The sequence below is a fragment of the Gossypium raimondii genome, chromosome 7 (assembly GCF_025698545.1).
Source record: "Gossypium raimondii isolate GPD5lz chromosome 7, ASM2569854v1, whole genome shotgun sequence".
In the NCBI taxonomy this organism is placed as follows: Eukaryota; Viridiplantae; Streptophyta; class Magnoliopsida; order Malvales; family Malvaceae; genus Gossypium; species Gossypium raimondii.
The window spans coordinates 26167390-26226198 of record NC_068571.1 but is presented as its reverse complement, the minus strand read 5'-3'; the positions used below and the strand labels follow the sequence as shown (position 1 = coordinate 26226198).

Below are 58809 nucleotides of genomic sequence, written 5' to 3'. Positions count from 1 at the left end.
AGAAGTTTAACGTGGACTTTTTTATTGACCTAATAACAAATTTAGCCCTTCAATATTCAACAAGTTCTAACAAGAAACAATTGAACTCTCTCTCACTCTTGACAATACATAGCCCCAACCCTCTCGTGAATCACCATATATAATGCATCACCATCTTTAACTCACTCTTACCAACCACTAGCACCAACGACAATCTTGAGTATTTTGGGGTGTTGTGGATGTTAAGATTTCAAAGTATTCTAGGGTTAATTTTGGATCAAGGGTTACAAGTTAGATGGTGAGAGATGGGTCAGGCTTGGTGCACAATGGGTCTTAGGTAAATGGTTGATGGGAGTGGTGAGTAGGAGTTAATGGGGAAATGGTGATGACATCCGACAAAAGAGGAGATGTTGAGTTCGTGAGGTTTGTGGTTGTCTCAACCAGATTTGGCTATTGCTTTTAAGTCGAATGAAGGGTGACTAGATGAAGCTTCAATGTTTCTTGAGTGTTGCGAGAATAGGAAATGATGATGGTGAGGGTGAGTTGAAGATGTTAATACATTGTGTATGATGGTTAATGAGAGGGTAGGATGAGTGTATTGCCAAGAGTGAGAAAGGTTTCAATTGTTTCTTGATAAATTCTGTGAGTTTTTTTTTAGTTTAGGACAAATTGATTGAATGTGTAAACATTGGAGGGCTAAAATTGTTATTAGGCCAATAGAAAAAGCCCACGTTAGTCTTTTGTTACTGAGTCAACAAAAACTAAAGAGAGAGTGACTAAAATATTTAATTTCGAAAAGTTAAGTGACTAAATAAAAGAAGTTAACAATTTAGTGACTAAAATAGAACCAAATGCATAGTTGGGTGACTATTCTTGTAGTTTACTTTTTTTAGCGATGCAATTTAGAACTGACTTAGGGGCACAAAAAAGGTTGTAGAAAAAAATAACCATGTGGCAATTGGAACTTGGAAGGCAAAAACATAAGGTGCAAAGTCTCGAGATGAGACATGGTGATCTTGTATCAACACATAAAACATCGAAGCTAAATTAGAGGGAAAATCCAATCCAGAATCTTAAGACATGACTCTATTATCTCGGGACTTCAAACTTCGAAGCTAAAATTTTTGGAATAGGGTAGGCATGTCTCAAGACACGGCTTCAAATCTTGAGACATTGCCATGCATTTTGCTAGTTTAACCCTAAATTTGTAACTTGGCTTCATTTTTACCGCCCTTGACCTCGGTTTAATGAATACGGGCCCATTTAAACTTGTTTAGCATGCATAAAATGTTTTTTATTGCCACCCTTGTATTACTTTTATCACTTTCATAATTGTGTAATGATTTGAGTTTTGATTTGCTTCGACAACGAATATGACATCTTAAATCCATTCGTCATCCGAGTCGGATGTAGGGTGTTACACGGTATACTATAGGTCCAAATAGAAGTTTTGTAGCTCGAGATATGCCCAAAATACTGAAGTAGTGTATGTTGGAAGTCCAATCTGCAAAATATTGCCAACATTAATCTTTAAGCTCACTTTTCTCCAATATTTTCACCTAATACATGAAAAATAAAATAATCAAGGACTTAAAAAACCCAATTTAAAAGAAAATTTATCACAAATAAATAGGAGTTTATGCACTTATTATATAACTACTTACTTCTAGGGGTGAGTGTTCAATTGAACTGAGTGAAAAAAGTTCGAGTTAATCGAGTTGACGAGTCCTATTTTATCATCCTAACTCGATTTGAAATTTGTTCGAATCAAGTTGAGTGAAATAAAATTTGATTCGATTTGAATCGAATCGGATCGAGTGAAATTATTCGAGTTAGATTAAAAAATTAAACATGTCAAACTAAAATCTTGTTCTAGTATAACTAATTCTATGTTAGAGCACATAAATTTGAAACTATATATATTTGAAATCTTTTCCAAAGAAAAAAAAAACCTTAGTATGATAAACTTGAATCATTAATTAAATTATTTAGTTCCCAAAATTATTTATTTTAAAATATTCTTAAAAATTTTAAATCTTTATATATTTTTTTAGAATTTTTTAAATATAAATTTTGGAATTTTTATAAATATTTTGAATTTTTGAAAATTATTTTGATTTTTTAAAAGTTTTTAGAGAGACCAGTTTGCTCATTTTCAAAATTGACAGGGACAAAAGGGGTATTTACATCAATCTATTATTCAAATTATTTGAATTGTAAAATTCAACTCGACTCGAAACTCGAATTACTTGTTCGAGTTGACTCGAATAACTTGATTCATTTAACTCGAAATTTGAATTTTTTTCGATTTTTCTAATGTAATCGAGTTTCCCTAATTACTTCATTCTCAGATCCTTTGTAACACCCTGAAAGTTGCTACAGTAAGAAAGTGAGATATTATCTTTGATACAGTAAAATAAAAAAATAAAGTGACAAAAAAGGAAAATTTGAGTTATGTCAACAAAATTTATTTAGGAAGTATATTATGATGTATTAATTCAAGAAAGGACTAAATTGAAAAAGTGAGAAAAGTTTTGTGGCCAAAGAGTAAATACTCAAAATTTGTGAGGTTGAAGTGTAAATATGGAAAAGTTAAAGGACCAATAGTGAAAATATTTTAATGGTGGAATGATCTAGAAACTAAGAAAATGGATGAATTAGGACCAAATTGAATAAGTGAAAAGTATGAGGGTTAAATCATAATTTTACTAAAATGAGTGATAATTAAATGGAGGAATTTTGAAGGATCATAAGGGAAAAATGGTCATTTATCAAGGAAGAAAAATTTGAAGAGTAATGATGTTGTTGGTGATATTTTAGATTAAATAAATAAATAAATATTAGTTTATTAATATTTTGATTTGACATTTATTTATATTTTATTAATTTTTATTTAGTATATAAGGAAAGAAAGATGAAGACTTTTCTTCATCTTTCCATACTACTAACGTGAGAAGAAGAAAAGAAAGAAAGAAATTTTCTTTTCTTTACAATTTAGTCCTTTTACCAAAAATCTACCATTTTCACTTAGAAGTTAAAAGAATTTCCATAGCCACCAAGAGAGAAAAATAATAAGGAGACTATGGAGAGCTAGAATATCAAGTTAGATTCAAGAAAATAGAAGTTGAAGGGGAGAGAAAGTCAAGTTAAAGTTTGGTTTCAAGAGAATAAGGTATGGATGTTAAGGTTTTATGTTATTTTTAAGTTTAGTAGTGATAGAAAAGCATAAAAATGGTGTTAAAGTAAAGATTTCTCATGAGTAAATATTGTGTTTTTGACATGTTGATGAAGAGAGATGTTGAGTAGGTGAATCAAGTGGTAGGAGAAGAGAAAGACAAGAGATTTTGATAGAAAAGAGGTAAGTACCCATGAACTTTCTTGTTATCTAAGGAATAAAATGTGATTTTTGTAAAGTAAGTGGTAATTAAGTAATATATATAGTGTGAAATAATTTCTTAAGTGAAGGAGGAAATTATAATAAAAGTATAATAGTTGGATTATGTGTTAGCAAAAATATACAAAGTATTAGATAAGTGAAATTATGGCAAAATGTGAAATTTTATGGAAACAATGACTAAATTGAAAGACTTGAGAAATATATGTGGTAAAAAAATACAAGTGAAATACATAGAAATTTGATATGAAAAATGAGATAGTGGAATTAATTATGTGAATTAAGTGAGATGTGAAAGAAATTTTATTTAATAATGAATAGAGAACTTTTATGATAAAAGGTGATTAAATTGGAAAGTTATAAAGGTTTACAAGAAAATATTGATAATAAATCACATAGTGAAATAATAATAATAATAATAATAAATAATATATGAATTTTGTAATCCAACCTACAATTATTTCCTAAGTTGTGGAAATTAAGGGTTAAATCGTAAATTTGAGAAATTCTATATTAGAAATAGAGAAGTGAAGTGCATAACACTTAGAATGAGAAACATTGATGTTGTAGGGAATTTTGGAATATTAATAAGTATTGAATTATGTGATATGTGTTATTAAAAGCAAAATATATTGCTACATGAAATTTTGTGCTAAGGACTAAATTACAAAATATATAAAAGTGATATGTGAAATACATGATAAGGATTATTAGTGAATTATGGATGAATAATGAATTTAGAAATATATTACATGTATTAAAGATAGTGAAGACATAAGTATACAGATTATTGGTACAAGGATTAAATTGTAAAGTATGTAAAAGCATTATGCGAAAAGTATAAAAGTTATATGTGTGCATTATATAATTTGCCCAAGTAGACGAGATTAGAACTACTAGGATATTAGTGGCATGCCATTAAGGAACCTTAGCGCTCTCTCTGATTATTAGCACGATAGTGCTCTCCAATTATTAGCACATTAGTGCTCTCTGTTTAATAGTGCATAATAATGCACCTCTATATCAGTTCCATATATCCTAAGTGTTCTATTTAGTCTACTGGGCCTCTGCTAAAAAGCTAAATAATTTTCGTTACAAGGTAAAGGTTTATCTCTGATTCATGTTTGAAATATTGAATTAAAAATAAATTGTGAAAGAAATAGTGAGAAAATCATGAAAATTTACACTAAATGGTGAAATATGATACATGTATAAAAAGATTAGTAATTTTATAAGTTGATTTGAGGACTTAAGGACTAAATTGCGAAATAAGTAAAAGTTACAAATGAATATGATAAATAAACAAAAAGAAACAAGATATTGGAAATTAAGAAATTTAATAGAATTTAAATAGCATGGGTACTCACTAAGTCTTCACCGACTTAACGCGTTTATTTTCAACGTGTAGGTATAGTGATTTTGAATAGTTGGAATTGAGGTTGTGAGCATCCATCTCATCACATCTCCAAGTGCCAATAGCGTATCTTTCAAAATTTTTAATAGAATGACATGTACTTAGGAAGATCAAGTGCGTTCCAAGTAGTAGGGACTAAAATATAAGTTATGAAAACTTTATTTTTTAATGTTCAAATATAGTAATTAGCCAAAAATCACTTTGGCACCAAATATAATATTCCTATATCAGGTTCCTTGGGTCGAACCAGGTATAAGGGTGTTACATCCTTTATCATTTTAAAGCACTTTAGCCTAATGTGGTTTGGGGCACCACAACAGTGGAGCAAACCCTACTATTATATTTGTTCTTCTTCTTTGTATGAATCATCTCGACCTTTTTGAAGCATTTAGTTTGATTAACAACATTTTTGGCCTTTGCAAACACAGTTGGCACCATTGCTTTGTAATTTTTTTCAACATAGTGAAACCTCATTTTCTATGATCTTCAATCCCAAATGTTAAGATTTCATTTAGCTTCTCAATGCTCCAAAAAGATGTTTATTCCCTTTAATTTAAAGATAAATATATTTGCTTTATAATTTTTTTCTTTCATCCACATTGTGAATGCCACATAATTTATTATTAGTTTATCTAATTTTCTTCACATTTAACTCAATGAGATTTTTACATTTTATGAAATGATCATTATCTATACCTTATATTAAAAAAAATCCTCAATCAAAGATAGCCTTATGGAGTGTAGACTTTGATTTGAATAAAAGTACTCTTTGAATTCTTCTAATTTGCGATAACTTTTTTCTTATTTCTTTTAGAAGAGTTTTGTAACAACTCATTTTCAATGGTACCGGAAACAGTGATTTCAAAACCTCGTTCTTCAAAGCTCAAGTAAGTAAATGTTATTTATTAATATTTACGAGTCTATATAGCATTATATTAGATTTTGGTCCGATAAATTGATTGATTAAGTGATTAACTAGGGTATAAGGATTAAATCGTAAAAATCATAAAACTTAATTGCTATAGATGTTTATTAGTTAAAATATTTAAATAGTGAAAGTAAAAGCGTTTAAGTGTCAATTCATCATTATTTAAGTATAGTGGATGGTTTATGATTGATTTATAAATGAATTATATGTTATTTAATATTAAGACTTAAGTAAAATGTAATAAAAAATAAATAAAGTGAATGGCCACTTTCATTTTCATTATTTTCTTCTTCCCACCTCCATTGTTAAACGTTGAGAAGTTTAGCCAAGCTGTATCCTTGCATGTAAGTCAAATTTGATCTCGTTTTTCATAAATTTTATATTTTTCTTATCGTTGTAGCTTAATCTAGCTAACTTGGGTACTAAATTGTAAAACTATTAAAGATTTTAAAAGTTACCATTGCTTTTTGAAATTCTTTGGATGTTAAATGTTAGAGTTTGAAGCTTTGTTTTGGAATAGGACTATTTTGTAAACTAGTTTTTGTTAGTTTTAATTTTAAGGACTAAAATGTAATGATGCCAACTTTAACATATAAATTATATAATTTTTATTCTATAGATTTATTGAAGGATGAAATTGAAAATGGAATGAAAAACAAAGCTTAAATGTAAAATAAATGCTAGTTTTGGTTTTAGGGACTAAATGGAATAAAAGGTAAAAGTATAAGACAATGTTGTAAAAGGTCATATGCATATGTTTGACATTATAAAGTATTTGGAGTTGATAATTGAATTAAATTATTATATAGATCAAGTAAAGGATCAACCGATCAATAAATGCGAAAAGAAAAAATTGTTGAATAGTCATTGGTGTCGTGTTTGTTCTTTGTTTTGGTTAGTTAAGTTTATATGATACTTATTTTGTTTAATATTTGATATGATTGTATAGTGTTTATATGCATGTGTTATTTGTGAAAGAATTACTAAAACTAATGAATTTGGTATTGAAGGATCAATTTGTAAGTTAAGGTTTTATTGATAAATGCAAGTATTATGTATATGAAAACGGTGGTAATTACATGTTTATGATGATCTAAAGGATTGAATGGATCGAATATGGAATTAAGAGCCAAGTGAACTTAGTGAATGATTAGGATATAAATGTCATGTCATTAGGGTTTAAAGTATCAGGTACTATGTACCGGTGATTATGTTATAACAAGTACTTTGTACCAGTGTTTATATTGTATCAAGTACTATATACCGGTGTTGGATACCTTATTGATGGTTGAGATCCAACATTTGTTGTGGATTCTCCACAGCTTGTGTGAGCAGCATCGAGTAAAAGGTTAATGTCCCTATTTATAGCTCGTGTGAGCAAAGATAATTACAGCTCATGTGAGGAAATCTATCCCGAGTATCCGAGGTTAATTTACTATAGTTCTCCAGATGAAACTAAGTTATGAAATCGAATTGAGATGAAAGATTATTTGTATAGAGATATTAACCATGAATTGAGTATGACTACTATAATTATTGTGTTACTTATATGTATGTGATGAACATTATGTGATAATGTACTAACCAAGTTGGTTATGGCATGAATTGTGTAAGGTGACAAAGAATACCATGTTTGTATGTTATTTTCAATTATTGAGATATTAAAAAAAATGTTAGGTATGTTGTGTTTAATTTCATATGAACTTACTAAGCTTTGAGTAAGCTTACCTTTGTTTCGTTTTTCTTCCTTGTAGATTGTTGAAAATCGAGATTCAGTTGGATCAAGTTGGAGCTCACACTATCCACAAATTCCTTCGGTAGACTTTTGAACATTTTGGCCGATTATAAGTGGCATGTAATTAGGTGTAAATGGTTATATATATAGTGTGAAGTTGAAAATTATGTTTTTTTTTTTTATTTTGTCGAGGATATAAGTGTAATGTTTGAAAGTGATGATATTATTTTGGTTGGTTTCAAACATGAGTTGCATGTGTGTTTTGGTTAATGTTGTGCATATTATATAATGAGTTTTGGCACATTGAATAGATATTTATGTGAGGAATGCATAAGTATTGATGTTGGGACATGTTTGAAAGTGAATGTTTTAATTTAGCTTTGTTGAAATGTGGTGTCAGTAGTGGCATATTGGTTAGGTAATTAGGAAGATGTTATAAGTGGTAAATTGGCATAAAATGTGTATGTTTTGAACATGGTTAGGTTGGTGGAAAAATATACATATTGAGTTCCCTTGTAATGGTTGAAATGTGCTATGCATTTAGAGACTTGTTGCATTACACGGTTTGACACATGACCATATGTCACACACGGGTCAGTGACACGACCGTGTGCTCTTTAGATATTAGGAAGCATGTGTACACATGGTTCTTGAATGTCATGTGCTGGCCACACGCCCGTGTGAGCATTGTTGATTTAGTCATCTAATTTTCACACGGTTCCAGTAGGATACATGGTCCAGCTAGGGGGGAGTGTTCAATCAAATCGAATGAAAAATTTTTGAGTTAATCGAGTTGACGAATCCTATTTTATCATCCTAACTCGATTTGAAATTTTCTTGAATCGAGTTGAGTGAGATGGAATTCGAATCAAATATATTCATTCGAGTTAAATTTAAAAAAAATTATTTTTGGTCATTGTAATCACTGTCATCGTAATCAAAATTGCCAATCGTAATCAAATTTGTTATTAACTTTCATCCCCTCATAATTTATTTATTAATCTTTTATATATGGGTTAACTTCTTTGCTTGCTTAGTTGCTTCAATTATTTTCGATTCTTGTCATTATGTGTTTTGAAATTAAAAATATATTAAATGTAAAAAAAGATTCTTTTAATAAAAGTTATCTTAAAGATAAAATGTGAAATTGATACCAACATAAAATTTTAACATGAATATTTTATGGCATTATCAATAATTCAAATTTAACAATAAATTATAAAGATTTAATATGATTAAACGATTCGGTAATATAAATAATACAAAATGTGAAATTTAATTTAATAATATAAATAGTAGATATAGATAAAATTATTACTATTTAGGTTTAAGAATTTCTTTTGGATGATTTTAATTTTTGATTCGGGAGTAAAAGGTAGGAAGTAAAAATTTAGGGGGAAAATAAAAAGTTTTGAAGGTTGATAAAGTAAAATTTTGGGGGGAATGTAAATGGGGGGTAAAATTTTGGGGGGATATTCAAAAAGAATTTGGGGGGGGATGGGTTTGGGGTAAAAAGGGGTGGGATGAGAGGGGGAGTAAAAGTTTTGAGAGAGAATAAAGAGGTTCGGGAGTTTGGGGTAAAAATGTAAAATATTATAGTTTGACATTCAGTTTATTTGAATTCAAAAACCAAACTTGATTCGAACTCGAAATTTGAAAAAAAATTGAGTTGACTTGAATAATTCGATTAACTCAATTCGTTTAACTTGAAATTCAAAAATTTTTTTAAATTTTTTCGAGTCGAATCGAATTTTACTCACCCCTAGGTCCAGTTACACAGACATGTAATTCTACGATGATTTTATGTTTTTTGGTCCACACCACTTTTCAATGAGTTTCACAGCCTGACTATACGACTGTGCTATTTCCTTCTACACGGTTGCAGTTTATCACACAGCTTGAGCGCACGTCAACTTGATACTAACTTACAATTGTTGACAAAAACATAATAAATAACTGAAGTGCATTTAGTATTGTTTATCTTATGTATTTATGAGTTTAAAATTCGTTTTACTCACAATTTAATATATTATTTATTTTAATTTCGTACATATTTAATGTGTTATTATGATTAATTAATTTTAAACCATCCGTTTCATTATTTATTATTTGTTATTTTAAACAATTATTTATATTCTAAATCTCGATTTTTACATGGATCTGCGTGTGATAAAATTTTTAATATTAGGACTATAATTTTCTTAAAAAGCTACTCACGACAAAATATTTTCAATTGAAAACGTTTCACCTCTTAAAATAAAATATATGTTAAACAATAAAACTTGAATAAATTTCAAAAGATTTATACAAATATAAGGTTGATTTAAATAAACATGCTGAATTTTTAAAATTTAAGGATTTGTGTTGATTTTTTATACTTATTGATATATACTATTTTTAAAAATAGAAAGTGACATTTGGTAAGATGGTTAAATGTTAATATTTTTGTCATTGATTCCTCTTATAAACATTTCTGTATTTTTAATTTCACTTGTTTAAAGCTTTTTATTTTATTTTTAATTAAAGTTTATAATTAATAAATATATTACTTTCAAGTTTTTTAATTAATAACTCTTTTATTTATAAAATCAAATAATAAATATGTAATTATTTTTGAAAACATCAACTAATTCTTTTGATATATATATTTTATATATAATATTTATATGTCAAATATTTATTTTTTCACCTATATTGTGAATATGGTGATTTCTAATATGGATTGAAAAATAAATATTACACATATAAAAATTATATTTACTAAAAAATAATATTTGCAATAATTATTTTATTTTATAAATGAAAGAGTTATTAATTAAAAGATGAATTAAAAATAAAAAAACTTGAAAGCAATATATTTATTAATTATAAACATTAATTAAAAATAAAAATTGAAATAAAATGAAATAAAAATACATACTAAAATGGCTTACAAGAAGAATTAAACTTGGGACTCAAAGATAGAAATGTAATTATTTAACCATCTAATCAATTAGCGTGTTAAAATATTAATTAAAAATTGAAACAATATTAAATAAAAAATACAAATGTGAAAGAGAAGAATTGAACTTGAGATTTAAGGATAAAAATACTAACACTTTAACTATCTAAGCAAAGAAGCAAAACTGTTAGTTTTAGTAAAAACTCGTCCTATAAAACGCATTTTCACTTTCTCTTTCCAACATATATATATATATATAGATAAATATAAAAAATTAAAATTTAAAAAAAATTCAACCCAAATATAATTATTAATTTTTATAGTGTTGTAAAAATTTCCCGTAAGTATTTTGAAAGGCGAATGTGAAATATGGGATCCCCCCAGTAGTTAAATTTATTAATCTGGCCCAGTTATGTAGGTTCCTAAATTTCCGCCACCTGGCACCACCAAAGCCCTCCTGAAAAAGGCAACGGTCCAGAATAAAGCCATCACCCAAAAACAATAAACGGCTCAGATTCACCTCCACCTCCACCTCCACGTAACCCAAAGAATAAAAACCGCCACGCCCACTTACCCTACCCTTTCCTCTCTCCTATTCGTTCTCTTTGCTTCGTTTCTCTCTCTCTCACCAAAAAAAAAGAAAAAAAAAGAAAGTGCAAAACTCTTAAAGAACTTTCCAAGAAAACCTCATCTAATTTTATCAACTCAAATCACTCCAAACTGTTGAATCCAGAACTCGCCTCGCAAAACGACGCCGTCTGCTGCTCCTTCCGGTACGTACCCAGCCTTTTTCCTTTTTCTCCCTGTATCAATTCCTCCAACTTAGGGTTTTGTTTTGCCGAAACCGTTTAAAGATTGGCTAGGGATTTGTTTTGAAGTTTGGAGTTTTTAGATTGCACTCTTTTACTTTGTATTGAAGTTTTCTCTGCGATAAACAACTCTATTTTTCCTGCTTATTAGTTCTACTTATAAATTATTAAATTTGGCCATTCAGTTTTTCAGCACCATTCTTTAAAAAAAAAATACGTTTTTTTCCCTGTATATTTGTTTGTATGTCCGAGTAAGTAAAAAATTAGCAAGTTAGAACTGAAAAACAGGCGTTTAGTTAATTCTTTTATGGAGAAAAGTTTTTGTTTATTTTTGGTTGGTATTGTTTCCCTGTAAAATAATGACTTGAAATACTTCTCTTGTTGTTAGTTTGAGTGTGCATACTCCAGGTTTGAATTCCTGACCTCGAATGGGAGATAGTGAAGCAGTAGTTGCCGACTCATCAGCAATGATGGATTATACTTCAGCAGCTTATAATTCTGCTGGTTCTGGCGCTTACTCCTCCCAGGCTACTGGAGATCCTACTGCTTCTGGTGGTTACCCAAATTCTGCTGGTCAAGAAGGTCAAAGCAGTGCAATGTATGACGGTAAGCCAGCTGGTGGATCAACAGATGAGACTGCTGTTGCAGTTGAAAATACTGCAGCAGATGCATCAAAAGCTGCTGGTTGTAATTATCCTCTAAATGGAAATGTTATTAATGCAGCAGGAAATGCAACCACAGTTGAGAATGGAAATGCTTTTGATAATTTAGGTGGAGCTTCTGCTGCACCAGAGTTTGTGGATGGTTCTGGTATGTTTTTCTCGGGCATGTTTGTCATGTATATCAGTTATGCACAAAGGCACTAACAAGTGGGCTTAGTAATGATTTTAATATTTTGATTCATTTTTCTGCTATTTGTATCTCAAGTTAACAAGCCTATTGTATGCCATAATGACTTGAAACTCTGTTAGCACAGAAACAGCCTTTGTCTCTTGGCACTCTGCCATTAAGCTTTGTTCCTGATCAACGTGATGTGGGTGTTGTTCTGGGGACATCTGCAGTCTACACTTAGTTTTGATTAAAAGCATCTTATTCAACATTTTACCTTCCCCTTTTATTATTGTTATTATAGTGTTTGAGTTTTAGAAAATGTGAAACTCAATTGTTTCTTTATTTTTATTTTTGACATCTAGCACCAACCATGTCTGCTGAAGAAGAACGTTTATGGAGTATTTTGAGAGCCAATTCGTTGGATTTTAATGCTTGGACTGTATTGATAGAGGAAACAGAGAAGGTTGCAGAGGTATGTGAGCATGAAAATTTGTTGCATGGGAACAATTGCACAGACTTGTTATCTTTTACATGTTGGAAATTTCGTGAGCTAGTTACCTGTTTCATGGGTTTAAATTGCATCTGTGCATGTGTTTTAAGCCACGGACATAATGGATTCTTATCATGGTTAATTATGTTATTGGTGGCAGAGAGAGCAAAAATTGTGGAATAGCAACCGTGATGCCATATCGCATGTGCTATTTAAATCAGTGATATGTTGCCTAGTTAATATCTTATATCGCATGTGCTATTTAAATCAGTGATATGTTGCCTAATTAATATCTAATTTTTTTCCATCTTTATTTTCGTATAGTTTAGTGGAGACTATGTAGTTGAAAAGAGGCCCCATATGCTTAAAATGAATATAATTTGGGGAGGGACTGGTGGTTCACCTTAATAATTTTGTGAAAATTAACAAAAGTCGCATGTAATTTTGTTGAACTTTTCTTTAGTGGGATGAGGCAAGATCACCACCCATCTTTCAGTTAATATTGTATTTTCTAGGGGGTTTTTGCGTTGATTTGAATTCCTAGGTTATGAACTTATCCTCATTAATTTTCTATCTAAGTTTGCGTCTCTTGTCTGCCAATTGAGTTTTCATCTGTCCATATGCAGAACAATATACTGAAAATTCGGAAGGTTTATGATGCTTTCTTGGCTGAGTTTCCTTTGTGTTATGGTTATTGGAAAAAGTATGCGGATCATGAAGCACGCATAGGCTCCATGGACAAAGTTGTGGAGGTCTATGAAAGAGCAGTTCAGGGAGTGACATATTCTGTGGATATCTGGGTGCTATATTGTGCTTTTGCCATTGAAACATATGGAGATCCAGAGACCATCCGAAGGTAAAAACTGCTAATCTACCCATTCTTCTTCCTGGTTTGCATTAGGAGACCATGCTTGTATGCTTTTCTCAGTTATGTAAATCTGGTGATTGTTGCTGCTTTCAAATTTTATTTTTGTATGCCTTCAACAGCAACTCCTTACATTCGTGGCAGAGAGGTTTGATAGGGATATAATTTAGGAAGTCTTTCCCCCCCTTCTGTTTATTCCCTTAATTTTGAGGCTAATGTATGGGTGATCGTTGAAACAATTTTAGGTTTTTGACCATGTTCCTGAGCTCTTCACACTTCATGTAGTTATCTTTGAGTTATTACTTTAACCTTGATAATTTGAGGTGCATCAATATGCAAAATGCTTTTAGGAAGATATCATCCAGTTAAGAGCTATATGGCCTCAATCGCTGCCCTATTTTAAACATTTGATTTTTACCTGGAGGTAATGCAGCATATGTACACGTCTAGAGTAAATTGTTCCTTCATCTTTAACATTGCTCCCTCTGTCTTCTGTTTGTTGACTTGTCTGCACTGCTGTATGGTTTTTCATATGTGTAATAACTATTCTGTTTCATGGTGTTTCAGGCTTTTTGAACGAGGATTAGCATATGTTGGAACTGATTATCTATCTTTCCCTCTTTGGGATAAGTACATTGAATATGAATACATGCACCAGGAGTGGAGTCGCCTTGCTGCTATTTATACTAGAATATTTGAGAACCCTAATCAACAGCTAGATAGGTATTTCAACAGGTAAGCCTATTTTGTGTCTCTTCATATTTAACTGTTCGTGTTATTGGCACAGTTACATTAGTTTACCATGTTCCTTCATTTATCTGAGGTTTTTTACTGAGATTGGCTTAACTTACGCAATAACCTTGTTATCATGGTTCATTTAGTCGTTATTCTTAAAAAAATTACCTACCAGTTTCTGCGAAATTTTTACTTCAATCCATTAAATCCTTTTTTGCCTTTGCATCTTAAGATAAATCTCTTTCCTTCTGGTATCAAAAGTAGATATTAAATGGAGTGTGGTGCAATATCCTCTATTTACTAATTGAATTTTAAGTAGTAGTGGTTTCCTGTCTTAAGTTGTTTTTTCACATTGTATAATCTTAGCAGCAATTGCTCAGGGTTGTTTCAAGGCTACAACTTGCTCATCCAAAGCATTGTTTTTTAATTGTTTGAATGTTAATGTTTGGTGACGTTTCTTTTGATTTAAAAGAATGCATATGTAGTCCTGAAGGAGACACTAGAAAATTTGGGGCTTTTAACTTGGGAGACGAGTTTGAATATTGGGGTGGGGGGGTGAGGTTTATGGGTTGATAGAGGATAGTTCAAAATGCAAATGCATTTTCTCATTAACTTTTAAAATAGTGATTTTATGGATAATTATGCAGTAGTTCATCATGTTATTTTGCTTATTATTCCCACAACTTCATTATTCCTTGATGCCTATTGTATTACAGTTTCAAAGAGTTGGCTGGAAGTCGACCTTTGTCAGAATTAAGAGCTGCTGAGGAAGCTGCTGCCAATGTATCAGGCCCAGTTTCAGAGGCTGATGGCCAAGTCAATGAAGGAGAGGTTCATCCTGATGCTGCAGAACAAATGCAGAAGCCTCTAACTGCTGGCTCAACAGAAGCAGAAGAGTTGGAGAAGTATGTTGCCATTAGAGAAGAACTATATAAAAAGGCCAAAGAGCTCGATTCTAAGATCATTGGTTTTGAAACAGCTATCAGAAGGCCTTACTTTCATGTGCGGCCCCTCAATGTTGCTGAGCTTGAGAACTGGCATAACTACCTGGACTTTGTAGAAAGAGAGGGTGACTTCAATAAGGTATTTGAGTTTGTTTTTTCCATCTTTCAGTTTAGCTATGGTTCGTAGTGTTCAGTTGCCCTGTTTGTTATATATTGACTTACAGTTAAGTAACATCTGCTGCATCATTTGCCTTATTGGCTAAATCGTTGGGTGAAGCAACTTTTAAAACGGAAATGTACTGAGACTAAAGCATGGACCTTCGATTTGGTTTCTTTGAGGCTAAGTACTTCAAACGCTTATTTTTCAGTGGACATTTTAGGTTTGTAATGTATTGAACAGTGAATTCATTTTATATATTTTAAAGTTCCAATGTTATGCCTGCAGGTGTGTTCTTGTCTTCCTAACCATTTATGTGTCAGGCAATGGGGTCCCATCATATTTGAGGGGCCTCTCTGTTCCAACAATGGAGTATTTCTTATGCATTTCTCCTTCTGCTTTGTATCATCCATTGTTCATTGTTTTGCTGCACTAGATCTCTGTCTAATTTTTATATTTTCATTTGTGAATTAGGTGGTCAAATTATATGAAAGGTGCCTTATAGCATGTGCCAATTATCCTGAGTACTGGATACGATATGTTTTATGTATGGAAGCCAGTGGAAGCATGGATCTTGCTAATAATGCACTTGTGCGTGCTACGCAAGTCTTCGTCAAGGTATGAAGTGCAGTTTGTGTTTGTTGTATAAATACTACTTGGATGAATTTTATCTCCCTTCTAGAACAGCCATTTGAGTTTTAGTTGTCATAGTTAAACCTTTTCAACTTTTTACTACTGTCATTTAAATATTTTAAAGAATTTAAGAAAAAAAAAAGTTTAGAGCATATCTATCAATGTTTTTGCTTTGAGGTTTGTTTTGGTACAATTTATCAAACAGTCGAATAACACAATATTAATGGGAAAGTGGGAGCAGTATGGTTTTCAGTCATTTTCACTTGTAATTTTTAAGTTGTTATTAACGTATAAAAAATCATTGCACCTCTTTAAAGATGGTGCAGTTTAGGAGTTCAGAACCTTTTGTCAGAAAATATTATTTGATGGAAATGGCACTTCCCACTTGTATATTCATCTGCTTATTCTGTGCCCTGACTGAATTAATTGAAGAAAGAACATGTGTTTCGTTTATTTTATTTTCATGGTTAGGGAACTATTTGAGCTTGTGATCTGGTTTTTACTATCACACATGGCTCTTGATTATATATATTAATTTTGGAATCAGTGTGCAAAATGAGTGTAATTGCTAGGTGTTTATGTGGCAACTTAAAAAGTGACATCATGCTAGTTGCAGCTATTTGTGGTGTGTTGCATTTTACTGATAATTATTAGTTATCAAAATTCTACAGAGGCAACCAGAGATCCATCTTTTTGCGGCTCGATTCAAGGAGCAGAATGGGGACATAGAAGGCGCTCAAGCTGCGTATCACCTTGTTCACAGTGAAATATCACCAGGTCTTCTTGAAGCAATTATCAAGCATGCAAATATGGAATGCCGTCTGGTATGAATACATAGCATACAGATGTGTTTTTACTTCTGCTAAATGTTTTTACTTGTTCCAAAGGGGTTGTTTTATCTTGATTCTGCAGGGGAAACTGGAAGATGCCTTCTCTTTATATGAACAAGCTATTGCCATTGAAAAAGGAAAAGAGCATTCTCAAACATTACCAATGCTGTATGCACAGTATTCTAGATTTTCTTACTTGGTAGGTGGCTGTGTTTGTGATACCTAATTTTTTCATTATGAAATGGTTCATGTGAAATGGAAATGGGATTTTTCGTTGGTCCAGGAGCCAATGTTAATATCATTGATCTTTCTTAAAGAATGAGTTGAATTTTATGCGTCACCTTTGTCTGAACCTGTGTCAAATATGTGCTTTCTAATATTATACTGCTAATGTTCCAAATAATTACTCTGTTACCACTGCCATATGCACATCTCTGTGCTCTTTTCAAGTTCATTTTATGGCTTGCATGACAACCAGTGTCCAATCATCATTCTTAATTCATCATATAGTTCACATATGTACTTTCTAAAACTAAATGCGTAGTATGTTGTATCACAGAATTACTTTGTTACCTCTACCATATTGACATTTCTGTTCTCTTTATAAGTTCATTCACATGGCTTGCATAACAACCAATGTTCAGTTATTATTTGTAAATCATCGTATGATTCACACGAGAAGCCAGATTAATGTCTTAAAATTCCTTAAAGAATAGGATGAAACGTACACCTGACATATGTTATGTCTCTTAAGGATGTTTTTATGATATTAGGTCTGTGTCTAAGACTACAGAAACTTTTGTTGAACTCATTTTTAGTCTGATTGCCTCTTACTTCCAAGTGTTTATTATCTTTGTTAAATTCTCACTAATGTCCCGATTCTTATTCCCATTGATATTTTTTTTGGGTAGGTTTCTGGAAATGCAAAGAAGGCCAGGGAAATTTTAACTGGAGCACTTGACCATGTCCAACTGTCTAAACCATTCCTTGAGGTTCTGTCTCTCTCAAACACAAACCCCTTCGTTACATCATTTTGATCATTCTCCTCAGGTATCTGATTTCTGATTTTTCTTTTGTTTTACATGTAGGCCTTAATACATTTTGAAACAATTTTACCATCACCAAGGCAGATTGATTATTTACAGTCATTGGTTGACAAGTTTATATCCCCAAACTCAGATGGCAGTGCTGCAGACAAGGAAGATCTATCTAGCATATTTTTGGAGGTAATAGTTTTTGTGAAGATGCAAATGACCTGCTTATTGACTGCATTCTGTGGGATTTCTACATTTGGCATTGAGTGCTTAGTGATTAAAATGTACTCTGCTTAAGCTTTGTTTATGTTATTTCTGGTTATGGATTAAATAGTGAGTCACGTGTGGAGGTTTGGTTTGGCTGTGAAATGGAAATTGCTGATAATCATAACCTTGATATCAGTTTCTTTTAACACCAATGAAGTGGTGCAGCGAACTTCTTAGTTTTTAAGTTTCTTTTTTTCCTTAAACTCAGATACCATCCATTATTTCCTTCACTGAAGTGGTGAAGCTGACTTTTCTTACTATTTATTTTAAAACTTAAAACATATTCTAATTTTATTAAATATGAACTTACTACAATTTAATTACGTTAAAACTTTGTTAAATCATCAAAACTCCAAGCTTCAACATCCTTCAAACATTGAAGTCCTTCAGAACCAAATATAGATATTGCCAATCAAAAGTGAACATGTATTTTTTTCCTCTATTCTTTATCTATTCTACTATTTGTTTTCGTTTTAATTCATTTTCTCCATGTGTAATTTTTAACTGATTTTTGCAACAGGTTAGCCAGGGAAATAGCTAGCTAATGTCTAATGATGACTTCTCATTTCAAACTTTGTTTTATTTTGAAATAGATTAGTAAGTGAATTGTTAGACTTGAACAACAATTTGAGTTTTTAAAACAAATTATATTAAAATTTATCTAAAGTAACTATTTATTATATATTACATAAAATTTCATTTATATTTTACATATATACTTTTATATGTATGCGCCTTATTTTACTCTGGCGAGTGCTTTTATTTTGTGTCTTGTGCCTCGGGCCATACAGCAGACTTAGAGATTGCACCTAGTGCCTTTGACAATAGTAGTTTGAAGATATAGTCGTCGAATGCTGTTGAAATATCTCAAGTTTGAAGATTTTCTTTCAAGATTGTTGAATGCTGTTTGGAATGCTTAAATATTCTAAGAAAGTTTTACTGGTAGCTTACTATTGAAAAAGTGATTTTGCAGTTCTTGAGTCTCTTTGACGATGTACAGTCCATTAAAAGGGCAGAAGATCGGCATGCTAAACTATTTTTACCTCATAGGCCCATGTCGGAATTAAGAAAACGTCATGCTGAAGAATTTTTATCTTCAGATAAGACAAAGCTTGTGAAATCTTACTCTGGTGCCCCTTCACCTGGCCAGTCTTTGATGGGTGCCTATCCAAATGCACAAAACCAGTGGCCAGCTGGTTATGGGGCACAGCCTCAAACTTGGCCCCCTACTACACAGGCACAGGCACAACCATGGACTTCTGGCTACAGCCAACAGGTAGATTGCACTTCCAGATATAACTTTTCATTGTAACTGGAACATCCTCGTCTTATTTTCATACTATCCCAGCCTGTGAGTATGTTTGATATTAGGAGATATTGTTAACTGGTACTACTTTAGCATACACCAAGGACGAGTTCAGAAAAACTGAGACGCAAGATATTTTCCGGTAAGTTGATATTAGGAGATACTGTTAACTGTTACTATTTTATTTGGTGATGGTTTAGACTTGTATAACTGGGCGCCTTTAGTTTGTATCTGCTATTACAAGCACTTCGTATTCCATGAAAAGTTTAAGAAGGCTACCTTGTTTTGATCAATATAATGCCATGTTCATAATAACTTACCGGAAAATATCTTGCGTCTCAGTTTTTCTGAGCTCGTCCTTGGTGTATGCTAAAGTATTGAGGTTGGTATCTTTTTTCATGTCATTCTAGATTCACTTCTACGGCTGTGATGATCTTTGGCTTGCACTGATTATTGACTGGTTGCAGGAGTTAAACATAGGATTTCAGAGCGGTAGATGAAATGGAGTGGATTTGCAATTTGTGTGATCATAAGTTTCACTGGAGCTTGATGGATCATTTTTAGGATGCTAGCTAGATCAGTAATGTTGTGCAGTTTAAATGCTCAGCAAATAAGTAGCAACATTTCATGAGGAGATGAGAATGTTAGGATTGGAGGTGTGGGTGTATGAGGAAATACGGCATGATGAATAAATGTAGAAGATAACATACATGGCAATAAGCTTACATTAGTTTGGACATGAAATAGGATATACTCTAGTGGTAAAGTGTGATCTAATGGATATTCATGTAAATAGGAGAGGAACGGATGGAAGTATAACTTATTACCTTTCTTTTAAATTAGTGAGCTGATGGTATGATCTTAAATAGAGGATAATGATTCCTTACGATATATACATATATGGTAGACTATGTAAAGGTGAAAGGCTTAGTTTGTCAGTCCTATTTCTTTGTTATGCATGCTATTACATGTTTGGATTATGTTGCCCTCTTATGAAGGGAAAACTAGCTGAAATGTGAGCATGGGATTTACGGTGGCAATTAATTCTTTGTTGAGTTTATATGGTTTCATGGATTTCATACTGTGTCCCTGTTCAATTTGTAGGCTGCATATGGTGCATATAGCAGTTATGGTAGCAATTATGCAGCTCCACAAGTGCCCACATCAGTTCCACAAATTGCCAGTTATGGTGTTTACCCGACTACAACATATCCAATGCAGGTATTCAGTTTTCTATAATTGCACCCTATACATTTCACAGCTGATTCAAACTATAATTTCACAGACTAGTGATACAACAATCACTCTAGTGCACCAAGATCATTAAGGCTTTTCTTGGTTATGTGGAAAAGAAAAGAAAAAAAACTTATTAAGATGGAAATTGGAGGAAATAAGTAAAAAGATGAATATATATTTATATATTTTTTCTTTCATTGAAGTGCTTGGTGGGAAAAATAGAAGTCCAATAGAATGGAATTTTCTTTTTATCCTGTTCTTGATAGAGTGGAAAAATAACAAGAAAGTCAAAGTTATATTATTTTAGTTACTATACCTTCTGTAAATTAAGATAAATAAAAATAAAATTAGAAAACGATGGATAATCTTGTAAATGTGGCACTTAATTCATATTTCTCTCATTTTTTGTTTTCTTATAGAAATGTATTATCTTTCCTTTCACCTTTTTTTTTTCCTACCAAGGGCACTTAAAAGTCATTTTCTTTTGACCTTTTTCATCGTTTTTTACAATCTTTTCACTTTCTGCCTGACTAAGTGCACACATAAAGGCATCAGGAATTTCATCCCGGTTGCTGACTTGCTACACCGACCTTTTGAAACTTGGACCTCATGTTCCTCAACACCAAACAGTTGGGAGAATTTTAGATATTTATATATATTGAGATTCTTGTATACAATTACAAAGGGTTTGAATGATCCTTGGCCCTTAGTAGTCCCATATGTTACCGAATTTTGTAACAAGAAACTTGTCCCTCGTTTGATCTACTTAATAACTTAGGGTAGTAAGTCAGTACTGGAGTTTAATGTTTTTGGATTGATCAACATTCAAATTTGATAGTTGGGCTAATGTTTGGCTTTGATTTTGTGTAGAGCTTTCCTCAGCAAAGTTATGCCCAACCAACTGCTGCCACGACTTTAACCCCAGCGCAGCAACCTCCTCCTGCTGCTGCTGCAGCTCCTCAGGCTTATTATGGTGGACCTTACTACTGAGTATCCAGTTTCTTTGGTGTCCCTAATTTTTCCTTATTTGGGTCTTATGCTTATCGCGGACTGTTTCTAACATGGAACAGCTAATCAGTTAAGCCGAGGTGGACATTTTTGGGTCTTCGAGCGGGGGGTAGATTTTGAGAATACTAATATGTTTTAGTTGACAGTAGTATTGTGGTGTCCTTTTTTTCACTTCCAATTTTAGATTTTTTGTGTGAAGTTTGTACAAATGCTAGTAAATTATGATGTGATCTGTAGTTGGGTTTCTTATTTGAGTGACCAAATTGGAAAAAGTAAACACGAAGAAAGAACTTTTAATTTCCAGAATAGGTGCAAATTTTGTTAGAATATCTTCTCAACTAATGGGCTATCCCCTGCATTTATTCAAATTATTTTGAGCCCAAAAGAAGTAGCTCGAGGCTTGTTGATTCCATCAATCTTTGTAATGTTAAGTGATTATTATATAAAAAATTGAAAAAGAAAATAGTTTGAAAGAAAAACATCATATGCGATTCATTCTCTTCCGAGCAAGATCATAACAAAGACGCTTTTTATATTTGCTTAAAACGCCGCGGTTATAGTTTAATAGTTCAAACTCTGTTTTCAAATTGCGAACAAAGGATCTGGTTTTTAATAATATATCAATTCATCTTCCTGAAACTCTACCGTAATTAGTTTTTTGAAACGGAAACAAATCGGCAACTGCTTTTCCCCCGTCATTTAAACTCTGCGCAAAAATCATTAAATAGTTCATGAAAACAATCACTAGGGTTTCGGCTACTTCAACTATAGGGTTTCAAGACTTACTATAACTTTTGGTGGGGGGTGAGGGGGTTAGATTAGATCTACATCCTCTTCACTGCATGTTTTTGTTTTGAGGTCATTTAACTAACTCATCACAATGCCTGCCACTTCCTACCCTGGACCTGCTCAGGCGATTCTTTTTTTCTTCAAAAAAAAAAAAAAAAACGTTCTATGTTTCTCTGTGGATTTTTTTTTTTGTTTACTAATCAATGTTTTTGTTGTTTTTAAAAATTTCAGGTTGGTTCATACTTCGTCGGACAATACTATCAGGTACTTCAACAGCAACCTGATCTAGTTCATCAGTTTTATTCAGATGACAGTACCATGATTTGGGTCGATGGAGATTCCTCTGACTCTGCTTCGGCGATGCTGGTAACTTCTCCTTTATTTTCAAGCTTCCTCTTTTCAGGAATAAACTTATCTCAATCCTTTTATTTTACATCATTATTGATTAATTTATAATTTATTGTTTTTTAATCTTTCTCTGCAGCAAATTCATGCCATGGTAATGTCACTAAATTTTACCGCAATCGAGATCATGGTTCATGACAATTAATTCTCTTGATTCTTGGAATGGAGGTGTTCTGGTGATGGTTTCTGGTTCCGTTAAAATCAAGGATTTCAGTAGTAGAAGGAAATTTGTGCAAACCTTTTTCTTGGCTCCTCAAGAGAAGGGTTACTTCGTTCTTAGTGATATCCTACAGTTTATTGATGATGGAGAGACTTCACAACTTCCAGCTTCCACATTACAAGAAAACAAGCATGATGCTCAACCAAATCTGTCAAGCCCTGTTGCAGAGCCACAATGTACCGTGTGCAGACTTTTTTCTCAATTTAATCTTTAAGTTTTTATTTCAAGTTATAGCATTTTGTGGACTTATTATCCGCATGCAAAATGTAGATGACTTAAGTTCTAACTAGTTTAGAGGTTCTAACATAGATGGTAGAAATAGTTAAGTATATTTATACTCAATTGCTAATGTTATAGCTTTTACAAAAATTGAGGGATAATTATATCTTTGTGGCTTCTTGTTACCTTAAGTTGCCTGCTTATAATCCTACCACTTGAGGCACTGAAGTCAACACCTTATTGTGGTCTTTACTTAACAAGAACAAGTTAATCTCTGGGAAATAGTTCTTCTTCCGCCTGGTCTTTGTTATGTGCTATTCTGATGGTAGTGATTTTGATTTGTTTTCTTCTTTTTTGGTTTGGCCTAACATGTTGAATTTGACAGATTCTGACTATGTTTTGGAGGAAGAGGCCAGGGAATATGTCAACTCTGTTCATATAGATGATGATCCTATTGACAAATATAGTCTCCCTGAGCAACCACAAGAGGAAGATTTTGAACATGAAGTTGTGGTGGAGGAGGCTCCTGCAGATGAAACTCTTGCTTCACATCACAATGTGGTGGGCATTGTGCAAGAAATCCCAGCTATGCCTTTGGAGGAACCTGTTGGGGAGCCTCCAAGGAAAACATATGCCTCTATTGTAGGTAATCCCCTATTGCTGATTATGCAAGTTATGTATGTTTATGACTCTTGCTTTTTTTAGGTTTCTCATTGCCTATTCTTTACTTCTTAAATTACTATCATTTTACCTGAACGAGTATATACTTTCTTTGTCCCTAATGTAACCAAAATTCAGTGAATTCTACTCAAGTGTGTTGCATACAACATCCGGTCTTGCATTACTGAAACATGCCCATTCATGTAAGAAGTAAACTGTTCAGACATGAACAATTAATAAATTAACAGAGGGGAATTATGGACACTTGCCATGAGTTATCAAATGAGTGTCGAGTATGATTTCACTTTTTCCTATCTGATACTCAGACCACAGATTAATGGTGTTTTATTTGTTGAAATTTAAACAATTATGGTTGGTTAATCAACGTTAGTTGGTGTTAAAAAAGGTGCTGTTGCGTGTTCCAAAGGAGCAAGCCGTTTCATCTGTTCGAGTGCAACCATCTTATAATAAGGTTTCCCAGAGTACTTCAGAGTGGGATCATATTCCCGAGCCTACTAGTCAGCAGTCACATCTTGCTTGGTTAGATGTGTCTGAATCTGCAGCAGAAAAAGCAGTAGAGGAAGGGTTGGTCTCTGAAGAAGGTTAGTCTAGCTGTATCTACTTTGGTATGTTTTTTTTAATATCAGGAGTTACAGTGATATGGTTTCTATTTGATATTTTGGTTTGGCTAATCAATTGCCCTTCTCTAGCATATGTATTGGTTACTAAGCATCAGAGTTTCATTTCTACTCTTGAGGAATTAAAGGTTTAGAGGCGGGATATTAGAAATACCTTTCAGGTTTAGAGTTGAGACAACTAGACAAGATTTAGAGGTCGCAATTCATATAAATGTTCATGATACTCGGTATTTGGAGTTGCAATCCGATTATTGATTTTCATACATTCAGGTGAATATATTGGTGAATACAAATCTGTTTACGTGAGGAACTTGCCCTCTACTGTTACTGTTTCTGAAATTGAGCAAGAGTTCAAGAATTTTGGTAGAATCAAGCCTGATGGTGTGTTTATCCGGAACCGCAAGGTGATTTTCTTCTTCTTCTTCTTCCACCCCCTCCTCTTATATGGCTTCAAACAAACTAAATTTGTGTTGGATGCATGCAGGATGTTGTTGGTGTTTGCTATGCTTTTGTTGAGTTTGAAGACATTTTTGCTGTTCACAATGCAATCAAGGTATGAATTTTCATTGTTTTCTCTCAAGCGTATGTGTTGGATTGCAGCTAGTAGCCTAGTTACTTCCTGTATTTCTTTTAGAATTTCAAAGCTCAACACTTTCTCAGATTCCTTGCTAGTTTCCCTTTTGAATTATTCATCAAAAGTTTGTAACTATTTGTTTGACTTATGTTTGTCTGTAACATTGAGTTTACTATAAAAGGAGCTTTGAGCACTCCTTAACATTGCACCACTGTGATTACATTTTTGTTTTATTTTTCATAGTTGTTCATATTGTTGGGAAATTTTAAGCTGCATCCATGTACTTTTGTGATGCTTTTATTTCACTGCTTCTGATGGATGAGATTGAGATGACTAACACAGCCATGAAAGAGCTTCTTGCGTAAATACATGAAAAAAGAAGCAGATTTTGAGAGGACGGTGAAGGAAACCATGCACTTTTGTGATGCTTTTAAACGAAAATTGACTTATAGCACCCTTAAGTGTCAAGGCTTTATAGTTTCTCTTTGTATGAAGGACGCTTTATATACATAGATATACTACAATGGCAGCTCCAGGTGGTACCGTTGAAATAACATAAATCTACTTTTGTAGCAAATTTGTATGTTTACTGCCATCCTGAAGCTTTGTGGTTTTCCTTTATTGCTTTTGTATTTATATTTTACATAATACTGACCAAGTTTTGTTTCTTCTGTAGGCATCTCATATACAATTGGGGGAAAGGCAAGTCTACATAGAAGAACGCAGGCCAAATAGCAGCAGTACACGAGGAGGAAGTATGTACCTTAATATACACTCTTTTGTGCCCTAGGATTTCCTTCTATGGTTTCAGTAAAGTTCTCTTTCGTGATTGCTGCTTTTAGATATCTCCAGAACAACTACAAAAGCATTCTTTTTACTTGTACAAAAAAGTGACTCTTTACAAACTTGAGTTACTAAATTCTTCTGCCTCATTTTACTTGTTGCTTCACTAAATTTCTGCATTTCTATGATAATACTCTTGGTGACCTGGTTTGGTAGTCACTAAATATGATAGTCTATTAAATATGATAGTAAAATTGACAATCTTGATGAACAGTAAGAAATTTGTTTTATAGTGTCTAACATATTAGGACTGCGTTACTACATTCTTCTTCCTTGTGCAAAAAAAAAAAAAAAAAGCCAAAACAAAACTATTCTTCCTGCCTATTTGAAACATGCATGTGCTGTAATTGATTTGCATTGATGGGTTAGAAATGGTAGTCAGCTTTCTCATTATGTAAGTGAATTTGCTTTGAGTATTGCTTTGTTGACATGATTCTGCCATTCAAAATTACCAGGAAGGGGAAGAGGCAGGGGCAATTATACAGCTGAAGCCTCGAGAGGTTGTTTTGGTTCTGTAGTTTGGGTAGAGGAAGCAACCAAGAATCTGGTGACTACAGATCAAGAGGCAACGGTTTGTATCAGCGAGGTTCTAGATAAGACACAGTGTTTGGCTGAATGAACATTTCAACTTGTGGCACACTGTTGGATCATTTGGGGGGAGGGGGGTGTGATTGAGTTCTGAATGAACATTTGCCATCAGTGAGTTAAAAAGTTATGCTTGTACCTTTTGGAGTGTGTGATTCCACAAAAGAAGTGTTGGGGGGATAATTTTTCATGTCATCCTTTGATGAGTGTATGTTGCTCTCCCCTTGAATGCTTTTCATTATGCAGTTCAAGCGGATCATCTTATTTTTGTCTTATGGTTTTGAGATGGTTTATGACCACTTAGATTTGGCACACCTTTATTTGAGTGAAAAGAATATAAAGTTATGGTAAATTTTTGTTTCTGTTGATGTCAGTTGACTCCAATTATCAGTTGACTTGGAATATCAAAGTTCTTTTTTTTTTTCCCATTAAAAAAGGGCTTCATCCCCAGTGTTGAACATTTCTGAACTCTTGCAAGTTTCTCAAAGGCAAAAGTGCTTTGTAGCTTTTTGGTTTGGAAAAGCAGGAGTTAACTCTCATCGATGATTATTATTATTATTTATTTCAAGTATAGAAAATCTAATCATTATAAATTTTTTTCATCACAAATATAGTTATATTGATAAATTCTATGGTTGAATTATTAAAAAATTAATCATAAAAAATTATGATGATATAAGTGGATTCTATATTTATATTTTAACGAAGGCAAAACTAGACAATTTTTTAAGGCGAAATTAATTTGTAATTTTACAATGACAAAATATAATTTTACCATTTTAATGATTTATATTTTAAAGGACTGAATCAAATTTTTATAATTTTAGGGATCAAAGTGTAATTTTACTTTACTAATTTAAATTTTAAAAATTCTAAAGGGTCTAAATGAAAAATTTTATATTTTAGGGGATCGTGCCCTTACAAGCCCTAGTTTTGTCCCTGTATTTTATTTTTAAACTATTTAAATTAAGTTTTACAAATGATTTATATTTATTGCTTGAAAAAGTATTTAAAATTTATATTTCATATATCAAAATATTAATAATGAGTTACAATATTATTTTTATTAAATTATTATAATTTTAATGATAAATATAATTAAAATGGTTTTTTAATTTGAAATGAACATTTATTTTCAACCACTTTTTTAGTGGTGTTTTTGTTTGATGTAACTTTAGGTTATTTTATTTTATTTTACCACCAAAAAAAACATAAAAGAATATTTAAACGTAGTAAAGAAAGATTGGGCCTCAAGAACTTTAGAATCCATTGATGAAAGAAATTTTGAGAGGCCCAAAGCATAATTTTTGCTAAGGAGTTCAAATGGAGTCGAGCCTTTTGGTGACATAACAGAGAGGAGGAATACAACAGAACTGAGGTTAAGGGAGGAAAAAGAAAGGGTTTGAAGCAGTAGGTAGGAGCCTTTTTGGGGGGCAGAACAGAGAGGGATATCATGTTGGCCAGAAGGTTGGTTTCTTTCTTCAAGAATTCTCCCTCTTCCAAGCTTTCCAGGTACTTTTTTTTTTTTTTTTTAGTTTCCAGTTTTAGGATTTTAGCAATTCGTTTTCTGGGATTGAATTAGCCATAAATTTCAAGCACCCATAAATTTTCGTAAGAGTTTTTGTCAGATACTGAAAGTGGTTAATATCCAAACCAGGAGAAATCAAGGGACTTTGAGTTTATTTATACTTTGGTTTGTGATAAGAGTTCACCCCAGATGATGTTTAGGCTCAGTGTCAAATCCCAGTAACAGAATTACAAATTCAATGTTCAAATAGTTTATTTTGAGTTGCCACTCTGGGTTTTTTTGCAACATTAAATTGTTTTTTGTTGTTGTGGTGGTAGTTTTTAGGTTCTTCCAAAAGATAAGTTAAACTTCATCATGTTTTACTTATTTGCAGCAATGGAACTTCTGTGAATGACGAAAAGAACAAGTCGTTTGCTGGGAAAGCGGTTTCTTTTATCTTGATTACCGTAACCGGCGGTGTTGCTTTGAGTGCTCTTGACGACCTTGCCATCTACCATGGCTGTAGCAGGTATGATCCATTTCATCTGGCTCTGCTGCAAGAGTTTTACTAATTGGAGGACTTTGTTTTTCAAATATGCAAAACGAGATTTGAGTTATAAAATGGAAAATACGAATACAATGCTAGAACCTTATTATGTAGAAAAGAAGTAAAATGCTAATTAAAATTAGGTAGCCTAGTTGTTTGAAAAGATTGCTATTAGATGCATAAAGTGTAAAATTAATTTCTAAATAGTTCAATCTCTTGATTAGCATACTCCGATCTATATTAATATTGGATTTTACATGTTCAACTTCGCCAACTTTTGGATTTTGATCATCTTCTGGACCAAACAGAAGAATAGAGGAAGTTTATTTACTTATTGTCACTGATATTATAATAGGATAGGAATTGTTGTCAATGGTCCATGACTCCACTTGCGAAATTAACTATACCTTGGATTTCCTTCTGAACTTGGAATGCATACACTGAAACTGTAAGCTTATGTGCTTGAATGTTGTATCTCTTTGTTTTTTGTAGAACGTAACATCTTTGAAATATTAGAATTTGGGTAAAAGTACCATGGAGGCCCCTGTATGAGGAATCAGATTGCATTTTGCTCCCTTCACTCAAAAGATGAGAAAATTAGTCCTTTTCCGTTAGATGATATAGCAAACTGGTCATTTCTATTAGACATTCATCAACTTCTAGTGTTAAAAACTGGTATGCCTAACGAAATAACCAGACAGTTACACATGATATGCCATGGGTACCTTATACTGACGTACATTGACAAGTTTTTAACAGTAAAAATGGATGATTTTTTAACAGAAAGACTAGTTTGCTCTTTGATCTAACGTATAGGAACTAATTTGCCCATTTTTTGAGTAGAGGGGGCAAAATGCAATCGGCTCCTAGTACAAGGGACTCCATGGTACTTTTACTTAGAATTTGTTAGCGTTGTAACTTGTATTGTTGTTATATGATCTCCTTACGCACAATGTTGTACTTGATCCCCTGGAGCATTCGTTTAGTGGACATAAAATATTTTCATGAATATTGGGTGAAAGGATAGAATTTATTGCTATATAGTTTCTGGTTTCTAATGGAAATAGCTACTTCCTTTTTCTTCCAGTAGTAATCCCAAGTATGATACTTTGTTTTTCATTTTTTAGCAACTTCCAAGTCTTCTTGTCTTGTTGTTTATGTTCCAAAAATTGATGTACAATGTTGGATTTTCATTTCATTCTGCATTTTCCATTTGCAATGATGAACAAGTTATCCTTATAATCGACCCTACAACTTTTTAGAAAGGCAATGGAGAAAGCTGGTAAGAATCAAGCAATTATAAATGCTATTGGGGAACCGATTAAGAAGGGACCATGGTACAATGCTTCTCTTGCTGTAGCTCACAAGAGGCATTCTGTATCTTGCACATTCCCTGTATCTGGACCACAAGGCAATGGAGTATTACAATTGAAGGCAGTTCGTAATGGAGGTTGGTGTCGTCTGCTTTATGTTCTTCTTTACACCTTCTGTCTTTTCATTGGTTCAATCTCTCAAATCCCTCTCATTAATTGCATGCGCAACACACATATTCTCCTAGATCTCTCACCTTTGATGTATCAATTGTCTCAATTTTTAGAAGCCTCTTTTGTTAGTAACCTCTATCCGGAAAGTGTTGTATTAGTGCTTTTCGGGGTTTTTTGAGCAAGTTTTAGTATTAAACCAGCTTATTCCAAACAATTCATAAGTTGGTATATTACTTCTGTTTTAACCTGATACGATTTTGAAATGGGATTCTTTTACAGATGATAATTGGTATTCATATGTCCTACCTCGGGACTGGGAGATCCTAATAATGGAAGCCCTCCTATATGTCCCGGGGAATGAAGAGAAGCAGCAAACATTACGGATTAGTCTCCTCGAAAATGCACCTTCTCCGGCTTGCGTAGCATGCACTGAATGCAAGCCTCAACAATCTGAGAATCAAGAGAAGAAATAGTGGAGGAGGTGATGAATCTAATATTTTTTATCTTGTTAGTAGCAGAGAAAGACGTCCATATCTAAATGTATACCTGAAAAGAATAAATTTTGAGAGACCAATTGATGTTTGTCATTTTCAGGCAGGTAGAGTTCAAATAAAAATTCATTCCGAGATATTTGTTTGATGAAATTGCAGTTCCAGGTTGATACATGAGAAAATGTGAATGATGTGTTTGTAGTTGTGAATTAAAATTAAATTTTGAGAGTTGTATAATCATTATCCCTAGTATTCATTGCTTTAACAATAAGCCCCCTCCCGGTGAATTGAATTTAAAAACGAGAGAGAATGGAGCAAACGCGGATTGATTCCAATGTTGGTGTGGGTCGGCTATGTTGGGGTGGAGCAGACATTAATGTTGGGTCTTGAAACAGAGGGAAGCAGAGACTCTCTTTCTTTTTGCTTTCCTCTTTTGTATTTCTCTTCCTTAGCTATTGGCTATTGCTCTCACTGTTAGCTTTTCAGTCCTCCTGTTCATTCATGGTTGACAAACTGAAAACTTGAAATAATTTCATTGAGAATTGTTTAATCTTACTGATTCGAAGTAGCTAATTCAAACCCTTTTATTATTTATTATTATTATTTATCAACATAAATGATGAATGAAAGAGATGATGGTAACAAACACCAAGTAAAGCAGAGGATTGGAGGTGGGAACAACGTATTATGAGTAGTCTTAATTGGAAAAAATGAGATGTTGAGCTGTCCATTTCTTGATGATAGTCCGACGTGCCCAGCCTTGTGATCTCTGGGCCCACCCTTGTCGGCTTGTCCTGCTTCTTGGAAATGCCCCTTTCCCATCCTCCTTTTAACTCTTCTATTTATTTTAAAACGGTCTAATTATGCTCTACTCCCTGTACTTTCTCTTTACTTCTAATTTTAGGGAGTTTAATTACTCTCTCTGCAGAATTTAAAAACACTAACATTTTTAAACTACGCCTTCCAATATTCAAATTTAACAAATGCTTGTTGATGGGGTTATGAAAATCGACTTTGATTTTTTTAATTTTTGAAATTAAAAGTAGATAGACTAAATCTTAAAAATTCAAAATGCATAAGGATTAGGCATAATAAACCCTATAAAAGTTCAAGAAAAATCTTTATCCTCACATATACGTTGAATGGTAGATGTTTAAATTTCGATCACCCAACTTTCAAAAGTTACATAATAATCACTAACATTATCAAATTATTACATTTTCTATCACTCCCACCTTAAGTCAAAGGGTGAATAACTAATTTGGTCCTTGAGCTATAGTGTAAAAATCTTTTAATATTTTAAGTTTTTCTTAATAATAATTGTAAAAGAACAAAATCTTAAACTAAAAATTATTAAAAATCTATAAAATATAATAAAAGTTATTTAAAGATTTATAAATCTAAAAATTCTTAAAACTAGAATTTTTTTTAAACTAACGTTTCTCTTGACTTTTTATTATATAAAAAAGTCTTAAAATTCCAAACTAAGGGTCCGTTTGATTGCAAGTAAAATGTTTTCCGTAAAATGATTTACGGAAAATGTTTTACTTTTACGTAAAATGATTTCTTGGAAAATATTTTACGGTGTTTGATTGAATCATGTAAAATATTTTCATTGTTTGACAAATTTCTTGAAAATATTTTCCGGAAAAGTTGTTTTACATATATTAATATATATTAATAAATTTTATATTTTAAATTGTTTTTACATATATTGCAATGATTTATTTATAATAATACTCAATTATTAAGCTACAATATTAATCGTTAAATTGAAAAAAAGAAGATGAACACACCAAAATGAGGATGAAAATGAAGACACTTGAGTAAGAAAGTACACATATTTATAGCAAAGGGTAGCCTAAATCATAAATGCCAAGGAGGTCTAAAAATTAGTTTAAAGTCCATCTTTTCAGTTTCTGCCTTCTACACAACATGCATAAAGTCTTTCATTTTGTTTTCCGTTGTTGTTGAACACCTTCATTCATATCAATAACTTCATCTTATTTTACTCATAAATTGTTTTGCAAATTTTATTTTGTTTTATTTTTGTCTCAAAGCTCTAGCAAAATACATCTCAATGCAATATTCAGGGCTATTTTACCTAAATGACCCAAAAAATAATTAATTACATAAATGATCTTGGTTCAAAAATAATTACTCAAATGACCTAAAATGAATAATAATCTTGGGTTGGGGGACTTAATAGCCGGCACCACTTAATTTTCTGACACAATCATTGCTTAATGGTTATGTCAAAGGTTAAAAAAATATTTTTTAGATGCTAAACACTATATGGTCAACATTCATGTATTTTTTTCAAATCGTAGCATATTGGTATACATTTATATTAGTATTTAAAATTTATTTTTTTTGTACTGGACACTAAATGGCCGGCACCACTTTTTCATATGAAAAAACTATTTTTTTTGGGTGCTGGCACACTAATGACCAACACCCTTGTACCAGATTAAAAAAAAAAAAGGGTACTGGGACACTGATGGCTGACACCCTTGCACCAAAATTAAAAAAAAAAATGGTGTTGGGATACTAATGGTCGGCACCCCAATACCCCGATACCAGTATCAAATAGGTGTGATGTACTAGATTGCATATGGGAGTATTTGGGTGTGTACCATCAAATGTGCACTTCCACACACTCCCAAAAAAATATTTTTTTAAATCTAGTACAAGGGTGTCAACCATCAATGTCATAGCACCAATTTTTTTTTTTAAATTTGGTACAAGGGTGCTGACTATTAGTGTGTCAACACCCAAAATTTTTTTTCTTTTTCCCCTAACCCAATTTTTTTAATCTAATAAAGTGGGTGCCGACCATCAATGTGCCAGCACCCACAAAAAAATAATTTTTTTATATGAAAAAGTGGTGTCGGCCACTTAGTGTCCAACACTAAAAAACTTTTTTTAAAAACTTTTTTTAAATATTGGTATAAATGTATATCAATATACTACGGTTTAAAAAAAATACATGAGTGTCAACCATCTAGTGTCCAGCACCCAAAAAAATATTTTTTTAACCCCTAACACAATTATTAGACAATCATTGTGTCAAAAAATTAAGTGGTGTTGGCCATTAAGTCCCCCAACCCAAGTCTACTATTCATTTTAGGTCATTTGAGTGGTTGTTTTTGAAATAGGATCATTTATATAATTAATTATTTTTGGGGTCATTTGGGTAAAGTAGCCCCGAATATTGCATTGATATGTATTTTGCTAGGGCTTTGAGACGAAAATTAAACAAAATAAAATTTGCAAAATAATTTATGAGTAAAACAACATCAAATAAAATTTACAAAATACATCTCAATGCAATATTTGGATTCCACTATTAGTTCAATTGCTACTGCTCAAGTTTTCAAGAAATAAAATCTAGACTTGTAACGTTGCTTTTATTCTTGAAAATTGTAAAAACTTTTACCATGAACGACCTGTCTGTAGGATTTTCTTAATAATTATGAAAAAAGAAAGAAAGGAGAATAAAAATTAAGAGAGAAAATGGAAAGGGAAAAGAGCAAAATGTTTTATTATATTGTTTAGGTTCTTTTATAAGATTCAATTTTTTGAAATTTGAGTTTTTTTTTCTTGAAATTTGAGAATTTTTTTCTTTTAATTTATAATACTCTATGTAACACCCCTAATTCATTTCCGTCGTCAGATTAGGGTCACAAGCATTACTAACGAATCAAACAATTAATTCAATCATAATCAACATTAGAGGTGCTCATGGGTCGGGCCGGGCCCAGAAAATTTTTTTGGCCCGGGTCCTAGGCCCGGCCCGAAATATGGGCCTAGAATTTTGCCCAGGCCCGGCCCGGGAAAAATTTCATAAGCCCGCCCGCCCGTTTTTAAATAAATACAAAAATTTATTTTAAAATTAAAATAAAAATTAAAAAAGTATTTTAAAATATTTTAAAATTTAAAAAATTAAAAAGTATTTTAAAATTTTAAAATTTAATAAAAGTATTTTAAAATTAAAAAATAAAAATAAAAAAATATTTATTATATTGGTAGGTAAATGGCTGGCTGGCCAAAAAAGTTGTGCCGAGGCTGACCCGTTTTTAATCGGGCCTCGTTTTTACCCAAGCCCATATTTGGGCCTATATTTTTACCCAAACCCTCCCATATTTCGGGCGGGCCGTCGGGCCGGGCCGGGCCGCCCGGCCCATGAGCACCTCTAATCAACATATAAACTAACTAATAACATTATAATATGCAAAGATAAGTCACGACAATCTAATACTTTCATGGTAGATTCTTATACATTCGAATAATAAATTATGCTATGCATTTCTAAACTTGGTTTTCCACTGCCTACACTCTTATCACTATTTATACATTGCTAAACTTAGTCTTCCACTGTCTACACTCTTACCACTATTTATCCCTTCTTGAATGTCAGAATTCGGATACATATAAGACTATTCCAATTATTAGCATCAGAGTATTGGTCCATACTTCTTCTACGATTATCTTTTTAATATATCTTCGATGATGTTAGTGGAATGCAATTAATTTAAGTTTGCTAATCCACCTCAATTCAAAGTAAAAGTTACTTTTACAGCCTCTATTATGAGTCCACGGGACCTTAAAAGTAGTTAAAAATAGGTAAGGACTAATTTGAAACAATTCTGGGAGTTTAGGAAAAAATTACAAAAATTTTGATTTCAGGGGTCACACACCCGTGTGGCCAGGCCATGTGCCTCACACGGCTGAGACATACGCCTGTGTCTCAGGCTGTGTAACTCTCTGACTTGGGTCACACGCCCATATGTGTTGCTCATGTGTGACACACGTCCGTGTGGGTAGACCGTGTGCACCCAAAAGAACCTTAAAACTCAAGTTTACCATTTCTTATTTACTTGGACACTAAACAACTCAATTACCAATCGTTTAACCTATTCAAAACATGATTAAACATGCCCAAAATACACCAAATTATCACTTAATATGCCTAACCAATGTACCTTTCATTGGTACCACATTTTATATGTTCAAATACATCAACAACACATCAAACATTCAAGACTTTTATTCATATCACACTTACCATATTTGAACTAACTTTCGAACTTCTAAAGTTACCAAATACGAAGCTAAGCACATACCAAGCATTTTGCTAAGCTACCAAACTTTAAACTATCACATACCAAATATAAACTAGGTTAGCATACCAACATAGCCTCAACCACAACTATATACACATTTAACCATAATTTCACTAGCAACTAAATTAACAACAGCTTATAAACGATATCAACAAAAGACTCCTTAGGTACATGCCATTACAAAATGAAATATCACCACACTTGAGCTCGAAATTTGTGATTTGATGTTGAGTCAGCAATAATTCGAACAATACCTAGCCTGCGCACGGAAAACAAAACTGCATGCTGAATAACACTCAGTGGTATTTCTATAATCTGAATAACATAAACTTGATATAAGTATTTAAAATGCAAAATGCATTAAGTAAGCTATATTCATGTGTTTCAATTCAATAGTATAATTTTTGGTCATTATTATTCACATCTACTAAGATTTTCACATGTTCAAATATATAAGTATATATCAATGGCATTTCATTTAATATTTGAATACATCATCTCATGCAATGGCATGATTCATATCTTTGATCAATACTTGAATTCGTTCAAGTTTCACATCTCAATTCATCATTTCATATTTGATTTCTCATCTCATAATCATTTCTCATATTTGCCATTTCAATATTTTCTCATCTCATATTCATTTCTCATATTTGTCATTTCAATATCAATCACATAAACTATTATTTTACTTTCCCCTATTAATACGACATAGACTAGGACGGATATATGGATCCAACCAACACACCAGTTTGGCACCCAGTGCCTCATCAGATAAATCCGAATTAATAACTGCGCCTAGCGCTATCTAAATTGACACCGAGTGTCTCATCGGTTAAACCAAAGCAAATTGGCACCTAGTGCCTCATCGACTCGAGGTCGAAGTAACCCCTGAACTCTTCCTATCCTATGGCATGCCATCTATATCGACTAAGCCCGATACCATTAATAGGGTTTCATTTCACTTTTCAAATACAACCAATATCCAATTTCATGAATATATATATCATCACATATAAACATTTATTCAATTTGATAATAATCACATTTTTCTCAGTACACATATGTTCATAATCAATATATTTCATAATATATTAAAATCAATCCATTTCATTTCAATTATGAATTTAATTCAATTCCCAAGTATCAAAATGCTCACCTCAAATGCTTACCATATACAAACAATTATACATGCAATAATTTACTATTTAATTCGAATTATATAAACACAAACCGTGACTTTTGAGCTCTTTTACGTCGATTTTATCCTTTCCCCTTTTACTCGAGGATTCCGGTATGACGTTAGCTATTGGATAAAACAATTAAATCACATTAATATTACACATTTCAATTTCACATTAAATTTTAATTTTCACACTATATTTTGCTTATTCTTCAATTTAGTCCCTAAATCGAGACTAATTTTAATCATCACATTTAGCTTCATATTTTAATACTAATTTCACTCTAGACCACATTTAGCTTCGTATTTTCTAATTCGACCCCTTAATTTCAAAATTTTCACAATTTAGTCCCTATTGTTCAAAATCAACAATTAATTCCACAATTTAGTCCTTTTCCATTTCTAACTTTAAAAGCTATTTATTTAACCCTAATATTTAAACTATTCAATAATGTCAACATCTAAAATCTTAAACAATATTAAAAATTACAATATGGGTCGGGTAGCCCTAAGTATTAGGATTTAAAAAACATAAAAATTATAAATGTAGGGGCTAAATTGCAAACCAATTTGAACTTCAACTTGGAAACCCCTAGTGCCGTGAGTTCTCTTCTCCATTTTCTTTCTTCTTTTCTTTTATTATAACTTTAATTTTAATTATTATAATATATACATTAATGTTAACACACATATATATAATATATACATGCATTTTACTTAGCCATATTCGGCCACCTATACACAACCATTTATTAAATGGTTTAATTGCTATTTTAGCCCCTTTAGTTTATTTCAATTTATAATTCAATTTTTATCCCTTACGTGATTTAGTCTCTGTATCTTAATAACTCCTAATTTCACAAAATTCACTAATCCAAAAATTAATTAGCTACCCAACTAACTTTGTAAATATTTAATTAAATATTTACAAGTCCGGTTTACGAAAACGGAGTCTTAGAAATACGTTTTTCGACACCCCCGACTATCGGGTCGTTACACTCTACTTCAAATTTAACCCCATAATTTCTTTTATGTAATTCCAGTTATTAGATTATTTGGGGTTTTAAGTAACTTTCAATTTTAGAATTTTTAAATTTATAACAAAGTGCTCTTCTTCTTCTCCAAAACCACTATTTATTCTCTCAAATTTCAAGTTCAAATTTTACTAAAGGTGAAAATGAAAAAATGCGTAGGATTAAAATGAATGGATATTTAATGTTTTGTTTTTTTTTTCTTCCAAAAGTTCAAAAGCAACGAATTTTTTTATGAGATTGGATATTGAAAAATTAGTTGCAAAATTTTTGGTTCTTCCTTGCTGCAGTAGATTTTTATATGAATTTTTATTTATTTATTTATTGTTACTTTTTTATTTAAAATTATTATAAAGAAAATTTTAAAAATATCAAAATGATTTTTAACTACAAACCCTTTAATTTAAGGTGCAACATTACTTTTTAATGGAAGTTACCAGTCGAGTGGATCGGCAAAAATATAACAATTTGATAACACTAGTGACTATTATATAACTTTGAAAGTTGAGTGACTGAAATGTAATTTTAAACCATGTTTGGGAATAGTTGGTGGAATTTAGGCTTATGTTTATGGCTATTTTAAGGTTAAGCAAAATATTTCCCTAAATTAGGAAAATAGAGAGAGAGAGAGAGAACACTTTCATTTTAAAACAAGAAGGAAGGCACAAGAATAAAATGAGAGATTCCAGTTTCCAACCATTATTAAGAGCTCAAGTCCAAACATAAAAACAACATACTCTCCAAATTTTCTTCTCAAGGTTCCTGGGAAATTAAAGATATAGTCCTAAACTTTTTTAAAATTGCTAATTTGTTCCATGCTACAAAGCAAGCTAAGCAACTTGGGTTAAAAGGAAAAAAGGAAAAAGAGTTTGATGGAGGCACAGGCACATAATAAAAGCAAAGCAGACAAGGTAGGGGCCCAACTAATGACTACAAACCCCCAGCAGCAGTACCACCATACCCAACACCTTCCCAACCAAACCAACCTTTCCTTTAAATCTCTTTATTATTATTATTATTATATATTTTCTTTCTTGTTTCCTTTCATTTTCAGTTTCCCAATGCCCCCACCAAACTTTAGCCTTAGTACCCCCTCTCAAATTCTCCTTTCTTTCTTCCTTTTGCTTTTTTTTATAATTTTCCCATTTTTCTTTGTCTACAAAGTTGCAAGCTTTACCTGTGATTTCTCTCTTCTAGACTTATAAAGGTTTGAAACTTTAGTTGAACCAAGGAGGATTTGATTTCCAATGCAAGGAGGTGGTGGTGGTTCTGAAAGTGGGTCTATGTCTACAGTTTCAAGGGAGGACAACATGGTGATGTCCTCTGAGGATTCTTCATGCTCTGATGAGTCTGAGTTGGAGTTGGGTCTTGGTTTGAGCCTTGGTGGTTTTAAGATGCACCAAGTCTCAAGAGGTGGTCATTATGCTAGGATTTTGACTGCTAAGGATTTCCCTTCTGTCATTTCTGCTTCTTCATCACCTTCTTCATCATCATCATCATCATCATCATCATCATCTTCTTCTTCTTCTTTAAGTAGGGCTAATGTCACAGCTGGGACCAAGAGGACTGCTGATTCTGTGGCTGCTGCTAATTCCTCTAGGTATGCTTTACTTTCACCCTTATTATTTATTATTGCTTCATTAGGCCGGCCCTGACATGAATTATTCTTATGTTCTTGGATATAATTGGTATTTCTATGAATTTATCTGCTTTACTATAGTTATATTATAACATGTAGTTACCTTTATAGGGTATGTGTTCATCAATTACAAAAAAATGGTACTGTAAATCCAAGATCAGGAGAAAGACAATCAACAAAAGGAAAGTCAAATTAGAGTCCTCCATTTAGGCTCCAAAGAAAACTTGGTTTTAAGTTGAATGTACTAATGTTGTAAGTAGATTGCAATTAGAAAGATATATTCATATGATTATTCATTCAGAAAGGAGTTGGCAAGGGAGACAACTTTATTGGTAGGTTGTTGAGGATTTGGGAGTTTAACTTTATTGGTAGGTTGTTGAGGATTTGGGAGTTTAGTGCTTCATCTTATTTTGATGATATAAATGTTGATAGATGAAGCCTACTTCCTGGTTTTCGTACGTTATTCCGAATTCAATATATGATCCTATTTGCTTGGTGATGATTTTAGTAATTATCTCTGGATCAGATGATTGCAACTGTCTCTGTACCACGCTCCCAATATTTATATAACTGATCCAATTCTAGAGTTCTGGAACCAAGTCTTAAGCACAAACTTCTCTCAACCCAAAAGAGGGAAGTCCTTTGGGCCAAAAATTGACATGTGCCATCGATTAATAATACACCATTTTATATGGAAACCTGCATATCTCTGGTGCCTTTATAACTAGGCCCCATCTTTATTGACAGGTTTAATGTGTATATTTGTTCTTTCGGGGTAACCTTTTTGACACTTAATGATTACTTATCTTTCTGTTAACTGATTGTGGAGATTGGATGTTAATAACATATTGGGAGCTTTTAGGCCTTTTCTTAATTTCTGTTATTTTTTTTCTTAAATTTGGAACAGTCAAGTCGTGGGATGGCCTCCGATCAGAGCTTATAGGATGAATAGCATGGTTAACCAAGCAAAAAACCAGGCCACCGAAGGATTTAACTCAACAATGGAGAACCATAAAAGTGAGACCTCTACTGTTGAGAAGGGTACTACTGGCATTAGCAGCTACCAGAATAGTGGCAATGCTAAACTCAGAAAATCCCTGTTTGTGAAGGTGAACATGGATGGAATTCCAATTGGAAGAAAGGTTGATATGAATGCCCATGAATCCTATGAAAAGTTGGCAAAAACTTTGGAAGATATGTTTCTGAAAACCACTCCGAATGTCAATCCAGCAGGTGAGATTTCCTTTCTTTTTTCCTGGTTGTGGGGATGTCCTGTACTATGTGAATATATGGAATTTAACTGAAGTGATATAATGGTGTATGTGTAAAACTCGCACTACTTGTGCATTATGCAAAACCTGAGTGTGGACATGCGCGAAGCAATTTGACAAGCATGTCTTGTGTTTCTCAAGTATTGCATCAAAATAGGAAACAGTAGACTGGAACTTTGAGAACTTTTGTAAGTGTTTCTCTTTTACGAATGTTGTCATGATTTCTGTGATTAGGATCAAGGGCTCTAAAGCTTGGTATGATGAACAAACTAACAAGATCCTCAAAACTGCTGGATGGATCATCTGATTTTGTGCTCACTTACGAGGACAAGGAGGGGGACTGGATGCTTGTTGGGGATGTTCCTTGGAAGTACGTATAGTTTCAGTTATACGTGTTGCTTTACATTTTCATTTTCCTATGGTTTTGCTCACATGAGATTTATAAAACCAACTACTGTTTTGCTTTATCTCCTGTTAGGAAACCAAATGTAGGATCTCCATGAGTTTCACTTTGACTACATGTGTTGAATGAATTTTAAACTATGGAAGTGCATATTCTCTTTTAGCCGTATAAATAGTTGCATTTATAGGATGCCCTCTGTTGGTTCTGAATAAAACCGGAGGAGAGTTAAAGAAAAAGCTTGAACTCTTCATGAATGCGTCTTTCCTCAAGTTCCCCCGAAATTAATATATTCTCTAGAAGACTTGCTGTATATATCTTGGTGAGTCATCACTTCGGTTTGTCTCTTTTAATTGTAAACAGAAGTGGGTCAACTTAGGACTTCATGATCATAACTTGGACAGATGCATTATGTATTGAAAGTTGTTTTCTCTCGACACTTATTGTGAATCTTCTCTGGTTTGCTACAGGGTGTTCCTTAGCTCCGTGAAGAGGCTTAGAATCATGAGGACATCCGAGGCTACTGGATTGGGTATGCAAATTCATATTCTCTCCATGTTTTTGTAGGTTTTGTTTCTTATTCTAAGGTTGCTTTAAATCATAATTTACAGCTCCACGATTGCACGAGAGGAACTGCCAGAGACAAAGAAGCAAGCACATCTAGAATATGCTAGCAAACATACAAATCAAAAAGGAAATACAGAATAGTTAAAGCACTTTGACCGAGTAAAGTTTGAACTCCGAAGACTCGGTTTGTTCTCGATTACAATATTATTTTGTTACATGTTTTCGTCAACCTCTCAATTACAGTCTTGAGGAATAGTTGCCATACTTATTAAAGGCACCAATATCTCAGTTTTCAATATGTAATATTATATTATACAAAGGCACCCAGTAAATGCTGTAATTTTTTTGTTGCTGTAAATAACACAGCCATTGTAACTGTATTATTTTCAAAAGCAAAGAATTGAGAAGAATTCTCAGAACTGTTATGTATGGCTTGTGAAAAAAAAAGCTGGATATTCCAAGAATTAATCTATAGATGTTTACTACTACAAATACATTTGACAATGAGAGTCAACAATTTCAGGTACTCTGGGTTTAATCTTCTTGCCTGACACAGGAGAAATCCCAAGCTTGATTTACTTGTTAATTTCCTGAACAACGATATGAACCAGTGACTACATGCATTAACAAAAAACAATGCTACATACAAAGAAGAATATAGTTTAGTTTTGGCCCAAAAAACCAAAGGGGTGGGTGCTAAACGTGGCCATTTACAGGTGACGTGCTAAACACGGGGGTTTCTTTGTTAGATGCATTTCCGCCATTGTTGCTACTGCTTTTTCTTCGGGGCTTTGCCTCCGCAAGCATTGTAATTACATCCCTCATGGATGGTCTGTCTTTGGGGAGCTTGGCAGTGCAAAGAAGTGCTATCCTAGCAACTAATAGTGTCTCTTCTTGAATGTACCTACAGTTTCCTAAATTGGGATCTAATGCCTCTTCTAAACTTTTGTTATCTCTAACTTTTCTCCGGATCCATTCCACTATGTCTACGGATTCTCCGAACTCCGGGTCTAAAGGCTTCTTTCCAGTGAGAAGTTCCAGTAAAACCACCCCAAAGCTGTAAATGTCAATCTTTTCATCAACTTTCAAGGTGTAACCATACTCTGCAACAATCAATAAATATGGAATCATCAATGATTATATAAACCGAGAATGAGATCCATTGAAGAGAGATGTTAATTTGTAAATTTACCAGGAGCTATGTATCCATAAGACCCTGCCACCATTGAGACTGTTTCATTCTTTCTCACCATCATCCTTGCCAAACCGAAATCCGCAATTCTTGCCTCAAGGTTTGCATCGAGCAGTATGTTGTTGGACTTGATGTCTCGATGTATAACTGGCGGATGACAATCATGGTGGAGGTAAGCAAGCCCTTGTGCAACTCCGAGTGCTATGTTATACCGTGAAATCCAATCTACTAACAACCTACCGGCTAGCTTGCCATGCAAGGCTTCTCCTAAGCTGCCATTTTGCATAAACTCGTACACTATCATCATGCTAGTGTCATTGTGAAGAAATCCCAATAACCGAACTATATTTCGATGCCTTAGCTTCCCCAAGAGATTCACTTCTCCGATGAAATCATCACTGTTTCCTGTCTCGATGTCGGTTCCTGATTTCCATAACTTTTTAATTGCTACAGTTGTGTTCACCTGCGGCATCTCAGCTTTGTATACAACACCAGTGGCTCCCATTCCGACCACGTTTGATTCTTTAATACAGGCTAAGATGTCGGAAGCTGTGAAATCCAGTCTTTGAAATGCCATTAATCTCCATGGCCATTCTCCATTGCCTGCTCCAAACCTTCGTTCAAAGTAACTGCTGTTCAAGCACCAGTTTTTATACAGCAACCGCCCACCGATAAATAAAATTCCAGCTGCTAAAATTGATGAGATCCCAATGAGCCACCCTGCAACAATATGCTTTGCTCGCAAGCTTCTCTGCCTCGATGACATCGGTGAATATCTGTTACATGGAGGGAGAACACCACCACAGAGGCCGGGATTGCCAACAAGGTCATTGGGATTGATTGTTCTTAGCACACCATTTGCAGGGACGGGACCCTCTAGTTTGTTGTATGAAATATTGAGCATTTCTAGAGCTGGAGAAGTTCCAAAATTATCAGGTATTCCACCTGTTAGAGAGTTGTTAGATAAATCAAGAACAGCCAATGTCGGCATCATAGAAATCGATTTTGGAATATTGCCGGTCAATTGATTATTGCTCAGATTTACAGTAACTAATTTCTCACATGAAGCAACGCTAGCTGGTATACTTCCTGTAAAATGATTTGTTGAGAGATCTAGCACAGAAAGTGAAGGGCAATCTTGAAACTGATCTGGGATTTCACCAACTAAGCTATTGTTCGAGGCAATAAAAGATTGCAAACACGGGATCGAAAAAATGCTAGAAGGGAGAGAAGATCGAATGCGATTACTCGAAACATCGATAAAAGAAAGTGATGTAGAAGAAGCAATATCATCAGGGATTTCACCAGTGAGACTGTTATTTGCCAATTCTAACCTCTCAAGACTCCCAAGTTTGCCGAGTCCAACAGGAATGGACCCCGATAAATGATTATTATGCATTCTGACTCGAACAAGTGACGGACAATCCGATAAGCTGACTGGCACTGGACCTGAGAAAGCATTGTTGAATAGAATGAGCTTGGTGAGATTGCCTCCATCGCACAAGGTTGCCGGGATTTCACCCGAGAACGAATTCGACGATATGTCCAACCACTGCAATGGTGAATTCTTGCCAAGATCAACCGGTAATGGCCCTGAAAAAGAATTGTTCCACAACTCGAGCACCTGCAATTGTGTCAACCCTCCAAGTCCAGCCGGAACCGAGCCTGATAATCGATTGCACATCAAGTTCAAGAGCTTCAAATCCTTAAGCTCAGCAATCTCAGCGGGAATTTCACCAGATAAATGATTATCAGACAAATCAAGAAGCTGCAACGAAGTGATGTTGCCAATGGATGATGGAATCTTGCCTTCCAAATTGTTCTTATACAAGAAAACGGTTTCTAATACTTGGAGCCTCCCTAGTTCAACAGGAATCTCACCACTAAGGTTGCCAACTGCTAAATCCAGATACTTTAGGTTTGTAAGGTTACCAAACTCCATTGGTATCCCACCTTCAAATCCATTATACCCCAGAATTATAGTCTCCACTGACGAAAGCTGCCCCAGCTCTCCTGGTATGTAACCAGTGAGATTATTTCCTGAAAGACCAAGAAATTTCAGCTTCTGCAAGCTCTTGAAAGACTTAGGAATAGAACTCTGGAAGAAACTTCCTCTCAGGTCTAGAATCTCCAATGAAGTAGCATTGCCAAGATCCTCAGGGAGAATCCCTGAGAAGTTGTTGCTTGAAGCATTCAACAAAGTCAGTCCGGAAGCCCTTCCGAGACCGGCAGGAAAGCTCCCAGTGAATAGATTTTGGCTCACATCAATGCTGTTGAGTGAGGTGAGATTGGAAACAGATATGGGCAAAACCGACGACAGTTGATTGCAGGACAAGTTGAGAGATGTAAGGCTTTTAAGGCGTTGAATATCATCTGAAACTCGTCCACTGAGGTTCATATGGGAAAGATCAAGCTTCTCAACTGACCCATCAGTGTTGCACCATACACCAGTCCAGTTACATTGAGCAGAATCCTTGAGACCCACATTTGCAGGCAACCTCCAATCATGGAGCCTATCCAATGGATCAATGAAACCAGCTTTAATGGACAGTAAAGCCAATGCTTCCTCATTCAGGTTAGAGTTTTCAGACTTAGCGGTGGTGCCCCATAAGAACAACAACAGAAACAAAAACAAATGGAATTTCAACTGCATAATATTGTTCTTCTTACAAACTGCCATAATCATCAATCTCTTAGAGCACCATTTTGAGTCATTTGTATGAAAAACATTGAGGAAGATTAGTTATAATTTGAGAAGAGGGGTTGGGGTTGTGAAACAGCAAGTACTGACAGAGGAAGGAACCTTTCCATGTTAGAGTTAAATTAAAGACAGATCATCATCCCCCATCATGTCCTAATTAATTGAACACAATGTCTGTGAGTGGGTTAGTTATTCGGTATGATTGAATGGCAAGGAATCTTTCCATGTTATGGGCTAAGTATTAAGAAAGACAAAAATCAAATGGCCAACATTTTACGTTCTTTGCTTCAACATCTTTTTCATACCTTATTTGGATTTCTACCTGCGGATAACAAAATCTATTATCTATATCTTTTTTTTCCTTTTCTCTTTCCTAACCTAAATAATAACATTTCAATCTTTTGCTATTAGTCTACAATTTTTCTAACGGATAAATTTCAAACTTTGATTTAATCTGTAATTATACACGTGAAACTCTAATTGTGGTTCAAATGTAAATCATACACAATTAAATAGATAAATACATTATTTTATTTTTATATTGGATAAATATAATTATTTATGTATGCATTATATAAACATAAAATGATATTATATCAATAATTATGTTAATAATATATAAGAATTAGATCAAATCAAAATTTATGTATAAAATCGCACAAAATTAAAATTCATATATATAATTACATATTAAATCATAGTTTATGAATAATTTTAAGATTTATCTTTTTTTTTTAATTTTAAACTTTTAGTCTTAAAATCCTTAAAATCTAAAAAAAGAAGAAGAAAAGAAGCACATTGCCTAATAATAAAGTATCCCAAGTTTAAAAGTGGAGTGGAAAAAGCTTTGGTATCCAATGAAAGGCAATGGCAGTCTTTTTTTCTCTCTTAATTAATTTTAAAATGGGAAGAGATGGTTGGAGAGAAGAACGCATGTGGACATATTTGTCCCTTTAGAAACAGTGAACCCCCAATTTCATTATTAAAGAAAAAGAAACTCCCAAAACTCATTAACTCTTCTTTCATTGAGATTTTCGTTTTTCTTTTTAAAAGAATATGTTAATTTGTAAATTATACTTTATTTCTAGAAATTTAATTTTTCTTTTAGATTTCAAAATTCAGTCCAATTGTTAATGCTATTAAAATTATTTTGTTAAATTCAGGTTTATTACTGTATCATTTTTTAGTTTCAAAATATCACACCAACATATTTAACAAAAAAGAAAAAGTAATATTAACAATTGCAGAAGGAGGACACGGGTTTGATCGTGCTAAAGTGCATTTATTTTCCTATTTAAAGGTTGGAGAAGGATTATGTATAATTCTGAGCATTGCATAAAAAAACCAATGAATCTTGAAATTTGAAAATTGAAAAGTAGGACTAAATTCAAAATTTATGAAGAGTAGAAGGACTTAAGACATATTTTAACCAAAAAGAAAAAAGAGGAGGAAGAGAAGAGAAGGAGAGAGTGGAGTTCACCAACCTCCATTTTCATCATCTAGAGATATAGGAAATAAAGAAAAGAAAAAACCAAATCAATCAGAAAAGGGGAGTAATGTCAGTGTCACATGGCAACATGTGGGGGTGATTCATCCTATAACTAGCTATTGCTTATGTTTTTGAATATGGATGGCATGTGAACCTGCTAATCTCATCTTCACCTCCGTTCTTTATTTCCTATTATTATTACACACATTTCCAGTTGGTGGTATAGTAATGGCATAAAGTAAAGGGTATTATGGAATATGTATGATGAAATGAAAGCTGACATGCTGCTACCCACATGTATGCTCTACCTAAACCACCATTTACATAAGGAATTAGATCCAGATTAAGGCAAAAATAAAGGGGTTAGACTATCATTTTCTTTCTAATCTAACCATCTACTTCTACTTGTAAATGTACTACAAGAGGACCAATACCTTTTTCTTCTTTTTTACTTGCTTATCTCTCTCTTTCCCTAGTGATAATTTTCTAAATGTATAAAAAAAAAAATTTAATGCATAATTTGGTACCTAAATTTAATATTTTTTAATATGATACTTGTTATGTTTTGATCCAATGTGGTACTTGTATCTAACGAACGTTAAACATTTTGGTACTTGGAAATAACTTTTAGTGTTGAATTGGATTTTAGAATTGATTTTATGAAATTTCATAATTAGCTAATAATAATAGCAATAAAATTCCAACAAATCAACCCTAAAACCATAACTAATTCACATCCATGGAACTATATTTTACACACTAAAACACAAAATTAAACAAAATCATAACTAACATTGATTTTTATTCTATTAACAAAATCATGAAAAATTCAAACTTAAATAATATTAACAATTAACTTTCATCAAATTAATCCTAAAACCTGAATTAAGCACTAAAAAGTTAATATATAAATTTTGTCAAATATAAATACCAAATTAGACTAAAAACATAAATATCACATTAAAATAAGTGTCAAACTCGAATAACAAATGATATATTAAGCCATAAATGTATAAAAATTAAGTCATGTATAATGTTGAAGATGCTAGTTAAAGTGACACATTCATGAATTTGAGATCTAGTCATTTTATCTTCAATATTTAAATATTTTCGTTTTATTTTATTTAATATGATAAACTCCCATGAATTAACACGATCTATTTTAGGTAGGTCCCTTTCCTTTCGACCTTAAGAAGGCCACGAAAATGACTAAAAATGGAGTCTCTTTCATTCACGGATTTGATTAAATTATTTTCTCTATTAAATAATTTAATTTAATTAAAATAGAGTTAACATTTTTTTGGTTTAATAGCATTTATGTTTTTGAAGTTTTTATGGTTCAGTAAATATAATCTTTTGTTTTAAATTCAATTGTAATTGAATAAAAATTCAAGATATTTTTATACACTCATTGTTAATTCTATTATAATTTGATTTATTTGATTCTTTTAATAGTATAAACACTAAAATGATATATTTAATAATAAAAGAACTAATTTAATCTAGTCCCCATAATACATGGACCTCCTAAATACTTTAATCGTAAAGTATCACTCATGAAGCTAATGGCTAAGGCTTCCTTTGGATCATCGATGAGATTGTCTCTAGTAAGGTTACAAACAATGATGATGATGATGAGATTAGTTACTGTAGTGGTGAGATTTGATACTATAATGGTGAGAATAAAAATTTAAAATCAGTGGTGAGATGCGTGTTTAGATTCAAACGCAGCGATAGTGGCGAGGTGAACTATAATGAGAAGAGAAAATTATTATTGAGGATATTAGAGTAATATTTGTATTTAATGGACCTTATAACATAATAGAAAATTTAATAAATAATTAAAAGTATTAAAATCACTAAAATATAGTTACATTATTTTAAATATTTTGATTAATTAATATATAATTATATAAATTTTTATATTAAATGAATGAAAATATTTAAAACTTTAAATCAAAAGAATTAAAAGGAAATTGTAAATAATTAAAAATAATAAAATATATATTGAAATTTTATAAAAAGTGAATAAATTTTAAAATTTGCATGAAGTGTAATAAAGTACTTGAAAGCTTTTAAATAATAATTGGTAAAAGGTAAGTAGTCGAAATAAGCCAAGTGATGTTGGTGAGACTTGAGTGGAAGAAATTTCTCCCGTTTAAAAAGATAAATCCAAAAGGGTTTTGATGGCTGATTTAACGAAATATGCCAGGAAAAAATTGAGTATGTATGTCGTTTTTTTTAAAAAAAATTATTTATAAATGTTGTTTTTGGAAAGGGAAAGAAAAACGCGTCTTACAGGATGTGTTTTAGGACGCGCTTTCAATACCACATCAGTGAAAATGTGTCTTGTAGGACACGTTTTCACTTTGCTGAAAACTATTTTTTTTTCTTGCTGTTGGATATTAAAAGTTTGCAGATTTATTTTTGTTCGTGTTTGAGATAGACATTATTATAGTTTTAATGTATGCTTGAATTTACGGTGATGTTGTGGAGCCGAGTGACCTACAAATTTCATCTTCCATGTGATTATGCGGTCTTGGGTTGAGGTGTAACTAGGGCTTCAAGTTTACAAAGGTTATACTGTCAAAGGATGAAGTATAATTGGGGCCCTAGTTGACAGTGGTTATGTGGGCACGACAACGAGTTTTTCCTCGTCAGAGGAGGATGCTATATAAAACCTATACAGGATTCAAAAAAGAAAAACATAATGGCGTTTTAATATAATCAAGTAATTCATTTTATCCATCTCCACCGAAGGTGGTGACCCTGTTACTATAACCTGTAACAAAATTGGGGTGTAACAAGTTTTAGTAATTGACAGTGACTTTTTCGGTCTAGAACTCAAGTGCAGGTTATATTCAAGTAATAAAATATCAAAAGTCTGAGGTTGATCCATAGAGAAATTGATTAGAACTTACAAGATTACAAGTATTATATTAGAACAAAAAATTAACACTTAACTTTTGAATGAGTATCAATAATGAAAGTAATAGCAAAAACACTAGAAATGAAAATAAAAGTCAGCGCAAGAAATTAAATAAAACAAATACCTAGAAGAAAATATACTGAGGTTAGAAGATCAACACTTGGTTCATATTAAGATTTAATTTTAGTACTCAATGTTATTACTCAATTAGAATCTACATAAAATGGAGGTCCCAATCAGATAATCTAGTAATGTACGTCCAATAATTAATCATATGAATCCATGAGCAAAAGTATGTCCATCAAAAGAGTGTCCAAAATTATTGTCCAATAAGTCCAAGAGTTTAGTAAATAAATCCATAAGCAAATGATGGTGCAATATGACAATTCAACTATTCAAGTTCAGTCAAAAAATATAACGTATGATATTATAATCACTTGATAGCTTCAAAACTTAAGCTTCGTTTGTTTCACTGAAAATGACTTTCGGAAAATGATTTTTGGAAAATGACTTACTTTTTTGGAAAAAATAATATTTTCTGGTGTTTGGATGAATCTACGTAAAATATTTTCTGTTGTTTGGCAGATCCTGAAAATATTTCATAAAAGTGTTTTCAATGAAACAAACATACATTTGAGATTTTCTTATCTTTTCATTGTTTAGTTGAGTTTATTTTATATCTATAAATTTATATTTTACATTGTTTTTTTAAAACAAACACGATATAAATATATTTATTATAAAATATCATAGTGCAATTTCCTTTTAACAATCGAATAAGAAAATATTTGTAATAATCAATGTCAAATATAAACTTAATAATAAATAATGCTTAGTTAAAACTTAATTTAAATTACATATATTAGAGTACATATTGACGCATTAGAGTTGTAAGGGATAAATGAAGTTAAATATTATTTAAACAAATACTCATATTTATATAATTAAAATATTCATATTTTTATACTAAGTTAAAATATGTTATAAGTCCTTGTACTCTTTGTAAATTTAAAATTTAGTCCATGTATTTTTATTTTTGGGTTAGTTGATGCGATCTCGGCCGCATCATGTCATGATACAATTCGACGACTTCGGAATTGGCCCAAGCATGAGGGGCCCAAGTGCAAAATGAAGTTTTAATTTCAGTTTGTTAATTTAATTGCTGGAATAAAGAGTTAATTCGGTTATAGTTAGTTAATTAAATTAGTCTAAGGTTCATAGTTATGTCATGGTTTGAACATCAATAATTTGAGTTTTAAATATGTCATAATTTGAGCATTTTTAAATATGTCCTAAGTGTACAAGCCCATTTTTTGCTCAGGCCCAATACACCTAAACAAACCCAAACCCACCTAAAACTAACCCAAATACAGCCCAAAACCCGAAGCCCAAAAGCACAGGCCCAAAACCAATTTGTCAAACTAGGGTTTCAGCTTTTCTGAAACCCTAGTACTACCGCAGCCCCTAGCAAGCCTTCAGCAGCCTCCGACCAGCGCCACCTGCTCCACCCGCCACTGTCACGTCGGCCACTTGCACCTGCAAGGAGAGAAACCAACACGCAACAACTTACAGTAGACATAGATAAAAAAATGTCAAAATCGGCTATAAAAGCCGAAACCAAAGGAATGTAAGGGGTTCGGCCCCTCTTTCACGATTTGAAGAAATAAAAAAGCAAAAAGTAGATTCAAAAACCCTTTTCGGTATATCTATTTTCCTTTTCTATTTTTATTTTATTTTATTTTATTTTTTTCGAAACTTTTTTTGTATTTGATCTTGTTTCTTTTATGTTTTTTTAAAACTATATATATATAACGTATAAAAAAACAAAAAATACCTTTTTTGGATTTTCCACGGTGGCAGTGACGCTGCTGACGGCTGCTCCCTTCTGGGAGTCCAGTAGGACATTTGAGAGGAGGGTTTTTTTTTGAGAGAAAATCAGTTTTTTTTAAGAGAGAAGGCAAAAAATGAAGTTTTAAGAAGAAAATTTGATTTATATAGGTATTTAAAACGGCGCCGTTTTGGCTTTAAACCCGATCCAACCGACCCGACCCACTCCAGGATCCGCGTGTTTTCGTTTAAGGGTCTATTTGCGCAATTAGTCCCTTTGACTTTGTGGCGCTTTCATGGAAGTTTTTCGCATATTTGCAATTTGGCCACAAAATTTTATTTTTGAATCATTTTAGTCCCCATCGAAGTGCAGCATTTTGGGGCTTTGGGGTATTTACTGTTATGGTCCCCCCTCTTTTGGCGCATGTCACAATCTAGTCCTTTCTGTTTTTATTTATTTCGAATTCGCCCAGTATTTTTACTTTTACTTTAATTTAAGCCCTTTGTAGTATTTTTATTATTTTGTTCATTATTCTATTATTATTATTATTATTATTATTTAATATTATTTTTATTATCATCGTATTTCCATTTATACTTATTTATGTAAATTTTTTTAATATGTTTATCTTATTATAGTATTATTATTTTAATTACTTATATTTATATACATACATGTGATTTTATAATATACATATGTAATATGCATATTTTTTATAATCTATCTATATATACATATACGTACCTATATATATTTATATTTCACAATTTTATACATATCTATATACTTTACTTTCATAAATATATATATATATATACTTACACATTCTTCATATTTTAAATACGTATTTTATATATGTTCTTTATATTTTTATGATTCATATATATGCCTATATATATACTTTTTATATTTTATATATATATATATATATATATATATATACTTTTTATGATAGTTACATATGTATAGATGTACATGCTTACTTATATATTTTTATATAATAATTTTAAAATACATATATACATATATTTTTCATGTTTTATAAATTTACGTACATACACTCGTTTTTATAACGTACATACTTATATTTTATATATCTTCGTATTTCATAATCTATATACATATACATGTAGATATTTATATTTTATATCTCATAATACATATATATCTTTCATATTTCCGTAATTTTATGTATATACATACATGTATATTTCCTTATATGCACATACATATTTTTTTATATATTTTATAATTTTCATGTATTTTCATTTATTTTATTTTATGTTCATTTATGTATTTATTCACATGTCCACGTTTATTCTTTAGTTTTATTTATTTATTTATTTATTTGCTATGGAATATGTATGATTGATTTATTTTATTATTCGCTTTTGTTCATTATTTTATTCACATTATTATGTTTATTATTCCATCATGCATATAAATACCATATTTCAAAAAAGGAAAATATTTCAAATTGAGGCAATATTTAGCGTTTGGAAATTCGAGAAAACATGCCCTAAGGTGCTGGGTGCCGATTTTTCTCGTTTAACCAAATGGCTTAATATCCTTTTAAAAAAATTTCAAAATAAGGCAATGTTTTGCGTTTGGAAATTCGAGAAAACATGCCCTAAGGTCTTTGGGTGTCGATTTTCTCATTTAACCAAATTGCCAAAATATCCTCTTGAATTTTAATCCATGCCATTCGAGTTTTTTTTAAGGATTGTATTTTAAATTTCTTTAAAGTTTTCAGCTTTTCGACATTAAGACATTAAATAATCAACTAGGTACCAATTTTGGGCGATCGAGGTGCTAATCCTTCCTCGTATGTGAATCGACTCCGAACCCGTTTTTCTGAATTTCGTGGACCAAAATCGTTGTTTTAATAAAATTAAATCGTTTATTAAAAACAACCACTTTTCAAGGTGATCCAATCACACCTCAAAAAGGATTGGTGGCGACTCCCGTTTTCATTTTTCAAAATCCAAGTCGACCCCGTTTTTCATCCAAAAAATGGTGTCAACACTAAGTTTATTAATTTTGTCTTATTTTCATACAGCTTTATTATGTGTTTAATTGGTCTTAGTTTAGACAATTTAATTGTGTCTATTGTTTGGACAAATTAAAGTGTGTCTAAATTAAGTTTTATGTTTGTATTAAACCGAGTATTAATTTTGTCTTGTAGGCTGAATACATTGGCTGCTCATCAACAGATCCAATGGACAACATTTACGGAGGAAATGTACCTGGACATGCATGAACCAAGAAGCTGCTGTTTGCTCTCTCCCAAGCACCTCTTCGTGGAAGCCAATGGTCAATAGCTCCTTCACTTGATTAACCAGCTGAATAATTTCAGTTCACACCTAGTTATCTACCCAACTCCAGCCGTTCACACGTGGTGGCTGTTTGTGCGCCAACCAGCAATAAATCAATGATGATTGTTCGGCTGCCCAAGGAGGATTAATTCATGTTCATACATCCTAGCTGATTAGATACTTGTATGAATTTAGCTGACTTCCAAGTTCATCCAGCTGACCATTCGGGAAATGCAAAGACCATGGTTGTTGGCATCTCTTAAGCTTAGAAACATCCCTTTTGCTGATTCATGCATTCGGTGCACCAAGAATATATTTACTTCAGCTTTCAATACAAGGACTAAACAAGTTAGATGAATTTCCCAGCTCAATTATTAAGTTAGCTCCGAGGCTGTTCGGGGATTTCAAGTGTCACATTGATACATTAAATTCCTTCAAGGTTCATTCAGCTGAAATTAACTTGAACTCCAGCTATCTTTAATTGTATTCACTTAGTGTCCATTCGGCTGGTACAAACAGCTTATAAATAGCTCATTGTAATTTGTTTTAAAGGTTACTAAACTTTGAATATTTATGAATATTAACCTCATTGCGAGTTATTCAACTCCCTTTGTTCTTTTGTGACTCGATTGACTTATCTAGCTAAGTCTAGTGGAGTCAACCCGATTCATTTCGAACTTATCACTTCCAGCAAGTGTGACGTTCAACCTTTATACCGTTGGTTCCTATTTCTTTAGATAGTGGGTCACGGTTTGTCATCTTCTAAATCTATCATTGTTAAGTGTTGACATAAGAACCGGGTCAATATTCACCTATAATATTGGTTCGTTCTTCGACCTTAAAATTAAACCCAACTTAGCCTAAATTATCCATCCAACATTCCCTTTAAAAAAACTGGCCAGCTTGAAACCATTTCAAAATTAGCCTTCAATTACGATCCTTCTTAATATACGATCGGGAACATACACAACTGGTAATCAACTCTGAGCACGGGTTTGCATCATTAGTCCTATTTTTTAGATATCAAAATTCAGGTTCAGTTGTTAGTATTATTAAAAATATTTTGTTAAATTCATGTTCATTATAACGTCATTTTTAGTTACATGAATACTGAGTATTTTTTATTCAAAAATGTGACATCAAAAAAATTGACAAAAAAAATTTAACGATGTTAACAATTGGACTTGATTTTCAAATTTGAAAAGTAGAGGGACTAAATTCTTGAAAATAAAAGTATAGGGACTAATTTCTAAATTTGTGAAGAGTACATAGACTTATGTCATATTTTAACCTTTATACTACATTTATAATTATAATAAATATTTATTATTAAAATATTAATATTGAATATTTTTCAATAATATATGAAGAATATTATTTAAAATTATTGTTTTAAAATTTATTATTAAAATAAAATTGAAATATTAAATAATTTATTAAAATAATAAATTATTTATATGATTAGATATAGATAATTAAATATGTATGTTTAATAAAATTGAAAATTATAATATTTTTATATTAATATTTTATTAATTTTATATATTTTTAAAATAAAAAAATTATTATTAATATAATAATATTAAGCTTGATTTAAGTTAATTTTTATATAAAAATAAAATCACCCATAAATAAGCTAAGCGTAAGTCATTTTACAGTAAAAAGGTTTATTTCATTGACGTGTAAGTCATTTTCCGTTGACTAAATTGTTTCCCATGAAACAAACAGAGGAAAATGTAGAAACCATTTTCTGGAAACCATTTTCAGTGAAACAAATGGAGTCTTATAAAAAAAAATTTCAAATATTTATTATGCCAATTTTTATGTCTACAACAAATCAAAGTTAATTTATCCAAGCATTTATTGTGTCATATATTGTCTATAACAAATAAAACATCTTACTTTACAAGTATGATTATAACAAGTGATTGGTAATTAATTTTAGCTCAAATGATGAGTATGAAATTTACCTTAATATTTGCCAAGAGTTTCACCCTTTCACTTCGACATTGAAAACTTAGAAAAACATATCAAATTTAAACAACTCAAACTTAGATGAAAAAGACATATTAGATATAAGAATCTTGAAATTTTACACGAATAATGAAACAAATACTTAACAAGAACTATTCTAAAACCAAAGGCTATTTATAGAGGTTTGTGAAGCGGAAAATGACAATGCAAAGGACTTACTAATAATAAATTTCTAGGTCTACTTTTTTGTCATCTTTTGAGCCTTTTTTCACATGTTAAATGATGACTTCTTTTATCCAAGTTAAAGTCTCCCAATGGAAAAAGTCTAAGATTGGTGGTTTGCATCTTGTCTATTCACTGTAGAAATTTCAACTCCAAACTCCATGTATAGGAGATATGATCCAAACACAAAAATATGTCAAAACTGTCTATCAATGTGAAACTTGTAACTTTATCTTTACTTTTGGATTTATTCCTGATGCATTTTGGTGTTGGTATTCCAATATTTGAATAGATCTTCAAATTCTCTTTCCGACGATATAAAGTACACCTAAATTGGAGTCCTGAAGCTCGAGACATGATCGAAATACTAAGAAGTGTTCCGAGTGGAAGTTTTGAATGTGTACAAATTATAAATTTTGAATCTTTGAGCATTGAACTTGCACTCATCATCTTGGATCAACTTTAAGCTTAGTGCATTTAATCTCATGGTTCCATGTATTGATATTTTCTTCCCAAACATGTTTTACCTACATATTTCACATGGAATATTTTATTGAAACTAAATACATGAAAAACACTAAAAACACACTATTTATAATACAAACTACAAAAAAATTCAAATCACTAAAACGACTTTAAAATATATAAAAGTACTCAAGAGACTAAGTAAATGTAAGTAAGATATAGTCCAAAATAATCATATGATGATGACTCATCAGTAATAGTGCCATTGCCTTCGGTGGAGATGGACAAAATGAATTACTTGATTATATTGGAAGACCCCTGTGTTTTTCGTCTTTGACTTCTGTATGGGTTTTATAAAGCATTCTTCTCTAATGAGGAGAAACTCGTTGTCATGCCCGCTGTAACAAAATCAGAATAGTGGTCTCGGGACCACAAATTCAAGTCCGAAAGAAAATTTATTTTCATATTATTTTATGGTCTGCATTATGATATGAATATTGTATAAAAATTTCGTTAAGAAAATTTTACCGATTACATGATTAATTGATAAAAGGGCCAAATTGCATAAAATACAAAAGTTGAATTCTAGTAGCTAAAAGGATCAAATAGCTATGGAATTCAAAATTGGAGGTCTTTATATGGAAAATAGACCGTTAAGAAGAGTTAATAGATAAGTATGCTAATTCATCCATGGAAAATTTGATAAACAAAAGGACTAAATTGGAAAGTTGAAATAATAAAAGATGATAAGTTAATTAAATAAAAAAAAATCATCTTTTTCATCATCTTTCCCAAATTCGTTTTATGGAAAACCTAGCTAAGAGAAGAGAACTCAAGCAAGCTTATTTTTAATTGGATCCGGATAGACCAAATACGGAACTAGATTGAGGTAAAGAAAAAGTAATGGATTAGTAGCATACAAGTTCTCGAACATTGTCAAGTAACTCGAAGGCTCGCTAAGGTTGGAAGCTGGTCGGAGACACATCACACTATCCACTAGCCTATTTCGGTGGAAGATTAATTGGGTGAGAAATATGGCTTGGAAATGATCTTATTTCGTCTACACGGACAGAGACACGGACGTGTGTCTCAGCCGTGTGTGACACATGGCCTAGCACATAGGCGTGTGTTTTAGCCGTGTGTCCCCTGCATCTTTAAAATTTCAAAACAGAATGCTCATAATTTTTCACACGGCCTACCACACGAGCGTGTGGCTTGGTCGTGTGACCTCTGCACCTATTTAATGAAATTTATCATATTCACATGGCCTAGTACACGGGCGTGTGACTTGGTCGTGTGACCCAAACCAGAGAGTTACACGGGTATGGACATGGGCTAGAACACGACCGTGTGTCCTATTTCGAATGTCCACACAACCTGAGACACGGGCGTGTCTCTTGGCTGTGTGAGCGACATGGCCTGACCACACTGGCTTGTGTCCCCTGCACCTTGGAAAAATTTTGAAATTTTGTGAAAAACTCTCTGAGTACCGGTTTAGTCCCGACTTGTTTCTAATGTATGTTTTGGGCCTCGAGGGCTCATATAAGTGACTTTATGAATAATTTCTAACATGAATGTTAAATGATATGAATTGTCTGTATTTGATCTGTATATTCTGGTAATGTTTCGTAACCCTGTTCCAACGACGGATATGGGTTAGGGGTGTTACACCCGTATAACCATTGTCAACTGGGCCAATTATACTCCATCCTTGGGCAGCATAACCTTTGTAAACTTGAAGCCCTAGTTACACTTCAACCCGAGACTGTATATTCACCGCCAACTTAGACCTCAAGTTTCAATGCGGTCCTGACTTCTCAGGTGATCGCTCCATACTCACACGACAGGTGAAATTTGTAAGTTACCAAGCTCCACAATATCACCATGAACCCAAACACAACTTAAAACTATAACTATGTCTCTTTCAAAGAAAAAGATAAATAAATCTTTAAACCTGGAAATGTTGGTCAATCTTCCTC

At 32.4% G+C, this 58809-nt stretch overlaps 5 protein-coding genes across 8 annotated transcripts; 4 read left to right on the top strand and 1 right to left on the bottom strand.

Moving 5' to 3' along the window:
- The first annotated feature begins 10966 nt into the window (after positions 1-10966).
- Positions 10967-21863, top strand: LOC105798454 (pre-mRNA-processing factor 39-1). 4 transcript variants are annotated; one of them, XM_012628541.2, is made up of 15 exons: positions 10971-11164; positions 11589-11806; positions 11927-12010; positions 12394-12503; positions 13148-13377; positions 13954-14121; positions 14838-15204; positions 15697-15840; positions 16527-16679; positions 16768-16884; positions 17597-17677; positions 17774-17911; positions 18960-19262; positions 20397-20513; positions 21399-21863. In XM_012628541.2, exons 2-15 carry the CDS (start codon positions 11629-11631, stop codon positions 21516-21518), a joined length of 2310 nt encoding a protein of 769 aa, XP_012483995.1. In that variant the 5' UTR covers positions 10971-11164; positions 11589-11628; the 3' UTR covers positions 21519-21863. The 4 variants fall into 4 exon arrangements, with proteins under 4 accessions (XP_052489469.1, XP_012483975.1, XP_012483995.1 ...); XM_012628533.2 differs by having other exon boundaries at positions 11924-12010; XM_012628521.2 differs by having other exon boundaries at positions 10968-11164; positions 11589-12010.
- Positions 21864-22010: 147 nt separating this feature from the next.
- On the top strand, positions 22011-26821 carry LOC105798484 (nuclear transport factor 2). Its single transcript, XM_012628574.2, is given in 11 exon segments — positions 22011-22449; positions 22557-22691; positions 22810-22863; positions 22865-23126; positions 23555-23811; positions 24236-24431; positions 24738-24871; positions 24952-25020; positions 25718-25796; positions 26340-26404; positions 26407-26821. Coding segments are annotated over 11 exon segments (1359 nt in total). The 5' UTR covers positions 22011-22416; the 3' UTR covers positions 26482-26821.
- A 982-nt stretch (positions 26822-27803) lies between these two features.
- Positions 27804-30735, top strand: LOC105798494 (uncharacterized). The gene is made up of 4 exons (XM_012628592.2): positions 27804-27981; positions 28371-28505; positions 29786-29973; positions 30287-30735. Exons 1-4 carry the CDS (start codon positions 27923-27925, stop codon positions 30478-30480), a joined length of 576 nt encoding a protein of 191 aa, XP_012484046.1. The 5' UTR covers positions 27804-27922; the 3' UTR covers positions 30481-30735.
- Positions 30736-38881: 8146 nt separating this feature from the next.
- Positions 38882-42134, top strand: LOC105798489 (auxin-responsive protein IAA11). Its single transcript, XM_012628583.2, has 5 exons — positions 38882-39438; positions 40385-40710; positions 40983-41118; positions 41619-41680; positions 41760-42134. The coding sequence occupies exons 1-5, from the start codon at positions 39086-39088 to the stop codon at positions 41810-41812; spliced, it is 930 nt and encodes a 309-aa protein (XP_012484037.1). The 5' UTR covers positions 38882-39085; the 3' UTR covers positions 41813-42134.
- Positions 42135-42168: 34 nt separating this feature from the next.
- On the bottom strand, positions 42169-45836 carry LOC105798448 (MDIS1-interacting receptor like kinase 1). The gene is made up of 2 exons (XM_012628508.2): positions 42908-45836; positions 42169-42818 (listed from the first exon to the last, which is right to left on the bottom strand). Exons 1-2 carry the CDS (start codon positions 45591-45593, stop codon positions 42412-42414), a joined length of 3093 nt encoding a protein of 1030 aa, XP_012483962.1. The 5' UTR covers positions 45594-45836; the 3' UTR covers positions 42169-42411.
- Positions 45837-58809: the final 12973 nt, after the last annotated feature.

Bases quoted from the DNA above. Each gene is read 5' to 3' on its own strand.
- LOC105798454 (XM_012628521.2), top strand. From the start codon at position 11,629: ATGGGAGATAGTGAAGCAGTAGTTGCCGACTCATCAGCAATGATGGAT. The intron at 12,504-13,147 runs GTATGTGAGCAT...GTCCATATGCAG, and splicing joins AAACAGAGAAGGTTGCAGAG to AACAATATACTGAAAATTCG. The intron at 15,841-16,526 runs GTATGAAGTGCA...AAAATTCTACAG, and splicing joins CTACGCAAGTCTTCGTCAAG to AGGCAACCAGAGATCCATCT.
- LOC105798494 (XM_012628592.2), top strand. From the start codon at position 27,923: ATGTTGGCCAGAAGGTTGGTTTCTTTCTTCAAGAATTCTCCCTCTTCC. The intron at 27,982-28,370 runs GTACTTTTTTTT...ACTTATTTGCAG, and splicing joins CCCTCTTCCAAGCTTTCCAG to CAATGGAACTTCTGTGAATG. The intron at 29,974-30,286 runs GTTGGTGTCGTC...ATTCTTTTACAG, and splicing joins GAAGGCAGTTCGTAATGGAG to ATGATAATTGGTATTCATAT.
- LOC105798489 (XM_012628583.2), top strand. From the start codon at position 39,086: ATGCAAGGAGGTGGTGGTGGTTCTGAAAGTGGGTCTATGTCTACAGTT. The intron at 39,439-40,384 runs GTATGCTTTACT...AATTTGGAACAG, and splicing joins GCTGCTGCTAATTCCTCTAG to TCAAGTCGTGGGATGGCCTC. The intron at 40,711-40,982 runs GTGAGATTTCCT...TTCTGTGATTAG, and splicing joins TCCGAATGTCAATCCAGCAG to GATCAAGGGCTCTAAAGCTT.
- LOC105798448 (XM_012628508.2), bottom strand. From the start codon at position 45,593: ATGATTATGGCAGTTTGTAAGAAGAACAATATTATGCAGTTGAAATTC. The intron at 42,819-42,907 runs GTAAATTTACAA...TGATTGTTGCAG, and splicing joins TTATGGATACATAGCTCCTG to AGTATGGTTACACCTTGAAA.